General features: G+C 45.9%; 1 protein-coding gene across 1 annotated transcript; it reads left to right on the top strand.

Annotated features, from left to right (window-relative positions):
* Positions 1-12,279: 12,279 nt before the first annotated feature.
* On the top strand, positions 12,280-55,942 carry LOC143963816 (uncharacterized). Its single transcript, XM_077473546.1, has 10 exons — positions 12,280-12,356; positions 26,017-26,388; positions 35,916-36,242; positions 39,371-39,736; positions 42,867-43,001; positions 46,779-46,806; positions 47,778-47,812; positions 49,456-49,499; positions 50,599-50,667; positions 55,736-55,942. The coding sequence occupies exons 1-10, from the start codon at positions 12,320-12,322 to the stop codon at positions 55,853-55,855; spliced, it is 1,533 nt and encodes a 510-aa protein (XP_077329672.1). The 5' UTR covers positions 12,280-12,319; the 3' UTR covers positions 55,856-55,942.
* Positions 55,943-72,089: the final 16,147 nt, after the last annotated feature.

The following is a 72,089-nucleotide window of genomic DNA, read 5'->3' as shown; positions in this document are numbered from 1 at the left end:
ACTGGTAACTTGGTATAGGGTGCTACGGTACATAGGCTTGAGTGCGGTACAGTCTGCTGTTCTGTAAGGACCGCTATCGGTCCACAATAGATAGGGTTGACGTGCACCACTGCTGACCGCTGCCCTATACTGCAGCAGTCCTTCAGCGGTATAGGGACTGACGCACAGTCTGCTAAACACTAACACACAACCTGCTTGGTCCACAAAAGTTTTTATAAGGACTGGTAACTTGGTATAGGGTGCTACGGTACATAGGCCTGAGTGCGTTACAGTCTGCTGTTCTGTAAGGACCGCTATCGGTCCACAATACATAGGGTTGCCGTGCACTACTGCTGACCGCTGCCCTATACTGCAGCAGTCCTTCATTGGTATAGGGACTGACTTACAGTCTGCTAATCACTAACACACAACCTGCTTGGTCCACAAAAGTTCTTATAAGGACTGGTAACTTGGTATAGGGTGCTACGGTACATAGGCCTGAGTGCGTTACAGTCTGCTGTTCTGTAAGGACCGCTATCGGTCCACAATACATAGGGTTGCCGTGCACTACTGCTGACCGCTGCCCTATACTGCAGCAGTCCTTCAGCGGTATAGGGACTGACGCACAGTCTGCTAAACACTAACACACAACCTGCTTGGTCCACAAAAGTTCTTATAAGGACTGGTAACTTGGTATAGGGTGCTACGGTACATAGGCCTGAGTGCAGTACAGTCTGCTGTTCTGTAAGGACCGCTATCGGTCCACAATACATAGGGTTGCCGTGCACTACTGCTGACCGCTGCCCTATACTGCAGCAGTCCTTCATTGGTATAGGGACTGACGTACAGTCTGCTAATCACTAACACACAACCTGCTTGTTCCACAAAAGTTCTTATAAGGACTGGTAACTTGGTATAGGGTGCTACGGTACATAGGCTTGAGTGCGGTACAGTCTGCTGTTCTGTAAGGACCGCTATCGGTCCACAATAGATAGGGTTGACGTGCACCACTGCTGACCGCTGCCCTATACTGCAGCAGTCCTTCAGCGGTATAGGGACTGACGTACAGTCTGCTAAACACTAATACACAACCTGCTTGGTCCACAAAAGTTCTTATAAGGACTGGTAACTTGGTATAGGGTGCTACGGTACATAGGCTTGAGTGCGGTACAGTCTGCTGTTCTGTAAGGACCGCTATCGGTCCACAATAGATAGGGTTGACGTGCACCACTGCTGACCGCTGCCCTATACTGCAGCAGTCCTTCAGCGGTATAGGGACTGACGTACAGTCTGCTAAACACTAATACACAACCTGCTTGGTCCACAAAAGTTCTTATAAGGACTGGTAACTTGGTATAGGGTGCTACGGTACATAGGCTTGAGTGCGGTACAGTCTGCTGTTCTGTAAGGACCGCTATAGGTCCACAATAGATAGGGTTGACGTGCACCACTGCTGACCGCTCACCTATACTGCAGCAGTCCTTCAGCGGTATAGGGACTAAGAGTTTTGTCACAGGGTCATTTAAAAAATGACATGCAGAGGAAGAGGCAGGCCCTTCCGCAGGGGTGGTAGGGGTAGGGCAGGAGCAACAGGCTTGAGCCAAAGTGGGAAGTTGCAGAAGGTGCGTTCAATTACTTTAAAGGATGCACCAGACTTGGTTGAGTGGCTCGCTCAGCCTTACTCTTCTGCACCCTCCTCATCCTCTCGATCTGCACCCTCTTCTTCACTCTCTGCTATGTGCACCCCCAAAGACACTACCACCAACAACACGACCACCACCACCACCACCACATACCTTCCGCTTGAGTCACTGGAATTATTTTCCGATCCATATCAAGAGGACATTTCTGATGCGCAGCCACTCTTGGTATTGGATCAGGAAGAGGAGGTAGCAACAAGCGCTACTCAGCAGTCTGACGCCAGTACCCAGATCAGCCCAAGGAGGAGGTTGGTCCCCGGTGTTGCTGCCTACTCTACTTATAGCGGTGGGGAAGGTGACGTTGATGATGACGTGTCTAGTGATGTCACGTGGGTGCCCACAAGAGAGGAAGAGGAGGGGAGTTCAGAGGGAGATATGGACCAGCAGATAGGGAGGAGAAGCAGCAATGACTTACATTGCACAGCAGGGACAAAGCAGACTGCAAATGTATCAGGAGCGAGTCATCGACCATGTACGGTCACATCTGGCGCTCCCAGGACACCGGCACATGGCTCCGCAGTGTGGGCTTTTTTTAACGTGTCCGCTGCTGACAATAGCGTTGCCATCTGCAATCTTTGCAGTCAACGCGTTAGTCGCGGTAAGCCCAATACTCACCTAGGGACGACCGCCTTAAGAAGGCACATGAGCAGCCATCACCGAGCCCAGTGGGAGCAACGGAACACACAAAGCCACACTGCAGGCTCTCACCGTCCAGCCTCGTCTTCTACTTCTCCTTCTCCTCTCTCCTCACAATTGTCCTCCACTCCACCTTCCATCACGCCAAGCTCACATTTTTCTGCAAAAAGGCAGGCTTCCGTGGGCCTAATGTTTGAGCGTAAAAAAATGATGACGCCGGATAACCCTCTTGCCCAACGGTTGGCGGCTGGCTTGTCAGAACTCATAGCCCGCCAACTACTGCCATATAAACTGGTGGACTCGGAGGCCTTTCGCAAATTTGTGGCCATTGGAACACCACAATGGAAGGTCCCAGGAAGGAAGTATTTCTCAGAGAAGGGCATCCCAGAGCTATATGGCCATGTTCAGCGGCAAGTGAATGTATCTCTGGCACACAGTGTCGGTGCCAAGATACATCTGACCACAGACACGTGGTCTAGCAAACACGGGCAGGGAAGGTATATCAGTTTTACTGCCCACTGGGTGAACCTTCTGACGGCCGTCAAGCATGTAACCCGTGGCACCCGTGTAGATTTGGTTTTACCGCCACGGATTGCATGCAGGCCTGACTCTTCTTCTCCTCCTCCTACTCCATCCTCCTCCCTCTCCTCCTCAGCTGCCTCCTCCTTTTCCGCTGCTAGCGTCTCTTCCACTGCACCGCCCAAGCTCCCCAGAACCTATTCCACATGCCAGGTGAGACGTTGCCATGCCGTGCTGCGTCTGTTGTGCCTGGAAGCAAAGAGCCACACTGGCCCGGCACTCCTTTCAGCTTTGCGTTCACAGGCAGATGAGTGGCTAACACCGCTCAATTTGACAGTTGGTAAAGTGGTGTGTGACAACGGTGCCAATCTGCTTAGCGCATTGAAACAGGGCAAAATCACGCACGTGCCGTGCATGGCACACGTCTTAAACTTGGTCGTGCAGCGATTCCTTGTCAAATACCCTGGGGTCCAGGACATCTTGCGGCAGGCAAGGAAAATCTCGGCCCATTTCAGAAGATCTTACACGGCCATGGCTCGCCTTGCTGACATTCAGCGGCGACACCATCTGCCGGTCAGACGTCTTATTTGCGATTGCCCGACGCGATGGAACTCAACCTTCTATATGCTTGATAGGCTGCTCCAGCAGAAACGTGCAGTTAACGTCTACCTGTATGAACTCTGCGAAAGAAACGGTTCTGGGGAGCTGGGTTTTTTTTCACCGCGCCAGTGGCTGCTCATGCGCGACACATGCAGACTTCTGCGGCCATTTGAGGAGATCACCAAACTGGTCAGTCGCAGCCATGGCGCCATCAGTGACATGGTACCTTATGCCTTCTTTCTGGAGCGTGCATTGCGTCGTGTCATTGATCAGGCTGTGGAGGAGCAGGAGCGGGAAGATGAGGAAGTCGCAATGCTGGATGAATTCCCAGGGGGGGCTACTCTATCTGAGACAAGTCAACAACAGGAGTCTGATGAGGAGTCAGAGGAGGATGGTGCCGGGGCGGATGAGCAGGAGCAAGAAGAGCATGCTTTAAACCTTTCTGGGATCCCTGTTGTGCGAGGATGGGGAGAGGAGAATGAAGAGGACGACATTATCCTGGATGATGAGCAGGAGCCAGGCCACCACACCGCTTCCACTTTAGTGCAAATGGGGGCCTTCATGCTCCAGTGTTTTAATAGGGACCCCCGTATAAAAAGCATGAGGGTCAAGGACCAGTACTGGGTGGCAACGTACTTAGACCCCCGGTACAAACACAAAATGGCGGAAATGTTACCGCCGTCGCAGAGGGCTGTCAGAATGCAGCACTTCCAGGCCTTGCTTCGAGAAATGCTGCATTCTGCTTTTGCGTGCGCTGGCAGAGGAGCAATTCCCACTCCCAGAGAAGGATTTGCGGGTACCAATCCAACAGCGCCTGCAAGAAGAGGCCGGTTTGAAGATGTGTTGGTGACTTCGGATATGAGGTCATTCTTTCAGCCGACCCATCGACAGGTGTCATCCGGATCCAGCATCAGGGAACGCCTAGACCGTCAGGTGTCCGACTACATTGGGTTAACGGCCGATGTGGACGCTCTGAGGAGTGATGAACCCCTAGACTACTGGGTGGGCAGGCTTGACCTCTGGCCAGAGCTTGCCCAATTTGCAATCGAACTGTTGGCTTGCCCCTCATCCAGTGTCCTGTCCGAAAGGACGTTCAGCGCAGCAGGGGGGATTGTGACCGATAAGCGTACTCGCCTAGCTCACCACAGTGTTAACTACCTCACATTTCTAAAAATGAATGAGGCATGGATCTCGGAGGAATTCAACACATGTGATCAGTAGACCATGTATATGTCTATAAACAATTTTTGGAATCAAGCACACAGACCTTCTTAATTCATTTGGCTCACTTCCCTGACCCAAAAAAGCACACCGTACTATATGCCCCTACCCTCCTCTTTGAAGAGGTTGAGCGGTGTCATATTTCTACTGGGGCTGCTTATTATGAGGGGTTCCCACCATCCCTGTGCTGTGCTGACTTCCTCCTGGGTGTTCTTATTATGAGGGGCTCCCACCATCCCTGTGCTGTGCTGACTTCCTCCTGGGGGTTCTTATTATGAGGGGATCACACCATCCCTGTGCTGTGCTGACTTCCTCCTGGGGCTGCTTACGGTGCTGCTGTCAGCGCTGTATGTCACGGAGCTGCTGTCAGCGCTGTATGTCACGGAGCTGCTGTCAGCGCTGTATGTCACGGAGCTGCTGTCAGCGCTGTATGTCACGGAGCTGCTGTCAGCGCTGTATGTCACGGAGCTGCTGTCAGCGCTGTATGTCACGGAGCTGCTGTCAGCGCTGTATGTCACGGAGCTGCTGTCAGCGCTGTATGTCACGGAGCTGCTGTCAGCGCTGTATGTCACGGAGCTGCTGTCAGCGCTGTATGTCACGGAGCTGCTGTCAGCGCTGTATGTCACGGTGCTGCTGTCAGCGCTGTATGTCACGGAGCTGCTGTCAGCGCTGTATGTCACGGAGCTGCTGTCAGTGCTGTATGTCACGGAGCTGCTGTCAGCGCTGTATGTCACGGAGCTGCTGTCAGCGCTGTATGTCACGGAGCTGCTGTCAGCGCTGTATGTCACGGTGCTGCTGTCAGCGCTGTATGTCACGGAGCTGCTGTCAGCGCTGTATGTCACGGAGCTGCTGTCAGCGCTGTATGTCACGGAGCTGCTGTCAGCGCTGTATGTCACGGAGCTGCTGTCAGCGCTGTATGTCACGGAGCTGCTGTCAGCGCTGTATGTCACGGAGCTGCTGTCAGCGCTGTATGTCACGGAGCTGCTGTCAGCGCTGTATGTCACGGAGCTGCTGTCAGCGCTGTATGTCACGGAGCTGCTGTCAGCGCTGTATGTCACGGAGCTGCTGTCAGTGCTGTATGTCACGGAGCTGCTGTCAGCGCTGTATGTCACGGAGCTGCTGTCAGCGCTGTATGTCACGGAGCTGCTGTCAGTGCTGTATGTCACGGAGCTGCTGTCAGCGCTGTATGTCACGGAGCTGCTGTCAGCGCTGTATGTCACGGAGCTGCTGTCAGCGCTGTATGTCACGGTGCTGCTGTCAGCGCTGTATGTCACGGAGCTGCTGTCAGCGCTGTATGTCACGGAGCTGCTGTCAGCGCTGTATGTCACGGAGCTGCTGTCAGCGCTGTATGTCACGGAGCTGCTGTCAGCGCTGTATGTCACGGAGCTGCTGTCAGCGCTGTATGTCACGGAGCTGCTGTCAGCGCTGTATGTCACGGAGCTGCTGTCAGCGCTGTATGTCACGGAGCTGCTGTCAGCGCTGTATGTCACGGAGCTGCTGTCAGCGCTGTATGTCACGGAGCTGCTGTCAGCGCTGTATGTCACGGTGCTGCTGTCAGCGCTGTATGTCACGGAGCTGCTGTCAGCGCTGTATGTCACGGAGCTGCTGTCAGCGCTGTATGTCACGGAGCTGCTGTCAGCGCTGTATGTCACGGAGCTGCTGTCAGCGCTGTATGTCACGGAGCTGCTGTCAGCGCTGTATGTCACGGAGCTGCTGTCAGCGCTGTATGTCACGGAGCTGCTGTCAGCGCTGTATGTCACGGAGCTGCTGTCAGCGCTGTATGTCACGGAGCTGCTGTCAGCGCTGTATGTCACGGAGCTGCTGTCAGCGCTGTATGTCACGGAGCTGCTGTCAGCGCTGTATGTCACGGAGCTGCTGTCAGCGCTGTATGTCACGGAGCTGCTGTCAGTGCTGTATGTCACGGAGCTGCTGTCAGCGCTGTATGTCACGGAGCTGCTGTCAGCGCTGTATGTCACGGAGCTGCTGTCAGCGCTGTATGTCACGGTGCTGCTGTCAGCGCTGTATGTCACGGAGCTGCTGTCAGCGCTGTATGTCACGGAGCTGCTGTCAGCGCTGTATGTCACGGAGCTGCTGTCAGCGCTGTATGTCACGGAGCTGCTGTCAGCGCTGTATGTCACGGAGCTGCTGTCAGCGCTGTATGTCACGGTGCTGATGTCAGTGCTCTGTATTACGGTGCTGCTGTCAGTGCTCTGTATCTCCTGCACCCTCTTGTTTGCCTACCCTGGTCCCTGACCTTCCCTCTCCTCCATTGCCTTCATTAGCTCCATAGTCCTGAATTGTCAGAACAATTTCCCAAATAAAAAAAAAATGCTTGTAGTTATCGATCCCAAATTCACCTCATACATGTATTATGCTATTGTCCAGGTGGTGGGACTACGTGCTACCCCCTAATAATTACCCCGTGGCCGCAAATTCGACCTAAAGGTTTGCGAAATTCGCCTCCCATTGAAGTCAATGGAGCCCGCGGCGAACGGTCGTTTTCGCGAACGTTTGTGTCCGTTCGCGTTTCGCGTTCGCGAAACGTCCCGTCGGAAGTTCGTCCATCACTAAACATCACAAGTGCATGACGGCATATTTGATTCGCCATAAAGAAACTGGAAATGTCGATACACTATTACTTCAACAACTTCGCTCAGAGCAGAAGTATTGGCATAAAGTGTTGACATGAGTGGTTTGCTTTCTTGCCTCCAGACGTTTGCCATTTTGTGGAGAAAACCAAATACTTGGGTCTGCTAAAAATGGAAACTATTTAGGTATTCTTGAGCTGTTAAGTGAATTTTACCCGTTTTTGGAAGAACATTTCAAATTGCGTGGGAATCCAGGAAAGGGGAACCCATCATATTAATCAGCCAATATTTGTGAGAAATTCATTGAAATAACGGGACAACATGTTCTTTCTGCTATTCTTGAAGAAAGAAAAGAATCAAAATATTATTCAATAAGTGTGGATTCCACTCCAGACATTTCACCTACCGATCAACTGAGATTTACTGTCCGGTACATTCAAGGATATGAGCCCGTGGAATGTTTTCTTAAGTTCATCCCCATCTTTTCTCAAGGTGCAAAGAATCAAACCAACACTGTTGTGGGATTCCTTAATGAGAACAATATTCCACTATCCAACTGCCGTGGTCAGTCATATGGCCATGCCTCAAATATGTCTGGATGCTATACTGGATCTCAAGCATGGATTCTTCAGTTGAATGAGGGCACCATGTATGTCCCCTAGAAGTAAACACAAGGCGAGAGGCAGAAGGATTGAGTGACAAAATGGAAAACCGGGAAACGATCTTCATCACAATTCTTTGGAATCACGTTCTTGAAAGAGTAAACAAAACAAGCAAGGTCCTGCAATCAGAGGTACGAACATACTCTTTGCCATGAACCTTCTTGAGTCTCTAAAAACGTATCTTCAGGATACCTGAGACAGATTTAGTGCATATGAATTGAAAGCCAGAAGTAGTTGTCCAGATTCAGAATAGAAGGAAAAACAGGAACGAAAGCGAAGTGTATGCCTCACTAGACATGACTGATCAGAAGAAGAGGTACTTCTTACTTAAAGTGAAAAGTTTAAGGTGGAAACAGTCCTTCCTCTTCTGGACTCTCTAATTCCTGCACTGACAAAACATGCAGATTTTGCACATTCATTGATTGGAAATATGTTTTCATTCTTCTGTGAATTAAAAACAATTAGTTTTGATGAGGTAAACAAAAAGTGTGAATAGATGGCTAATTTTTATCACAAAGATCTTGATTGTGGTGACCTACTAAATGAATGTGAGCATCTCAGGCACTACACGATTCTTGATCAAAATTGTGAGACTCTCCCTGCATTGTACAGAAAAATAATTTCAGACAACTTGAAATCTGTTTTTCCAAATGTGGAAATTGCACTTATGCCGCATACACGCGACCGGACTTTTTGACAGCAAAAATCGTGTGTGGGCTCCATCGGACCTTTGCTTGCCAAAAATCTGGCGGACTTTAGAAATAGAACATGTTTTACATTTTTTCACCAGAACTCCGCCGGACCAAGAAATCCGTTCATGTGTATGCTAGTCCGATGGACAAAAACCGACGTTAGGGCAGCTATTGGCTACTGGCTATGAACTTCCTTATTCTAGTCTGGTCGTAGGTCATCACGTTCGAATCTGTCGGACTTTGGTGTGATTGTGTGTGGCCAAGTCCGTTCATTTGGAAAGTCCGTCGGAACTCCGCCAAAAGTCAGTCGGAAAGACCGCCGGACCTAGTCCCTCGAGAAGTCCGGTCGTGTGTACGCGGCATTAAAGTGTTCATGTGCATGATTGTGACCAACTGTACAGGAGAGCATTCGTTCTCAAGATTGAAACTGATAAAAAATTAGCTCTGCAGCACAATGGGGCAGCAGCATTTGAACTGGCTTTCACTCATGTGTATAGAAAATGACATCCTAAAAACCATTGACTTCAAGCCATTTATAAAGGAATTCTCTACAAAGATTAATAAATAATTAGTACTTTTGTACTGTACCATTTCAATCTATAATTTCTTGTTTTTCAATTTCTTGCTTTTCAAGCTCGTGTTATATTGTCCAAATGTTGTGTTAATGTTTGAACACAGATTTTTTTGTAAGTACCAATAAATATAACCTTATTGATAATTTGCATTTTTATTCCCGATTGTGTAGACAGGGCCCCAGTGCTCTGTATTTCATGGGGGCCTATAATGCTCTTAGACTCCTTTCACACCGAGGGCGTTTTGCAGGCGCTATAGTGTTAAAAATAGCGCCTGTAATCCGCCCTCACACAGCTGCTCCATTGTCTCTGAAATCTCTGGCAAAACATGGCTGTTGCGGCGCATTGCGGGCAGTTTTAACCCTTTCTCGGCCGCTAGTGGGGTTTTTAACTGCTGCAAATCCGATGGTAAAATACCGCTAAAAATAGCGGCATTTTACCGCAGTGTGAAAGGGGTCTTAAGATGGCACTGCCAATATGCCCATATCTGTTTGACATCTCCAGCAGATTGATACCATCTTGATATTAGTTTAAACTTTTTTTTCTTGTACTTTACAAACTAAGGACATTTTATGTGTCCAAATAAATGCTTTTGCGGTGTCTTCCCATGAGATTGTACTCCCTAATCCCCTTTCCCACTTAGCTATATAGTATGGTACTTTTGGGGTTGAGGCAGACAGTAATAAAGCATAAATGGTTGAAATTGGGTGGGAAAGAGCCTGCAACCCTAATGCCCCGTACACAAGAGAGGACTTATGTCCGACAGACCTCCAAAGGAGTTCCGCCGGAGTTCCGACGGAGTTCCGACGGAGTTCTGGCGGACTTTTCGACCGAACGGACTTGGACACACACCATCACACCAAACTCCGACGGAGTCGAACGTGATGACGTACGACTGGATTCGACATAGGAAGTTCATAGACAGTAGCCAATAGCTGCCCTAGCGTCGGTTTTAGTCCGTCGGAGTAGCACACACACGAGCGAATTTTTCGAAGGGACCGGGTCCGGCGGAGTTCCGTCGGGAAAATTTGAAGCATGCTTCATTTCTAAAGTCCGTCAGACTTTAGCGAAGCTATAGTCCGTTGCAGCCCACACACGATCGAATAGTCTGACGGACTCAGTCCGTCAGACTTTGGATGTCGAAAAGTCCGCTCGTGTGTACGGGGCTTAAGGCTACTTTCACACTGGGGTGGTATTCAGAAGTTTTAGTGCTAGAAATAGCCTCTAAAAAGCGCCTGAAAACTCCCTCTCCTTCATTGTAGCTGGGGCGGTGTGCTTGCGGGATGTTACAAAAAGTCCTGGAAACGGCATCTTTGGGTAGGGTTGGGAGCACTGTATTTAGCGCTCCCAAAATGCCCTGCCCATAGCAATAAATGTGCAGCACTTCCAAAGCACCACAAAACTGGACTTTTGTTTTGTAAAAAGCACCCAGCTAGCAGCCGAAAAGCTCTGCTGAAACAGCGCTAAAGAGCGGCAAAAACGAGCTGCACTTTAGCGCTAATGGCCGGGTGTCCCAGTATGAAAGTAGCCTTAGCACAACTTTTCAAAAAGTATAAATAATCTGTGTATTGGTTCCGTATATAATAAGTTCTTATAAAAAACCCTAAATTGGACAAACTAAAATCTGTTTCCTTGCATTTGTTCTGAAGCTTCCAGTATTTAATTTGCTCCCTGAGATGGCATTAATTTAATTATTAACTTTCTCACCTATTTTCTGTTGTCTATAAAACAACTCTATGCAATGGATATGGTGAGGTGGGTGGGGGGGTGTTTGTTTCCAAATCAGGATTAAGGTTGACAACGGTGCTCCTACATAGATACAGTGCAGTGAGTGAGTGTTGCCACCTTAGAACAGAAAGTGTGTTTCTGGCAGTATCTCTAAGTAAAAGGGAAAAAATAAATAAAAACTAGGTCAACCACCCTGTCTAAGGACTGGTAAGTTAATCTGGGGTTTGGATATGCTTTAAGCCTCTCATTAGATCTTCAGGACAAACAAATGAGGATAGATAAAAGTGTGTAAAAGGATGCTCTGAGTAACAGACCAAGCAGATATCAGTCTATGTAGAAATAGAAGAGGGTCTTCATGCACTTCCGGCAGCACTTGAAGAGAGAAGCAAACGCTGGAAGCGCTTCTAAGTGCAGACTGTAAAACGTTATATTTCCCAAAAGGGATAAAAACACTTACAAAAGGATGGATGGGTAGGAGCGCATCATATTAGTAATATGTCAGGTGGTTCAGCGTTCTGGTAGTCCCAAGGAGTCTGAGGGATATCCAGAGGTGTAATTCTATGGTAGCATATGAAATGGCCTGCAGATGGAAGCCACAACTCTCCTAGATTCTGGGAAGACAGCTAGACTGTCTGAGACAGCATGGAAGCCAAATCCAGGAAGTGACGTCAACGGTAGGGGGCCAACAACCAGCATGGACAGCAAACCCGGAAGTGGTGTGAGCAACATGTGACTCATTTCGGAACAACTAATTAGTTCCTTTTTCAATCAATGACAAACAAATGAGCTGTACTAAGCACACTTTTTTTAAACCTCTCAACTTTTTGAGATGGGAACAAGGAACACCTTTTAGCAAAAGTATGTAGGCATATCGTGCGCCCATCATAGGACACACTTCCTGCCATGCCACCTTAAAGGAGAATTATACAAAAAAATATATAGTTAAACCTTTTTTACCACTACTATTCCTTTATATTGACTTATGACCATTACAAATGCAGCAATTAAAAAATCAGATGAAAGGTTTAGCGTTGGGAAACACATTTTGAATAATAAATAGTGCATTTTATATACAACTATATAGATCAGACCAAAATGAGGGACACATGAGGGGGGAAAGAGAGACAGGGGGACATTGCTCCAAATCAGGGACAGTCCCTAAAAATCAGGGATGGTTGGGAGCTATGCTTTTGGCAAGTAAAATGTGACTTGAATTGTTATTTTTAGCTTTGTCTAATTTCGTATAGCGCTTGTACATGGTGTCTGTATGTTATTGTCTTCTATAAAACATGACTTCTAATTCTTTAAAACAACTTCTGCTATTTCACTTATTTCCTCTTTCTATAAACTAAAATACATTCAGACAATACATCAGAGACTGCGCATCCTCTGCCATCCAGCTGTCACGGCAGGCAACGAGCGATGAGACTCTTCATCTTGATCAGTCTATCCTTTCTAGGTAAGTGCAAAAACGGGCTACATTCCCCTATGGAAGCTATTCTCACTAGAAAATGATTGACCAGTCTGTACACCCGAGGGGTGGAGGTCAGATGATAATGGGGCCCGATTGGCAGAATATTTGCAGAAAATAAAAAGAAGCTGTACCAGACGGCACCTCTTCTCATCTTGCTCTGAGCATGATCTGTGAAAAGTGCAATACAGACTCAAAACTTTCTTTTATTAAAGATAAATATTGCATATGTATAGTTTTAGCATTTTATTTTTTATCTATGTAGCACTGACCCTCGAAGGAGCTGCTGGTTTTATTGGCTTACCGTTACCTTCTTCCCTGTTTCTCCATCTAGGGTTTCCCGTGGTAGATGGCCCAAATAAATGTGGAAACTGACACTGAATCTTCTGTTGGGTTATTTATTTGAAGTATAAGCAGAGTCTCTCAGTTTAGGGTAGAGGGTTAGGATTAAGTTCAGGTACTTTTGGACTTTCTTATAGAAGAAATCCAGAGAATAACCGTTTCACAGCTGGATTTCACAACCCCCAGAGAGACCTCCTCTCACTAGGCCTAGCAGCCGGCGGGGTGTCAAGAATAGTCTCTGCCACAGACTTGGGTGTAGAATAGTAAAGTCTCTGCCACAGACTTGGGTGTAGAATACTTGAGTAAAGTCTCTGCCACAGACTTGAGTGTTACTGAGGAACATAGACAAATTTAAAGAGCTATCATACGGTACCAGTATCTCTCAGCCGATCCGGCGATACCGTATGAGTGTAGATCCATGTAGTGTCCTTCAACTGAGCCTCCAGGCTCCTTCAGAGAAGCCAGCCTTGTGCATGGCCTTCTCCTGAAGAGTCCTCCCCTGGATGCTTCTCCAGTTGCTGGGCCTCTCCCTTAGATGAGACGGCACCAGACCACCTTTGAATCAATAGGACACGATATTCATTCAGGCCTGTCCCTGCAGTTGCGTTGCCTCGGGCTAGCCAGCCCAGAGACTTGGAAATGCATGCTTCTGCACCCTATGGGGGCTGGTCAGGAGGACCAGAACCGAACAGACAGAAAAATTATCTCCCGAACAGACCAGAGACCACGTGATCTCAGTACCTTAACCACTTCCCACCCGGCCAATGTACATATACGGCCGGGTGGGAGCTCTCTACTTCTGATAGGATGTTCAGGAACGTCCTTCAGAAGGAGGGGGATCGCGCGCACGCGTGCCCGCGCAGCGGCGCGATCCCAATCTGCTCGTGTCACCCAGACACGGCGCATCTCGGATCGGCAGGAGGGCTCTGTGATTGGCCCTCCTGATCACATGACGGCCGTGTCCAATCACGGCCGTCATGTGATGTAAACAAACAGCCAGTTGCTAGGCAATCTGCTCTCCTCTCCTCACACAGAAGTCATCGCTGAGGAGAGGAGAGCAGATTGCTGCAGCCGGCTGATGATCAGTAAGTATGAGCTGTTTTTACAGCTTTTTACTAACTGATCACCAATCTAGTGTAAACACACATCACCACACAGTGTAAACACACATGTCACCACAATACACGTCACCACACATGTCCCCAAAACACACATGTCCCCAAATAATAAAAAGACATGTCCCCAAATAAAAAAACACATGTCCCCCACATATGTCCCACTAAAATCACATGTTCCAATGATTATCTGCACACATATGTACGTGATCACCTACACACATATGTACATGATCATTTGCGTACATATGTCCGTGATCACACAAACCAATTATTCTACACTTAACGGAATTTTTTTTAACAAAAACATGTAGCAGAATACATTTTGGCTTAAATTTATGACAAAATTCGATTTTATTGGATTTCTTTTAAAATAGAAAAAAGAAAATATTGTTTTTGTTCCAAATTTCCGCTTTTTGTGCGCTCATATCGCAAAAAATTAAAAACGGAGTCCTGAATAAATACCACCAAAATAAAGCTCTATTTGTGCGAACAAAATGATAAAAATTGAATTAGGGTACAGTGTAGCATGACCGCACAATTGTCATTGAAAGCGCTAGAGCGTTGAAAGCTGAAAATTGGGCTGGGAAGGAAAGGGGCAAAAGTGCCCTGTATTGTAGTGGTTAAATACCACCTCCCAGAATATACAGCAGGAGAACACTCCCACTGGGCTGGTTCCGAAAGAAACGTGGCATTCAATACACCCAGCTAGACTGCATTCTCACACCTGCCGGCGGTGACAGCGACACCTGCGGTCAAGGAGAACCCAGAGCAACCCAGCCAGACTGGTACTGAAACCATAACTTTTGTAATATTAGCCCCAAAACCCAACTATGGTTTCAGGAGAATTAACTTTAAAAAAACATACAGCGCATGCTCCTCAGGAGCCAGCGCTACATGTAAAATAAGTATTTGACTATAAAAAAGGAAATTATAAAGGGATAAATCACTCCTGCAAGAGCAAAGCACAGATTCACAAGGAAGCACAACTAGACTCACAGAAGATTACACTGAGAGACATGGGCGTCCGCAGAACTTTTTCCAAGGGGGAGCATCATTTTAAGGCCACTCATGCTCCGCCCCTTTTCGACAATCTCCTAAAAATCTTTCCACTGGTAATACATATGTGTTATATAACAGATAATTCATCTTCCCTTTGTATTGGAAGTTACTCTGGTGGCTGTGTTCCATGCCCATATAGCCTAGAGAATGTACATCTTTTTACATTGCAATACATCTGTTGTGGCCATATTTTGATCTCATGCTGTCACTGTATAGGCTGTTTTCATCAAGATAAAAATATGGTAACAACAGATGTATTGCAATGTAGAAAGATGTACATTCTCTAGGCCATATGGGCATGGTACGCAGCCACCTGACTAACCTTGCGGACGCCCATGCTTTCAAAAACCAGCCCTGGAAAAAATTTCATACCATACCTTACATTATCGTATTCACTCCCCCCTTACATCAGTGACCCCCGACTGGCCTGGCGGTGCTTTCACTGACCTCCTCTCAGGTGCACTGTGCAGGGCTCAGTCAGTCGGCTCCAGCTTGGTGGCTCTGGTTTTATCCTATAATCTCCTGTCCCCAGTCCACACAAGTCTGACTTCTCCCATGACCCCCATCCCGGCGGTACTCCCACTTTTGACTCCTCTCCAGACTCCCTCAGAGACTGCAGACATGCTACAGGAGATGGTCAGAGACTGCAGACTTGATGCAAGAGCTCAATGCAGCCTCACTGTGCCCATCAAATGCAGCCTCACTGTGCCCATCAAATGCAGCCTCACTGTGCCCATCAAATGCAGCCTCACTGTGTCCATAAAATGCAGCCTCACTGTGTCCATCAAATTCAGCCTCACTGTGTCCATCAAATGCAGCTTTACTGTGCCGTGAATGCAGTCTCACTGTGCCCATCATTGCAGCCCCTCCTGTGCCCCATGTCCCAGTCTGCAGTCCCTGTCTGTGGGAAGGGTCTGTTCTCGTTTTGGATGGGGATGGTGCTCCTTCCAGAGGATCTGTCTGCTGTGAGATGGAGTGGTCCCTGGTCACCTGCACCTTCAGCCTTCCTCATTTTCCGGCCCCAGTCAGCCTGCCCTCTGGTCCTGGGGAAGTGGAGAGCACTGGGTGGGAGTTGGAGAGAAGGGGGAGCAAAGAGTACTGGCGGGGTTGTAGAACACATGGGTGGGGGCAAAGAGCGAGGGGGAGTGGAGATCACAGGGGTGGGGAGCAGAGAGCGCTGGGGGGGGGGGCTTTAGAGCACTTGGAGGGCCAATAAGAACAGGGGTAGAGAGCACGGTAGGCTGAGAACACTGGGGTTGCTAAAAGTGTGGGGTGGTGAAGAGCACTGGAAGGGCAGAAAAACAGGGGTGGAGAGCACAGGGGCTGGAGAGTACTGGGGGGGGTACAAAGAGCAGGGGGGAGTGGCGAGCAATGGGGGGGAGCTTGAGAGCACCAGAAAGAACAGGGGTGGAAAGCACGGGGGACTGGAGAGCACTATGGGGGTGGAGAGCACATGGGTGGGGCAAAATGCAGGGGGAGTGGAGAGTACAGGGATGGGGAGTGTAGAGTGCTGAGGGGAGCCAAAAAGAACAGGGGTGGAGAGCACAGAGGGTAGAGAGCACTGGGAGGGCTGGAGAGCACCAGGGGGCAGAAAGAACAGGGGTGGGGAGAATGGGGGGCTGGAGAGCACTGGGGTGGCTGCTGGAGAGTGATGGGGAGAGCTGAAGAGCACTGGGGGGAGAAAGAACAGGGGGAGAGCACTGGGGGGAGTGGAGAGCACTGAGGGGGAGGAGAACAGGGGAGGAGCACTGGGTGGAGTGGAGAGCACTGGGGGGAACGGGGGGAGAGCATGGGGGGAGCACTGGGATGGTGGCTAGAGAAGGATGCGGAGAGCTGGAGAGCAGGGAGGGCAGCAAGAATAGGGGAGGAGAGAACTGTGGGGGGTGGGGGGGCAGGAGAGTGTAGTGGTAGAGGAGAGCACGGGGGGGGGGGGGCAGGAGAGTGTGGTGGTGGTGGAGGAGAGCACTGTGGGGGGAGGGCAGGAGAGTGTGGTGGGGCAGGAGAGCACTGGGGGGGCAGGAGAGTGTGGTGGTGGAGGAGAGCACTGGGGGGGCAGGAGAGTGTGGTGGTAGAGGAGAGCACTGGGGGGGGCAGGAGAGTGTGGTGGTGGAGGAGAGCACTGGGTGGGCAGGAGAGTGTGGTGGTGGAGGAGAGCACTGGGGTGGGGGGGGGGGCAGGAGAGTGTGGTGGTGGAGGAGAGCACTGGGGGGGCAGGAGAGTGTGGTGGTGGAGGAGAGCAGGGGGGGGCAGGAGAGTGTGGTGGTGGAGGAGAGCATGGGGGTGGCAGGAGAGTGTGGTGGTGGAGGAGAGCAATGGGGGGGCAGGAGAGTGTGGTGGGGCAGGAAAGCACTGGGGGGGGGCAGGAGAGTGTGGTGGTGGAGGAGAGCACTGGGGGGGCAGGAGAGGGTGGTGGTGGAGGAGAGCACTGGGGGGCAGGAGAGTGTGCTGGGGCAGGAGAGCACTGGGGGGGGCAGGAGAGTGTATTGGTGGAGGAGAGCACTGGGGTGGGGGGCAGGAGTGTGTCGTGGTGGAGGAGAGCACTGGGGGGGCAGGAGAGTGTGGTGGGGCAGGAGAGTGTGGTGGGGCAGGAGAGCACTGGGGGGGCAGGAGAGTGTGGTGGTGGAGGAGAGCACTGGGGTGAGGGCAGGAGAGTGTGGTGGTGGAGGAGAGCACTGGGGGGGCAGGAGAGTGTGGTGGGGCAGGAGAGCACTGGGGGAGGGGGCAGGAGAGTGTCGTGGTGGAGGAGAGCACTGGGGTGGGGGGGCAGGAGAGTGTCGTGGTGGAGGAGAACACTGGGGGGCAGGAGAGTGTGGTGGGGCAGGAGAGCACTGGGGGGGCAGGAGAGTGTCGTGGTGGGGGAGAGCACTGGGGTGGGGGGGGGCAGGAGAGTATCGTGGTGGAGGAGAGCACTGGGGGGCAGGAGAGCACTGGGGGGGCAGGAGAGTGTGGTGGTGGAGGAGAGCACTGGGGTGGGGGGGCAGGAGAGTGTGGTGGTGGAGGAGCACTGGGGCGGGGGGGGCAGGAGAGTGTGGAGGTGGACGAGAGTGTGGTGGGGCAGGAGAGCACTGGGGGGGCAGGAGAATGTGGTGGGGCAGGAGAGCACTGGGGGGGGCAGGAGAGTGTGGTGGTGGAGGAGAACACTGGGGCGGGGGGCAGGAGAGTGTGGTGGTGGAGGAGAGCACTGGGGCGAGGGGCAGGAGAGTGTGGTGGTGGAGGAGAGCACTTGGGAGGGGGGCAGGAGAGTGTGGTGGGGGCAGGAGAGCACTGGGGGGGCAGGAGAGTGTGGTGGTGGAGGAGAGCACTGGGGGGGCAGGAGAGTGTGGTGGGGCAGGAGAGCACCAGGGGGGCAGGAGAGTGTGGTGGTGGAGGAGAGCACTGGGGGGGGGCAGGAGAGTGTGGTGGTGGAGGAGAGCACGGGGGGCAGGAGAGTGTGGTGGTGGAGGAGAGCCCTGCAGCTCCCCCCCCCTCGATCCCCCTATCCAGGCAGCATGGCGGCGGCTGCAACACCTTGGGGATTCCAGGGGGGGGGACTTGACACCCCTTGCCCCCTGCTGCGGACGCCCATGGTGACCACTGAAGATCAGATCCATAGGCTGTGCACCCAATACCGGCAATCCGACCAGATGAGTGCAGGCATACAGGTCACTAACAATAGTACAGCTCCCAGCCAAAAATATATATAAGTAAACGATCTAAGGGTAGCTTTTATATGATCGTTTATTAAATAAAAAACTTGACTTAAAAAACTTCTCAGTTCACTACAAGTATCAATTTTTATGAACGTGGCAAGTTAAAAATTTTTCCATCAAAAGTAGCGTATAAAAAAGTTCACAGCATATCTTCGAAGCAAAACTGCTCATAACCACAAGATGCCACTGTAGCGTTAGTGGATATGATAGACAGACAGCAGGGGATGTCAGCAGAACAGCTCCTCCAATTCCCAATTTTGAGCATAATTAATTAGAGTGGTGGTTGATATGTATTGAGCCATGTGTCTTTGCATTGCCTACCACTGTATCCTATTTTCAGTGGATCTTTTATTATTTACATACAGCATTTTTTATACAGTTGTGCTGCATCTGTCTCCTGAGGAGAGGTTGTTGCGGGTGTCACGGAGGTCTGACCGGTTTCCGTTTCCGGCCGCGGCCACCGCTGTGTTTGCCTCTCTCTCCATAGCAACTGGACGAGTATTAAGCAGCTTTGGGTGATGCCTACAGCTCCATCCACCACTGATGAAGTCCCTGTAGAACGTAACGTGCGTATGGGGGAGGAGCTGTTCTGCTGACATCACCCGCTGTCTGTCTATCATATCCACTAACACTACAGTGGCATCTTGTGGTTGTGTAGTTTTGCTTCAAAGATATGCTGTGAACTTTTGCTGTGAACTTTTTTTATTCGCTACTTTTGATGGATCATTTTTTAACTTGCCACGTTCATAACAATTGATACTTGTAGTAAACTACTACACTTTTTTTAAGTGAAGTTTTTTAATTTATTTAATAAACGATCATATAAAAGCTACACTTAAATCGTTTTCTTATATATATTTTTGGCTGGGAGCTGCACTATTTTTAGAGACCTGTATGCCTGCACTCATCTGGTTGGATTGTCTGTATTGGGTGCACAGCCTATGGATCTGATTTTCAGTGGTCACCATTTGTTGATATGCACCTGAAGCCGTCTCTACCTATGGAGTGATGCTGTATGGTTCTACCCTGTATATGCCTTTATGACCATTTGAATTTCAGTGGTCCGATTTATTCGGTAAGCAGTATCTTGTGCTGGTGGAAGGATTTGTCACTGTGATAAGATCTTTTTCATCACGGAGTGGCCTCACTTGATCTTTTTGCATTATGGATTCACCATTTGCTATATGGACTTTATTATATTTTGTGCTGCACCATCTTACTTTGTATTTTAATATTGAGGTGTTGTGATTTGCTCCTTTAGGTGTTCAGCTTGCAATCATTTGGACTTTTTTATGTGTGTGCGCTGATTGGTTGTTTACGTTATAATATCTGGTGTGAAAGTTAGCCTAGAGGGCTAGTGAAAGGGGTAGTTGCAGCCTAGTGAGTTGGCAGTGCCTGAAGAGGTGGTGCTGAGATCAGTGACCACAGAGGAAGCTGTTTCACTACATTGTTGCTACACAAGGAGCTACAAGCTTCTGCCTGAAAAGAGCTATTGCAAAAATCTGCCGAGGGGCCTGTTAGATTATTCTACACTGATATTCTACACTGATTCAGCTGCAGCAAGCAAGCGTGTGCAGGAGGCAACTGGAGGAGACTGTACGTAGACTTTATATAGGAAGATGTCCCCGAGGTTGTTGCTGAAGTTTTTCTATAGTCAAGTAGGCATCCCATAACCTCCCATCACTATTCAAGTTGTTAACCCGCAATCAATAACAAAAAAAAAGCTAGGGACTGTTCTATTGCTGGGTGCTTGTGGAGATTTGGTGTGCTTGGATGTGCAAGAGTGAGGGATCCAAGTTCATCAGCAGTCCCTACGGGGGTGTCATAATATCTTAATGCATTTTTTAAATTAAGGTAAAAATGACTCCACTGCCTGCTTCCCCCTATCCCTAAACACTGATATGCCTCCGCCACCGATACAGCACTGTCCCGTCTGCAACATCACTGCTCTTTTCTTTGTCTCACTGGAGACACTGAGGGCAGTTATAACCATTGGCCCCTGCTGCTGTCAATCAAATCCTGTTATGGGAGAGTGGGGGGCATGGCCGAGCAGTGCTATGTGTGTCTATGAATGCATACGGCTTGGATCAGGAGCACATGTGTGCAGGTGTTGTCATAGCACAGCTTTGGGGGGCACTCGGAAGAAGGAGCGGAGAGTGCCAACCGGGACTCTAGAAGAGGAGGTACGAGACCCCTCTGTACAATAGCATTATTGGTATTGCATACTGTTAGCATCCCGTCTGTTCTCCACATGACTCCCTCTAGCTCAAGAACAGGTCTTCCTTTTCCTGTCCACAGAGTCTTGTAAATTGCAGAATAGGTTGTTCCAGTGCCAATCTGAAATACAGGCTCAGCCTGTCTGAGTACTGCATCCCCCACAAGCCCCAATTCCTTACAGTTCCTTACATCAGTCACTCCCAGGACTCACAGCCATTCAGTTTCCTCTTCATGTGCTTTGCCCAGTTGGTGCACAAGCTTTCCTGTAGTTGCACACAGCCCTGCAGCATCTTCATTCTCTGTTTCTCTCTTCTCCCCTCACATAGCCGAGGAGAGGGAGAACAGCTGAAGCACGGGCTATGTGTGTGCAGCTGCAGCACATGTGACACTGATTGACAGCCTGGACCATGCAGTTGTAGCCCAGATAGTGCCTTGGGCTGGGGCTTCCCAGAATAACAGAACCAGTCATAGGATTTTAGAGGTGCTCTGAATGGGCTGGAAACCATTTCATGAATATATGTGGACACACCATCATCATAGCTCCCAACTGTCCCTGATTTTGACATTTTGTAAATAAGCCATTTTTCTCTTTGATGGTCACAGATGAGGTGGCACTGATGGGCACTGATGAGGCGGCACTAATATACAGCACTGATGGGCACTGATAGGTGGCTCCGATGGGCACTGATAGGTGGCACTGATGAGAAGGTACTGATGGGCAGTGAAAGGCAGCCCTGATGGGTACTGATTAGCATCACTGGGCACTGGTGGGCATCACTGGTGGGCACTGACAGGCATCATTGATGAGGCTGCACTGATAATCAATGCAGATGTCCCCACTGAGAAAAGCCGCTCTCCTCTCTTCATGCGATGTCAGCATGAGGAGAGGAATGCATTTCCTATTTACACTGTGATCCGCTATGATTGGACACAGCTAATCACATGGTAAAGACCCTACGTCATAGGCTCTTTCCTGTGATCAGTGATGCAGTGTGTCTGAAGGACACACCACCAATCGCTGCGCTGCACGTCCCCGGGGGTGCACAGAAGTGGCCCGCCCTGAAGGATGTCATATGATGTCCAGTCAGAACAGTAAAGCCCCCTGCCCTTATGGGCACTAATAGATGGAATGATAGGCACTTGTAGGCAGCACTGATGGGCATGGATAAGTGGCATGATAGGCACTTGTAGGCAGCAATGATGGGCACGGATAAGTGGCATGATAGGCACTGATAGGCAGCACTGATGATGAGACATTGACAGGCATCACTGATGGGCACTGGTGGATATCACTGGTGAGGACTGACAGGCATCACTGATGGGCACTGGTGGATATCACTGGTGAGGACTGACGGGCATCACTGATGAGGCTGCACTGATAATCAGTGCAGATGTCCCCACCATGGAAAGCTGCTCATAAGCTCTCCTTTTCTCGTGTGCTGCCAGCGTGAGAAGAGGAATGCTCTGTAATCAGCTGTGATTGGACACAGCTGATCACATGGTAAAAAGCCTATGTCATAGGCTCTTTACCATGATTGGATCCCGAGGGAAACACCACCAATTGCCCCCTCCCCAGGGGCATGCACGAGTGGCCCATTCTGAAGGACGTCATATGATATCCAACCAGAACAGTAAAGCCCCCACCTGGCTGTCAATCCAATCCGCTATAGGCTGGGCTGGAAGTGGTTAATACCATTTATTTCAAAGAATCTACTTGTATGTGAATACACAAAAAAGCTACATGCCTTATAGTTCTGCTAAGTTACACCGCATAGGTAGGGAAAAGCTACAAGAAAATGGCTGAACTTTTGACTTGAAATGCCTTTTTCATTCAGTAAAACATGCATGAACTTACAATATGTGTAGCCACCAAATTTTTTTTATTTAAATTTTTTTTTTTTTGCAAACACTTCAAAATTGCTAATTAAATGTACAAATTGGTGCTACCTTTTTAGCCATGTTTCATATCATTCATTTACCATCTTGTCTAGTCTCTATCTCAGTATTAGTGGGAGGTGGTGAAGCATTGCACTACCATCTGTAAGGTGGGAAGTGAATCATTTACTTACAGGAAGTTCTCTAATTTTATTTAATGGGAAATGGGTAGGGGACACACTCTGATCTCCCACCCCTCTACCCTGCAGCACCCACCATGCCAGTCCCAGGTCCACCAATGGGTGCATGAAGCCTGGGACATGTGGTGAGGGTACGTGCGGGGGGGGGGGGGGCAATCCAGCAACTGCACAATCACCAGATTAAAAAACTAAATAAAGTAGGCGTATTCCTTCTCAATACTGCCTAATGATCTGTATAACCAATAATATCTAGTTGGCGTGATTTACATGTGTTTCAACACCATACCATAGATCATAAATATCCACATTTGTAAAAAAAATATATGATAGAAAAAACATGATTCAATACCATGCATTAAATAATAAATCAATATCCATATTTGTGAAACAAAAAAAATAAATAAATAAAAAAAAAACAGAAAATGAAAATGTTCACACACAAAAATCTGTGTTCTTGCACTTATTAAACTTCATCCACCATACTTTTATATAAGTGATGCTTTTAACCACTTCAGCCCCGGAAGATTTTACCACCTTTCTGACCAGAGCACTTTTTACAATTTGGCACTGCGTTGTTTTTAACTAACGATTGCGCGGACATGCAATGATGTTCCCAAACGAAATTTGCATCCTTTTTTTCCCCACAAATAGAGCTTTCTTTTGGTGGTATTTGATGGCATCTGCAGTTTATTTTTTGTGCTATAAAAAAAAAGCAACAATTAAAAAAAAACGATATTTAAAAATTAAAAAAAAAAATTTAAAATAAACAAAATTTCTTCATCAGTTTAGGCCAATACATATTCTTCTACATATTTTTAGTAAAAATAATTTTTTTAAAAATTGCAATACGATTATATTTGAGTTATAGCGTCTACAAACTATGGGATAGATTTTCGAAATTTGTATGGCATTTTTTTATACTAGTAATGGCGGTGATCTGCAACATTGCAGCGGACAGATCGGACACTTTTGATAAATTTTTGGGACCATTGACATTTATACAACGATCAGTGCTTTAAAAATGCACTGATTACTGTGTAAATGTCACTGGCAGGGATGAGGTTAACACTAGGCGACGATCAAGGGGTTAAATGTGTGTTTCCTGCAAATGTTTTAATTGTATGGGGATTGGACTGACTGGGGGGGGGGGACATATCGTTGTTCCTTCTTAGTAGGAACAAACAATATGTTTCCTCCCCCCTGACAGAACAGGGTTTTGTGTGTTTACACACACAAATCCCTGTGCTGTCTCTCGTGCACGTGATCACGGGGTGGATCGAACCCGCCGGCCATGTGCATTGGGTCCCCCTGCAGTGCAGCTGCTCTTAAAGAGAACAATGTCCCCTATACATTGTTTTGCCCAGCCGTGCCATTGTGCCAATGTATATTGGCGTGAGCCGGTCGGCAAGCGGTTAACTTTGATACAAAAAGTGCTCCACCACCAATGATGCTACTATTGCACTCAACAGAACTCTAAGGCCCTCTGGACCAGTCACGCGTTATTGTATACCCAAAGACAGCCTGATGACGCAAATCAGCTAAATGCAGGTCGGATTGCTGCTGACTAACCCATGGACTGCGTATGACATCACATCCAATTGCCAGTGGAACAAACGCAGAGGCTTGGTAAGAAGAACGGCGGTGCTGGTTGTACTACATGGAGGATCTTGAGGATTTTAATCAGATATACTGATCGAGCTGGTGCTGATCTGGGCACTCGAATCAGTGTTGCCAACCTACCAGATTGAAATTTACTGGCACTGCCAAGTTTTTACTGGCATTTCACAAAAGTTCCAAAATTAAATTTTTAGGTGCAAATTTTAGTATTTAGGCTACACACAAGTACGCTAGGCAAATAGCAATGTGATTTAAGGTAGATATTAAGGTAAAAAAACATATTTTTGTTATTTTCAACATAATAAGGGTGAATTATCTAGTCCAATCACCTGTCACCAACACTCCCTGCCTCCAACACCCCCTGCCACCATTGCCCCCTGCCTCCAACACCCCCTGCCACCATTGCCCCCTGTCTCCAATCACTCCCTGCCTCCAACACCCCCTACCACCATCGCCCCCTCTCTCCAATCACTCCCTGCCTCCAACACCCCCTACCACCATCACCCCCTGCCTCAATCGCCCCCCTCGGGCTGAATACAGGATCTGCTCGGCAAGCTCTACAACTGGGCGTGCGCAGTTCCAAGCTGGATTGGTCACGGCTATTTTTCACCGACACGTTCCAACTACTACGGGCATTTACGGGCGGGGAAAAAGTGCCAGTTTTTATGGGCTGCCCGTAAAAATACTGACGGTTGGCAACACTGACTCGAATGTGTAAGCATATAGATGTTTTTAATAAAACTGTTGCACGATTACCTTTTCATTTCCTTTTTGGGTGATTGGTGCATATCCATTGAGAGGAGAATATACCTTTTGTATTAAAAAATGCTGATTTGGAGTCTTCATCAGGCTGTCTTTGGGTATCCAATAACGCGTGACTAGTCCAGAGGGCCTTAGGGCTCCGGTGAGTGTAATCGCTTTTTTGTTTCACAAATATGGATATTGATTTATTATTTAATGCATGGTATTGAATCATATGTTTTTTTTTCTTGATATATTATTTCAAAAATGTGGATATTTATGATTTATCGTATGGTGTTGAAACAAATGTAAATCACGGCAACTAGATATTGTTGGTAATACAGATAACTAGGTAGTATTGAGGAGGAATAGCCTCTGCTTTATTTTGTTTTTTATTTAGTGTGTTACACACTTAAAGGGGCAGCTGTCACATATCGAATTCATTTTTAACACAAATTATTTTAAGGGTGGCACCATTTGTATTAACATAAAACAATCACCGGATTGTTTCCTTCTGACAGCCAATTGTCGGCTTGTCCGATTTACACAGATTTGTGTAAAAACCTCCATTTTCCACAGACATATGGCATATGGCAGTTGCGATAGAAGGGTTAAAATAATAAATCAGCCACACAAGGAGTGCATTGTTTTCAGCGAGTTGGCCAGCCCATAGACTTGCATTGTGAGATTTACTGTACATCCCAAAATGAAAAAAAAAAATCATTGGCAGCACTACCGATTCTTTTTAACACATTGCTAATACATTTTGCCTCATCTGCCCATTTTTTAGGGATCACAAGATGTTCAAGCTGTATTTATCAGGTGAGAACCCGTACAGTACAACCCGGAGGTTCTGTTACCATCCAGTGTTCATACTCCGTCCCTGAGAAACAGGGTGAAGATGCAGAGATTGTTTGGGGGGAGACAGGTGGAGAATTCTGCTCATCTAATAGGAAGATATTTACCCCTTCTGGAAATGTTATAGAAAAATATGAAGGAAGAATTTACAGAGAAAAGGATCCTAAGAGAAACTGGACAGAATATATCAAAATTACAGGACTGGAGCCAACAGATGGACCTAGATTTTGCTGCCAACTATACGATAGTAAACATGATTTGCCAATCAGTTGGAATACATATGGGACCCTTCTGCAATTTCCAGGTAAATATTTATTTTGAATTTTTTCCTGACTGGGAAGAGTTTGGTCTTGTAAACTACCGTGCAATTTACATTCTAGCATATAGGAAGGATGTTTATGGGACTTTTAAAGGTGCAATAATACAAAAAAAGTAGAAAAATATAAATTGAATAGATTAAAATTATGAATACAGAAGGTACAAAAATGATCTTATAATATAAACATTAGATAAGAAAAGGGCATTGCAAGGACAGAATAGGAATGAATGGGGTGTCTCCGCTAATGAGCAGGGATTTTTCTGGGTCCCTTGGCCTGCTGGGAGAACCTATTTGTTTAGGTGGAGTTAGGTGGTCGGGGTTCTGTGGCACCTAGACAGCTATCTGGGTGGACATGTGTCGTGTTGACCTGGGCTGCTAGGCCAGAGACCTGAGGCCTATTCTGGGAACATCTGGGTGCTAGACTATCTGAGGGCCTATCCAGAAGCAAGAGAGCAGCGTAGGGTTGGGACTGCCAGAAGTGATGATTCTGCTGGCTGGAGAAAGTGTCATGGTCAGAGGTAGAGGGAAAGCTGTCGCCACTAAAGGACCATCCACCTTGTTACCAGGGACCACTGAGTAGCTGAAGCAAGTATTTGAGCAGTATTCTAACCAACCAGGGACGGTGAAGAATTGGGAAACTTCAGCAGATGTCAAGCCAGGGACTCAGCCAGTGGAGGTGACGCTTGCTGAGCATTGTGTGCCAAGCCAGGGACCAAGCAGGCCAGTGGGGTGAAGCTTGAAGAGTGTCTGAGTGCCAATCTAGGGACCCAGCAGGGACACGAGGGTGACGCTTGAGGAAGATACTCAGTGAAAATATTGAAAGAGCTCAAGGGATCCAGTGGCAGTGGATCAGCAGGTCTAAGTGATAGGCTGGGAACTTAGTTCTGGGAAGATCTAAAAAGGTGATTGTGGAGGAAGTGAAAGAGTTCTTTACAACTTTTGTTAGAAACTGTTCAAGATTGTTGCCATAGGAGACAGTGTTTCTACACATGCAGACTTGGTGTCTGGCTGGATGCCTTTCCCTGCATGGCTGTTTATCTATAGTCTAAAGTCTCAGAGTCTGCAGATTTGAACTTGGCTGCAAACACACAGGGGGTCTATAAAAATGTGTTGTCTGAATGTCTCAGCATTCACAAAAAAGTCACAAATGATCCCTGTATTGTTTGTAAATATGTATGAAATGTCGGTTTCCATTTGTTGCCCTGGGTAAATATAATATCACCTAGCTTTCGATCCTAAGTGAAAAAAGCCTAAAGACCATTCGACCAATAGAGAAAATTGCCTAACACTATAGGCTAAGAATATCTGTACAGAAGGAGAAATAATATGGGAAATACCTCTGTAAAGTTTATGGAGATTTCTGAGCTCACCACCGACAGTGTAATGAATCAGATGCTGTGGAGAGGGAACTGTTATACAGAAATTATACATGGAGAGGGACACCTGTGGACAGCATCGCTTCTCATCTGCAGCGGACCGGAGGCTGTTCCAGGTCCTCCAGCGACGCCTGCACTTCAAGATTCGGGTAAGCCATGGCGGGGTGTGACAGAGGTCAGATGCCATTCCCAGAGACAGGATCCAGAGGAAGTTCCTGAAAGAGCCTTCATCATCACTAACATCACTGCCAGCAGCTTCTGTAACCTGTGTGGTGAGTGGGCATTTGCCCATTTAGTTCTTTAAGACACTGAATTTAGACAACACCTATTCCACCAAGATTTCTGGTGCTACTGGAAGCCAGCTTATTCACTCCATTGAACACTATATGCAAACAGCTGTGCTTTATTTACGTCCTTATCATTTGTAACCTTACTGCATACAAGCCATATAGGAAGAGTTTGAATTAAGCATAGATAAACTACAGATCAACTCAATTTGCTCTACCTTACCATTAACCTCTTTGGTGGTATGATTATTTCAGATTTTAGGTGCTGAAAGTGGTACCATTATTTTGCATGAAAATTTGGCATTTTATATTGTAGTCTTGTAATTCTTAGCCCTTGTACACACGGTCGGACATTCCGACGGAAAATGTCAGATCGGACCGTGTTGTTGGATAATCCGATTGTGTGTGGGCTCCGTCGGACTGTTTCCGTTGGAATATCCGACGGACAAAGTTTTAGAGCTGGGCTGTAAAACTTTCCGACGACATGATCCGATCGGACTTTGTCCGATTGTGTGTAGAGAATTCCGATCGGACAAAGTGCCACGCATGCTCAGATCAAATTCCTAGACCAAAGCTATTGGCTACTAGCCTGAACGTAGTCCCGTCGTAACGAAATAACGTCATCACGTTACGTACGATCGGGTTTTCTGACAACTTTGTCCGACGGTGTGAATGCAACACAAGTTTCAGAAAATCTGTTGGAAAAAATCCGACTGATTTTGTTGTTGGAATGTCCGACCATATGTACAAGGGCTTAGGAATAACTCACTTAAATCTGTCCAAACCAGAGTGTAGCAGACATCCCAGGTATGATAAAGTTTGAAGAATTAAATCATAAATTATAATATAATAAATAACTATAAATAATTACACCAAATAATAATATAATAATAATAAAAATGATTCAATAATGTAATCAAATCAAAAACACTGAAATTTGCTCAGTTGCAAAAATGTCACTGTCACTGGCCATCCAGCACAGGTAGTCCAAAGACCGGTGTAATCCTCTCCGTCTTCACCCTCTCACGGGTTGGAAGAACCTATGCAGCTTGGGCGAACCCGCCTCACTTTGCATTGATACATGTCCCCTGGGGCAGGACCCAGGTCCCCAAACACTTTTTAGGACAGTAACTTGCATATTAGCCTTTAAAATTAGCACTTTAGATTTTGAACGTTGGAGTCCCATAGACTTTAATAGGGTTCTAAAGTTCACACGAAGTATGCTATATACTAGCTCCGTCGAATCTTCTTTATACATTTGACAGACACGATAAGCCTTCAAAGACAGATTCGACCGTAATTCTTGTGGATTTTTGGACGAATGCAATTTTTGAACGAAAAACAAAATAAATAAAAGCGAATTTCGGGAGTAACTAAATAAATACATTTTTCGGAACGAAAACGAAATTCCGAAATGAAATATTTTATTCTGCACATGTCTACTGAGACCTCCACAACTCCCATGTTGCCTGCTCAATATCAGTCCTTCCGAGATGTTTTCTGCAAAAAGTCCGCTGATCGCCTTCCTCCTCACAGAGACTTTGACTGCTCCATTGAGCTTTTACCTGGGACCTCTCCTCCCCGAGGCCGAGTCTACCCTCTATCTATCCCCGAGACACAAGCCATGTCTGAGTACATTTGGGAAAACCTGCAAAAGGGTTTCATCAGGAAATCTAACTCACCTGCCGGAGCCGGGTTCTTCTTTGTAGCGAAAAAAGATGGTTCACTCCGTCCATGCATCGACTACAGGGGTCTTAGCGCCATCACCGTGAAGAACCGATACCCTCTTCCTTTAATTTCAGAACTCTTTGACAGACTGCGAGGTTCTCATGTTTTTACTAAATTGGATCTTAGAGGGGCCTACAATTTACCAGGGATGGACATTATGAGTATCTTGTGATGCTCTTTGGCTTATGCAATGCCCCAGCGGTCTTCCAAAATTTTGTTAACGAGATCTTTCACAACCTTCTGTATGTCTGTGTTATTGTATATCAAGATGAAATTCTTATTTTCTCACCAGACTTACCTACCCATCGTCTTCATGTAAAAACTGTGCTACAGCGTCTACAGGACAATTGTTTATATGCAAAATTGGAGAAATGTCTATTTGAACAAACACAAGTTCCATTTCTGGGCTATATAATCTCATCACAAGGCCTCCTCATGAACCCAGCCAAACTTCGGGCCATCTCTGGTCTTAAAGCCACCCAACGCTTTTTGGGCTTCACCAATTACTATCACCAATTCATTCATAACTACTCCACCTTGGTGGCCCCTATTACATCTCTCACTCGCAAAGGTGTCAATGCTCGGCTCTGGTCTCCTGAAGCCTTCCTCTCTGCCCCTATTCTTCTATGCCCGGACATCGGTGCCGTCCTACTCCAAGCTCAGCAGGGCAAGTCTCAACCTTGCGGATTCTTTTCCAAGAAGTTTTCTGATGCAGAGAAGAACTATACCATTGGGGACCGTGAGCTACTCACTATTAAACTAGCTTTTCAACAATGGTGGCATCTTCTAGAGGGTTCTCCCCATTGTATTACCATCTATACTGATCATAAAAATCTGCAGTATTTACAATCTGCAAAACGCTTGAACCCACGTCAAGCTCGCTGGGCACTCTTTTTTGCCCGCTTCAATTTTAACATTACTTTCCATCCAGGTGCCAAGAACCTTCGAGCCGATGCCTTGTCCAGGTCGTTTGATGTCAATGATTCTGAGAATCACCTAGATCCTGGTCCCATCATCCCTCCGCATCGGATTCTAGCCACTACTCAGCTCCAGTCTACGCAGCCTCCTCCTGGTAAAACTTTTGTAGCTCCTGCACTTCGTCCCAAACTCCTTGCTTGGGCACATGACTCCAAGTTCTCTGGACATCCTGACATACCTCGTACTTGTGATCTTCTTCAGCGTCATTATTGGTGGCCTTCTCTTCGTAAGGATGTCAAGGAATACATTCATGCTTGTACGGTTTGTGTGCTATCCAAATCTTCTACGTCTGCCTCTGCTGGGTTGCTTTTGCCCTTACCAGTGCCCAATGTACCTTGGCGTTGTATTGCCATGGATTTTATCTCAGATCTGCCTCCCTCAACAGGTTCTACAGTCATCTGGGTAGTGGTGGATCGGTTCTCCAAAATGTGTCACTTGATTCCTCTCCCAGGCCTACCTTCTGCTCCCAGTCTTGCCACAACTTTCATTAAAGAGATCTTTCATCTTCATGGGATGTCTTCACATATCTTCTCTGACAGAGGAGTTCAATTTACTGCTCGGTTTTGGAGAGAATTTGCCAGCTCCTTTGGGATTAAATTGGGTTTTTCATCTGCCTTTCATCCCCAGTCCAATGGGAAAACGGAACGTGTCAATCAAAATGTAGAATGTTTTCTCCGTGCCTTCATCTCAGCCCACCAAGATGACTGGGTGGACCTTTTGCTCTGGGCAGAGTTTGCCTTAAACCATCACGCCAATGCCAGTTCTGGAAAATCTCCTTTCTTCACAGTTTTTGGGCAGCATCCATCTGTTCCCTTTTCTGTTCTAATTTCTCCTGTTGTACCAGCAGCAGCTGAGACCCAAAGGTCCTTCAACTCAATCTGGAAAGAAGTCTCTGGGAATCTTCATCTAGGCATAAAAAGGCGGCAGATCGTCATCGCCGTCCGGCTCCTAAGTTCCTGCCTGGCGATAGAGTTTGGCTCTCTACCAAGCACATCCGACTCCTGGTACCCTCAATGAAATTTGCCCCTCCAGTTGCTTTCAAGCTCCGTCTACCCTCTCACCTCAGGATACCCAACACCTTCCATGTCTCCCTGCTCAGGCCACTGGTTCTCAATCTGGAGGAGAGGTCTTGGGTTCCTGCTACCGATGTCTTCGCCCCACGTTTGGTGACCAGATTCCATCAGAAATTTCCCTCCAATCCAGCCCCCAGATGTGTAGGGGGACCTCGTAAGAAGGGGGGTACTTCACAGATCAGCTGCGGAGCTGATCTGTGTCTCACCTTTACTGCAGTAAGTCGGCTGGCATCTCTTGTTCAACTAGCTGGTGTTCAGCTCGGTGCATTCTGCAGCTATGGGTGTCGCCACCCATCACCTGTTTCCTAATATATGTTTCCTTCCTGCTACTTCCTGTCCAGCCCCTCATGTGCTTCTCTATGTAAATCCCTTTCTAACCAGCCACTATTGCTCAAGCAACATTTGTTTCTGAGCTCCCTTGTGTAACCTGTTTTACCTGACCTCTCGTGAACTGATCTCTTGTGTACCGACACGGCTTGTTCTGATTACGTTGTCTGCAGCCCGCCCTGACCTTGGCTCACTGTCCGGCTCTCCTTCGCTTAATTCATCCATCCATCCTTGTCTAACAGTGTCTTCTGGTACTTCCCTAGTGAACAGGGTGAACCGGGGGGTCGTGACCTGGGGTCAGCACGCAGCTAAGCCCAAACCTTTGTGAGAAGGTCCCTGGCGGAACATCGGCTGACTCTTCTGATTCCACTCCCTGGGGGATCCCGTGTCAACTGCTCGCCTGTGGGCTCACTGTAAGTAGTACCATGACACAGGGCACTGGAGAAACCACTAGGGACAAAGGGGATGTGAAAAAATTATATACAGCAATGTAATCTGTAAGATTACATTATACTGTATGTAATGTGTGTGTTTCACTTTTTGAATTTGGCACTGTTCTCTATCCCCGTGCGTAGCAACGCTCGCAGGGAATGGAGCCCGGCAATGTGTTACATTGAGCAGAAGACGAGCCACTCGCAGTCCAGGGGATCCAGGGGATAAGGTAAGTAAGCTCATCCTGGATCCAGTGATGCGTTTCCGAGTCTGGCTCGGGGTTACTGCTAATGGTACTGAATTTTCACACCGAGCCAGAATCGGGGTGACCCCCCAGCCAGGGGAGTGAAGGAATACCTTATTCATAATACTTTAAAGATAGCTGAAGATTTACTGGATTCTAAGGAGTAACATTCAAACCCTTTTTATTCTCTCTTTATTTGCTCAAGTAACTAAAGTTGTTTTAGCACAAAGAAAATGCTCTCACTTGATCTGGAACTCTTTTTAAAGGAGCCAGCCACTATAAACACAATCGTTTGAATAGTGTTTGTCATGTTGTATTGATGTTAATGACCTGTGGGTTGAGGAAACAGAGGGGAGTGAATCTGACATAAGACTTAGGCCGCGTACACACGCGCGGACTGTTCGCCCAACCTTGTCCGCTGAACAGTGTTTGGGCGGACAGTCCGCTCGTGTGTGGGGCTTCAGCGGACAGTTTCAGCGGACAGTTGGCCGAACAAGGTCTTACGGAAATTCCGAAAAACTGTCCGCTGAAACCTTGTTTCAGCGGACTGTTCGCTCGTGTGTAGGCTTGTTCGGCCAACTAAGTCTCGCGCATGCTCAGAAAGGATTTCCACGTCGGAAGGTTGCATTGCAGTGTATAGGACGTCGTATTTTTCGTCCCGTCGTACGTGCCGTTCACGTCATCGCGCACGGTTTCAGCAAACTGTTCGTCCGTCGTGTGTGGCCATGTCCGTCCATGCTAAGTTTGAGCGGACTGTTCGCTCAAACTGTTGGACGGACAAAGTTGGGCCAACAGTCCGCGCGTGTGTACGCGGCCTTAGAGTGTCAGTTCCCTACCTTTCTGTCTACCTGTTCACATAGGTTAATGTGACAGGGATAATGTCTAAATGAATTTGGATTACTGTATACTTTGTATTTCTCCTTAGTACTGAAAGGTCTTAAATGACCAAATAGCAAATAATAAAGTGTGTTATAGTGTTCAGACAAGAATACCTCTATGATTTACAGTGTTATGCATCTGTATGTGCTTTTTTGCTACAGTAAACAAACTTGAACTGTTTCACTGGTATCGTGTACATTTCTCATTGTTGGTGACAGTCGGTAAAAATTACTGAACCCAGGGTGTCAGGGAAATCTTGTTACATTGCATTCCTTTTTTGCATCTGGATCTGTGATTTTTAATACAAAATGATGCCTCTATTCCGAAACCTAGATAAGCCACTACAGGAGAAAGGAACTGGGTATTATTACCTCATAGAATTGTGGAATGGAAGCGTTCAAACACTGAAGGGTTATCAAAAGGCAGTGCAATATCTATGTTGGGCTCAAGCTTGCCAACTATGCCAGAATTGCTCACATTTGCCATTTTTCACAGCAAACATAAACCAAATATTTCCTTCTTCAGGGCAACTACAGGTAAATTCCTCTTGCTTCAGTAGACCTATTTCAATCCTCAATAGCTCAGCTCCGGCTGGGCAAAGCCCAGGGCAGCGTTGCACTAAATATTTATAATTTTCCCCAGCTTACACAACTGAGCCAACACCTCAGTAATCGGCTATAGAGAATATATATTCATAACTCGTAAGCAATTAATCTGAGTTTAGGAATCATTCCAACCCACTAATAGATAAGAGACGTGCCCCAGATGGCTACAGACTGGTTGTATCCAACAAACACAAAGCAAACTAGGGACACCATTGCCTAAAGAGACCCAACATAAAATTGCAGGAAAAAGCACAAAAAAGTAAATATTTAAAAATGTTTACTTGCAATGTTTCTCTTTTTAGATATGATTTTTTTTTTATTATTGCATAGTGCCTCTATACTTGCTTGAAAATGGTTCTTTAAAATGAATAGCCTACCTTTCAGGTAGGGTCATAACCTTCTCTTTAAAAATAAAGATTTAAAGTTACATTAAAGGCTTTTTCTTTCTTTTTTTGTAACAAACCTGTCAAACTTACCTGTTCTGTGTAGTGGTTTTGCAGAGCAGCCCCAATCCTCCTCTTCTCGGGTCCTTTGCCGGCGCTCCTGACTTTTCCTCTTCAGCCAGTGTCCCCAATAACAAGCTGCTTTCTCTGGGGGCACTGGTGTGTGTTTGCTCACTCCCTAGCACCTCTCTATGCATCCATAAGACACATGGAGCCCCAGCTCAGCCCCACTTCCCACTCTCTCCTCATTGACTCAGTGGCTGTGATTGACAGTACCAGGAACCAATAGCTTCCCCTGCTGTCTCAGCCACTGAGAAATGAAAGTTCCAGGAGAAGCTCAAATGTTGTTCACATCACTGAATTGAGAGGGAACCCAGGTGAGTATGGTGGGGGGGGGGGGGGGGGTGGGGAGGCTGCTGCATACATTTTTTTTTTACCTTCAGGCATAGAACGCCTGAAGATAAAAGCCTTGAGCTTTTAAAACCACTTTAAGCCCCTGTACACACGGTCGGAGATTTCCACAACCAAATCCGTCGGATTTTGCCCGTCGGATCTTGTCCGAAACCGTTGCATACACACGGTCGGGCCAAGTTGGCAAAAAATCCGATCTTTCAGAAAGTGATGACATAATTTTGTTACGATGGGACTACGTTCAGGCTAGTAGCCAATAGCTTTGATGTAGGAATTTGATCTGAGCATGCGTGGCACTTGGTCCGATGAAAATGCTCTACACATGATCAGATTAGGTCCGTCCGGACCAGTTGATCGGGAAATATTTCCAACATGTTGGAAAATTGGGTCGGACGGAGATTCGGACAGAATCAGTCCGATGCATACCACACACAGTCGGATTATCCGACGACACGGTCCGATAAGACGCAATCCGACAGATTATCCGACCGTGTGCACAAGGGCTAACAGAGTAAATCCATGTTTCAGTATTCAGCTTTTCTGATGCAAGAAAAAAACCAACAAACTGTTTCTTTTTAGACACTCTCCAGCTGAAAATTGTTACAGCTAAATAGTGCAGATGGGAGTGGTTCTTGCTCATTTGTGTGTGTACATTTTAGAATGAGCTATTGAGCTCTGTCAACATTCGTTCTTTCTCCCCTCTAACCAGTTTTCTTTGTTTACATACAGAATACGTTACTCAGCTGGATGAAGTGATGGCTGTTTCAGGTGAAGAGGTCACCATCCCATGTTATTACACCAAGGACACCTCAACTCTTCAATACGTCAGCTGGAATACTGTAGACAGTGCAAATAATGAATGTCCTTATTCACAGCCAATACTTGTGCTTAATTTAATACATCAACAGAGCCGGTACCCTCTGGTCAATTTCACTCAAGACATCTCACTACGTATTCGTCATATTGATATAAATAATCACCAAAGCTATTGCTGTGTTGTGTCTACAGCACATATAACGCTGACAAGCAAACAATTTACAAGGCTGATTGTTGCAGGTAAGCATATCACACCTATGCTAAGAAACAGAAATGTAGAGAATGCTTCACTGACTACTCCAACACTCAGACATTTCTAGCGGTCTTGCTGTTATGCTGAACCATTGGCTTCAGTATTTTCTGAGCGTAATGGATAATAAAGTTGGCAGTGCCTCCACCTAGGACAGGGTCTATGAGAAGTGAAAGGGCTCCCTTCCTGGGAAGTTATTTAGCATTTTAATCAAAATAATTGGAAGCAGATGAACCATTGGTCTGTCAGCGTGGACCAAAGGGTGAGTAAGCATTTGACACAGTTCCCCATAAACGTTTACTGTACAAAATATGGTCCGTTGGCATGTACCATAGGGTGAGTACCTGGATTGAAAACTGGCTACTGGCGAGTTCAGAAGGTGGTGATAAATGGGGAGTACTCGGAATGGTCAGGGGTGGGTAGTGGGGTGCATCAGGGTTCTGTGCTGGGACCAATCCTATTTGATCTGTTAATAAACGACCTGCAGGATGGGGTAAACAGTTCAATCTCTGTATTTGCAGATGATACTAAGCTAAGCAGGGCAATAACGTCTCTGCAGGATGTGGAAACCTTGCAAGAAGATCCCAAAAAATGTATGGGGTTGGCAACTACATGGCAAATGAGGTTTAATGTTGAAAAATCTAAAATAATGCATTTGGATGCCAAAAATATGAATGCAATCTACTCACTAGGGGGAGAACCTCTGGGGGAATCTAGGATGGAAAAGGACCTGGGTGTCCTAGTAGATGATAGGCTCAGCAATGGCATGCAACACCAAGCTGCTGCTAACAAAGCAAACAGAATATTAGCATGAATTAAAAAGGGGATTAACTCCAGAGATAAAACAATAATTTTACCATTCTACAAGACTCTGGTCCGGCCGCACCTGGAGTTTGCTGTCCAGTTCTGGGCACAGGTCCTCAGGAAGGATGTACTGGAACTGGAGAGAGTCCAGAGAAGTGCAACAAAACTGATAAAGGGACTGGAGGACCTCAGCTATGGGGAAAGACTGCAAGCATTGAACTTATTCTCTCTAGAGAAGAGACACTTGAGAGGGGATATGATTTCATGTACAAATACCATACTGGTGAACCCACAATAGGGATAAAACTTTTCGGCACAAGGGAATTTAATAAGACATGTGGCCAACAATCACTAAGATTAGAAAATAAGTGGTTTAACCTTAAACTGTGTAGAGAGTTCTTTACTGTAAGAGCAGCGAAGACGTGGAATTCTCTTCCACAAGCATTGGCTTCAGCGGGGAGCATTGATATTTAAAAAAAACTATTAGATGGGCACCTGAACGACCACAACATACAGGGATATACACTGTAATACTGACATAATTACACACATAGGTTGGACTTGATGGACTTGTGTCTTTTTTCAACCTCAACAACTAGGTAAGTATGCAACTATTACAATCAACACATAACTCCAATCATAAACATATAAAATGCACACTGGTTTGGAAATAATACAAGCTTCATATAAGAAAAAATTATTAACAGTGCCTACATCCAATGTACAAATAGGTATTATCAGCAAGGGCCCGACAGGAGTTCTGGTAGAATTGTGCACATATACCTGGAAGTACAGTATATACAGTTATTATAAGAAATACCTCCAGATGAATGTTGCAGCAAAGTCTCATTGCAGGGGCCCCTGAGGATGATGCAGCACCTGTTTTTGTGTCAGAGAACTGAAGGCAAGATCTGTGGTGATGGGGAGACCCTCCAGCTGTTACCCAACCAGCCTGGAATGCAGTCCTAGTTATCTGGCTCTGTGCATATGAGATAGAAATAGGACAAGAGGTACTTTTTCAGGAGGATTCAACAATACACTCAAAAAACTATGAACAGCTGTAGTCAAACTATTAGAACATAGTAATACATTGCACCAGCACTAGCGCATGTTCCGTGTAGTGTGCATTAATGATCCAAAATTGCTAGGAGCCAGGGAAAAAAGTTTTTGGGCAAAAATTATTTTGCATATCTTTTTCTGCCAAAAAGTTTATTTGGGATAGTAATTGAACTTACAGATTTATTGCTCCCTTAAAACCATGTAAATGCAGAATGATCTGCTAGGAAAACTATAAATAACTCTACTTTAAATTATGAGAATGAATCTCTTTACAGTGCCTGCCACTACTGCGGTCACTTAAGGGTCTGGTTTTAAAGCACATTTTCCATTTGTTAATACTTGTTATTAATAAGAAAATATTTAAATATTCACAGCCTGGCCACACTTCTATTTAAAAGGATAGGTTCACTTTTTGAAAAAAATTGCACCAGTGATCACCAGATCGCTAATGCCATACAGTCATCAAGCAGATCTGCCAGTGTATCCCTCTACATCCCGTTGAATTACTAGGTAATAAAACTGCAAAAAACGAATTCTGAAAAAACGTTCCATAATATAAAGTCCACATGCAACGCTATAATCCCTTCACCAGTTTTCAGTATGTATAGGGAAGCACACCACGTGAGAATCAAATCTGCTTACCAGATGTCAGCAAGTGATAGGAATTGATTAATAGCTTCCCAGGGGATCACATCTGAACTCGTCAATCACCAGTAAGTAGATAGTTAAATACCAAAGCTTGCATCCATTCACTTGTCCGAGGCAACAACAAAGCAGTAAACTTCCAGCAGTCAGTGGGCGTCTCACCCAATCAAGGGGGTATCATCACCAAATGGAAATAAAGCAGCATATAGTGAAGCTCGTCTCACTTGTGAAAGGATTTATTGTAGCAACTTACATGTACAGTCAATAAGAACGATCATCATAAAACAAAACAGCCACGGCATTCAGCGTTCTTGTGTCTCATAGCCAGCCTGACATGTTTCATCCCGGTGGATATCATCAGAGGCGGTTCCATTACAGCCAGCCTGACATGTTTCATCTCAGTGGATATCATCAGAGGCGGTTCTATAATAGCTTACATGATTAGTTGGGTTTAGATCCAATTTAAAAGTGCAGGTACCCTGTTCTATTCTGTAATATATAGACACAAACAGCAAGTTATGAGTGCACAAGACCACACAGCAGTTATAGACTAGATCCTGTTACATAAAACATTCATGTATTGGCATTTTTCTTCTATTTGTTCTTCCAGATTACCAAGCGTCTTGGAATCAGCCAACTAAAGAAATCTCAGTACAAGAAAATCGTTCAGTGATCCTTACCTGCTCCTACACCCTTCCTAGTGATCGGTATACAGAGAGAGATGTTGTGCAGGTCAATGTATACTGGAGAGTGGGGAATATAACCGGACCATACGCCTACCACCCCTACCGGGAAATGGTTCATTCTACATATAGACATCGGACATACATAACAGGGATGACTAATCTAATGATAGTGGATGTGACTAAGGCAGACAACACTTCATTTCACTGCTTTGTAGTGCTCAAACTGTGTGCAGGTGACCGTTACAAAAATGAAATTCAGTATGAAGGAGGAACCAGATTAACCGTTAATGGTAAAGTTAAGGGACTCCTAGCTCCATATTTATAATTTCATTGTATGTCTGGTGCCAGGAGTTAGGGATCACTGTACAAAGAATTTCCTTTGATATTACTTTTAAGTGTTTACACACCAGGCATATAAACTTTTACAGGCACCTTTAAAGTGGTTGCAACCCTAAAAAAAAATTGATCCTGTTCCTTTAATGAATTACAGTATAGTACTTGTGGCTTGTGGCTTTGGCTCTTTATATCATCTAAAATACCCGATTCTGCCCTTCCCTCTGTAAACTGATCACTGTTTATCGTGGCTGCTGAGTCCTGACACCGTGGTCAGTTTACATGCCTCCATCATCTGCAGCTCTCCTCTGTCTCCTCTCCACGGTCCTCTTTCCCATCCCTGCCTGTCTGCTCCCCTCCCCTCCTGCTGCTAGCATGACGAAGTCTTATTGCTACAATCTTCTTTGTTATAGTAAATTATGTGCCCAGTGTATGTGTTTATTAAAAAATAAGCGCCTCTCCGTGCTCACATGACTCCTCTCCTCCCCCCCTCTGCCCCCTCTCCTCCCCCCCCCTCCTGGCTGACGTCAGCGGGGGATTCTCAGCCCCCCCCCCCCCGTACTTATCAGACCAGGAGAGGAGAGCGGCGAGCAGTCACCTGAGCACCGACGGCGATATGAAATTAGGTATACAGCGGCTAACCTATTTCACTTTAAGGTGGAACTTTAGTCAGAAAATTAAGTCCTGTTAGATCACTTCAGGCTAGCGCCTTTTGCAGGTATAGCTGTGTAAAATGTTAAAAATAAGTGCCTATACTGTTTAAAATCTGGTAACACAGTGGGGTTGATTTACTAAACTGGAGAGTGCAATATCTGCATAGAAACCAATCAGCTTCCAGGAGTTTTTGTCAAAGCCTAATTGCACAAGCTGAAGTTAGAAGCTGATTGGTTACCATGCACAGCTGCACCAGATTTTGCACTCTCCAGTTTTAGTAAATCAGCTCCAATGTCTCACTCTGCTCTGCATGTGGTCGGTTGATCCATATTTTTTGGTACCGTGCTGAAAATGAAAGCCACCAGAGGCTGATCTCCTGATAGCCTATAGATTTACTGCTTTTCAGGGGCTCTGGGCTTCATGTGATTTCGATTTAGTGGGAATCTAAGAGACTTGGTTTGACAGCTCTCATTATTGGCTGGCAACCATTCAGGGGTATTCCCTATATCGCAGAGATAAGAAGGGTAAAAATGGAGATGGGTATGCCTGTATATCATGAATGTGAGGGACAATATCACTAATGGAGCTAGGGAGGAGGCTGAATCCTTATGGCTTGAGCTCTAAAGGGAGGAAACTAAGGGGAAAGTAATACTGAGTGTATGCTATAGGCCCCCTAACCAGAGGGAGAAGGTGGAGTCAGACCTCCTATCACAGCGTGGAATGCCCGCAAGGATGGGAAATGTCATTATAATGGTGGATTTTAATTATCCAGATATAGACTGGACAGAAGGAACCACGCATTTGTCTAAAACTCACCATTTCCTAAATGTCTTGCAGAATAATTTCATGGGTCAAATGGTGAATGCCCCAAGAAATTATGTGTTACTAAACCTACTGAATACTAACAATACAGACCTGATTGTGTATGTAAAAATACAGGGAAACTTAGGAAACAGCAGTCACAGGTCAATACGTTTCAGTAAAAATCACAGAAAAAGGAAACACAAGGGTGATACAAACACACCAAATTTCAAAAGACCCAACTTCCCTAAATTGTGCTCTTTTGCTAGATGATGTTGAATGGGATAATATTCTAGGAACAAAGAATGTGGATGAAAAATGGGAGTGCTTTAACCTCCCTGGCGGTATGAATATGTCAGATTTTTTATGCTGAAAGAGGTACATTGTTTAGCATGGAAATTTGGCATTTTATATTGTAGGCCTGTAATTCTTAACTCACTTAATATAATAATAATAAAAATTATTCAATAATGTAATCAAATCAAAAACACTGAAATTTGCTCAGTTGCAGAATTGTTGCTGTCATTACTTTCAGTATTTGATAATGAATTTCACCACAAATCATTATTGCTCAGTTCTGCAAGTGATTCTAATTTATTATCACTGTTTTCTAGCTGGTCTAAAAGCACTTTTGACGTAAATGGACACTTTTAGGGTGCTATGGACAATCTGCAGTTTTCAGGCAGAAAGAACCATAGTTATAATATAAAACTGGATACAGGACACTGGACAAACCATTAGGGACAAAGGGGATGTGAAACTATTTGATACAGTACTGTAATCTGTAAGATTACAGTGTGCTGTATGCGTAATGTGTTTTTTCACTTTTTGAATTTGACACCGAGCTCCGTCCCCACGCACGCTCAGGGAATGAAGCTTGGCACTGTAAATTGAGTGGAGACATGGCTCGCAGACACAGCAGGGTGGCATCACAGGATCCAGGGGACAAGTAAGTAAGAGCTGTACATGGGTTACCGCTTTTGGTACTAAAAATTCACCCCGAGCCACACTCGGAATTAGCGCTAAGGAGGTTAAGAGCATACTAAATAAAGGTATTGGCCAGTGCATTCCAAAGGAAAACAAAGTTTAAAAAAAACTAAAATGAATCTTGGGTTGCTAAACTTCAATGTAAAAATGCATATAAAAGCAAAAGAACAGGCCTTCAAAAAATATGAGGCTGAAGGGACATTGTCAGCAATTCAACACTACAATGAATGCAATAAGGAATGTAAGAGCCCATCAGGGAGGCTAAGATAGAACACAAAAGGCACATAGCGGAGGAGAGTAAAAATAAAAAATTCTTATTGAGGAGGCGATTCGAACGTCGCCTTTGACCAAGGAATAGGTCAATTTGATTGACAGCAGCACGAGGCAATGACTGGGCTGCTATCAGTCTATCCAATGAAGTGTCAAGAAGCCCAGGCAGAGAGACACGGGACTTTCCAGGGCTCAGGTAAGTAAAATGGGGGGGCTAGTAATCATCAGATGTTTTTTCACCTTAATGCATAGGATGCATTAAGGTGAAAAAACATGAACCTTTACAACCCCTTTAAGTTTATTGGTGACTTGATTTTTCGACAATTTTAAGCGACAAACAGGTTAACTTTTTGTTTGTCTTTTTCTCTTTGTCAGATACATCTACCATGGAAACACAGAGGACTAATAATGGAAATCTCACCTTCCGTGACCTCATGATCATTATTGTTGTCTCTTCAGTGACTTTGCTGGTTACTCTCATAGTGATCTTAATCATTTTAAAGATAAAAGGTGGGAATGCTCCATATTACGTTTCAAGAAAATTTAGACTTTTCAAAATTAAGCCGATATAAAATATAATTCTGCCAAACCTAAACCACACACACACCCATACAGTGTCTAGTGCGAAACTTGGTGGCCCATTTTTTGGCTGCTGGCAAGTAATTGCACTGGGGGAGATTTACTAAAACCGGACAGTGCAGTGTATAGAAAGCTTTTATTGTCAAAGCTTAAAGGGGTTGCAAACCCTTAGAGCCAGTTCACACAGGGGCAACACGACTTCCAGCGCGACTTTGGGAGGCAACTTGGACATGACTTGAGTATGAATCACAGCGCAACTTGAGGCAATTTACAAGGCAACTTGAAGTTGCCTCCAGGACAGGGGACTTTGCCAGTGGCCAATCACATAATTATCAGCTCTGTGGGAGGGAGGGGTTTGCCTAGAAAACTATTTTTACTTCCTGGAAAGTTGCTTCAGTTAAGACAGGGGATCCGACTTGGAGGCAACTTACATTGAAATCAATGGGTACAAATCACCTAGAAGTCGGATTGAAGTCGTACAGGAACCTTTTCTGAAGTCGAATCAACTTCAGTAGTGTACATTAAGATGGCTCCATTCACTTCCATTGATTTTCTCAACCGCACGACCTGGGGCGACTTGAAGTCGGATCCTAGGTCGCCCCTGTGTGAACCGGCTCTTACACACCCCTTGTACCTACAATAAGGCTTACCTGTAGGTACTGGAAATATCTCCTAAACATAATCGGTTTAGGAGAGAGATATTCACCATATACGTTTCCGCCAACATCATCGGTGCATGCGCACTGAAGAAAGGGCACGATTGTGCTGTTTCTATAGTGCCCATGCCCGTCGGCTCCCATGTGCATGCGAGAGAGTGACATCACGCCACTCCGGCCAGTAACAGAGCCGGAGTTCACGGCCCCGGAAGGAAGAGGGGTGAAGAAGGACGCAGGGACTTCGGGGACATCGCGGGCTTCTTTTGCAGGCGAGTGCCACATAATGGGATAGTATGCAATGCATACTTGCCTATTATACTTTTATTTTGCAGGGAACAAAGAGGAAGTAAAACCCATCAGGGATTACTTCCTCTTTAATTGAACAAGCTGAAGTTAGAAGCTGATTGTCTACCATGCACAGCTGCCCCAGATTTTGCACTCTCCAGTTTTAGTAAATCAACTCCAGTAGGTCATTGCGTGTTTTGTTTATTTTACTGTGTACAGAGTGGAATATATTTAAACCTAGGAAATAAGAGATCCTCTCCCATGGTAGTTCCCAGCTACTCATGTAATTTTTTTTAAAATAAAAACCTTTAAAAAGACTAAAAAATGAGGTTCAGCACTATATTTAGTGCAAGCTTTCAGATGTGTTCAGAGAACATATAGAAAATCAAACTTTGCTAGGTTCACTCATCACTAAGACTGGGTTCACATCTATGCAAATTCGATGTAGGTTTCAGGGTATCTAATTCACATAACAGGAGATTGTGACCAGCTCTCTATGGAGCTGGTTTACATATCTCTGGGGCACCTCCAGGGTGAATTGTACAGGAGTCCTGTGCATCTTTGTCTCAGTTTCAGGGCCGTATTCAGGCAAAAATTCGACCCGATTCATTCCTTGAAATGGAGAACAGGGACACAGTGGACCCCTGCTGCAAGCAGCATCCAGAATCGGTGTGAACCCAGCCTGAGTGTGACCATGGTGAGGTTCTGAGTACTGACTAGTAGGTGATGGTGGGTACAGGCTGATAATTTCAAGGTCTGACACTAAAACTAACCCCCCCCCCCCCCTTGACTCAAGAGGAAGTCTTACTTATATAGCCTGGTGGTTCCCCAAAGCAATATTCACACCCTGTGATGATGAACGTGCATTGTGTCATTAGTGGGTGGCTGTAAAAACCATGAAAAGACATCCAGACATCCTCAAACCTTGATGACTATAGTGTTTCCACAGCTTCCTGGGACCCATAATGTGGGTATCCCAGGAGGCAGTAGACACACTGTTCATGTCATTCTGGCCTAAGTCAGAAATGTGGAATCAGATGCCCTCAAAAAAGGATATTTCTGACCCTCCATGTACATTTTCCCAGAATCTTCAGCACTTCAGAAGTATCTAAACCTGGATCACCCTGATATACAAATCTTGAACATTGTTGAGAAACAACTCTTCCCAACACTCCCTGTAGAACAAGGGAGCGCAATTATCCATTATTTGTAAAACTAAGTTGCAGCAGGTGGAAGAGGTTTGGATGCCATTATAATTCTTCAACACTTACATTTTGCACCTTCAGAGGCCTTCAAAGTAATGAAGGTGCAGGGCAATGTACTAAAAGCAGCCTCTTTTAATGAGTTATTTAATATACTTGGTACGATTTGCCAAGGTTTGTGACAAGATACCATTAAACTCAGACCCTTGTAGAGCAAAAGGAGGGCCACTTCATAGTACAAACTTACATTTTATGGAGATACACAGAGATAGGTAGAGAAGGAGGTGTTCTGCAATTCTGGTATACTTTCTGTCCCAAGTTGACAACATTGTTTCTCCATAATACGGAGAGTAGTCACCGTAGGACAAGAAGTGTGTTACTGGCAGGATGACCAGGTAAAAATAAAGGAAAACAGTCTGACAAAGGAAACTAATGCCCCATCACATCTGGCGTGGGGTTATAGACACTTTAAACACTTCAGCCCTGGAGGAATTGGCTGCCAAATGACCGGGCCACTTTTTGCGATTCGGCACTGCGTCGCTTTAACTGACAACTGCGTGGTTGTGCAACATTGACACCCTTTTTTCCCCACAAATAGAGCTTTCTTTTGGTGGTATTTGATCACCTCTGCGGTTTTTATTTTTTGTGCTATAAATAAAAATAGAGCGACAATTTTGAAAAAAAAAAAGCAATATTTTGTACTTTTTGTTATAATAAATATCCCCAATTTTCTTTTAAAAAAATCTTTTTTTCTCAGTTTAGGCCGATACGTATTCTTCTACATTTTTTTTTTAACCAAAGATATCACAATAAGGGTTTATTGATTGGTTTGTGCAAAGGTTATAGCGTCTACAAAACAGGAGATCGTTTTATGGCATTTAAATTTTTTCACTAGTAATGGCGGTGATCATCGATTTTTATTGTGACTGTGACATTATGGCGGACACATCGGACACTTTTGATGCTATTTTGGGACAATTCACATTTATACAGCGATCAGTGCTATAAAAATGCAAGGATTACTGTATAAATGTGACTGGCAGGGAAGGGGTTAACCACTAGGGGGCTAGGAAGGGGTTAAGTGTGCCCTAGGGAGTGATTCTAACTGTGTGGGGGCGAGGCTTACTGTGACAGGACACTGATGAGAGGGAGCAGACGATCAGTGTCCTGTCACTAGACAGAAGAGGGAGATGCCTTGTTTACAAAGGACTCTTCCCGTTCTGATGTTCTGTGACACAATCGCGAGACACCAGCGGGTCCCGGACTCGATGTCTGCTGTTACTTTGCACAGCCATGCCATTCTGCTGGCGTAAATGTACAGGACACGGTCGGCAAGCGGCTAATTAAAACCTTTCATTTTTTTGTCAAAATTTAATTGAACAAGTTGAAGTTAGAAGCTGATTGGCTACCATGCACAGCTGCACCAGATTTTGCACTCTTCTGTTAGTTAATCAACCCCACACTGCCAATAATGCATCTTATATGAAATAAGTGGTAGATATGTGATTTACCATAGTGAGTGATTAAAAAAAAATAATAATAATTTGTTCCTTCATTGATTGCAGGTGTTATTTGTAAAAAGAAAAAACATTTGTAAGTATGCATGTATGCCAATAACGCTTCATTGCCTTTTTCTGCTATCACAATAATGGGCCACCAGTGCTTTAATGAATATGACTTAACGTGGAAAGCCAGTTAACACCATTTCCTTAAAAAGGACAGTTTAGAACCTCTTTAGCCTAAAAGCTGAGGCTGGAAATATCAATGTCTTTTTAGGTTCCAACAGGTTTTTAGCCAGAAAATCCAACTCCCTGTAACAAACTTCTACTGTACCCTCAATCTCCTCAAGTGTACCTCTTTGAGCCTGCAGTAGGTGGAATCTTCTTGGCTTGTAAAAACAAATAATTAGCCCAGAATGGTAGTGCAGTGTTTCAGGGGTTAAGGCTGGATTGGGTCATGTCTTCCCCCATGCCCAACCTAAAGAAGACTGATGGAAGACATTATCAAGTTATATATGAAGCTAGGAAGAAAAGGTATGAAGTTTTCATGGAGGTGCTTTGTACCCATGAGGACATCTGATGCCTCCCTAAAGCTCTTCTTGAACATTAGTGCTGCCAAAGCCTTTCACCAGATGTAAACATTGTTTAAAAACCCAACCCAAGTTTTACTTTAAATCGGCTAAATACATTAAAGGTGCATCCAAACAAATTCCAATTGCAATCCCAATAAGATTTGCAACCAAATGGAAAAACGTAAATATAGTGTGGTGATCTCTTGCCATGAATTGTCCTAGTCCAGGTTGAATCTGGATTTGAGTGATATTTTTTAACTGCTAACCACTATTGCAGTGCAATATGGAAGATGTTTCAATTTTCAAGATTTTCTGTGCTTTTTTCCGACTGCAATTTAATTAGATTTTTGAAAAAAAGATAAATATAGATGAAATTGCAAAATTGATGCTTATGCATGTAGCCAGATCAACATTCAGTTATTTTTTTTTTTTAATTCTGAATTATTTGAACAAATATTCTGCAGAATCTTACTTATCTTTTCTTTCTTCCTAGTTCTGAACAGCAAATGAACACCATTCCAGCTGCAGGTGAGGATACAGTTGATATATACCCAAAAGTCATAATTTAATGAGGTAAATATATTGCTGAGTACAAGCAGCCATATATAGAGATGGGTAAATAGAAAACCACCACCATTATTTGCTCTGATGGATGGATATAGGATTTTGCCTGGTAGTGTTAGTAAATTGGTCCAAAGTACCACGTCTAAATCTAGTATTTACAAAGCAATATGCAGAGAGCAGACTCCCCAACTTTTGGGTTATCTGTGGCCAGAAGGTAGGCTTCAGATGTTAATTTGAGGCTGCACAGGGTCATCCAGCAAGAATCCCTTCCTCTTTAATGTATTCATTCTAATAAGGAAAAATTATGCTTTATTATGAGTCACTTTTGGGTCAATTTACTAAAACTGGAGGGTGAAAAATCTGGTGCAGCTCTGCATAGAAACCAATCAGCTCCTAGGTTTTTTGATTGACAAAGCTTAATTGAACAAGCTGACGTTAGAATCTGATTGGCTACCAGTATCAGATTTTGCACTCTCCAGTTTTAGTAAAATCAGCCCCTTTCTATTAGGGCTATGTTATCAGACATGAATATCCCTGCAGGTAAGCAATACAGTTTGGGAACCTCTTTACCCCTGCATCTAATTGGACAATGAAGGAGCATCATCAAAATGATGAGATTATGACTTGAATCTACACCTCACTTAAGTCAATGGGAGCAAAATACCAGAAACCAGTATTGGCCATTTTGTATGCTAAGAGGCAAGAGATTGTCAAAAATATGGCATAAGAGGGAGCTGGACATCAGTGACGGCTGTTGTTTTTTTTTGGGGGGGGGCTCTATTTTCTTACCTAATCATGGCGGGTGGCAGGCAGCGTAATGCAGAATCTCGGCTCCGAAGCCTCTCATCCTTGGCGGCTTCCAGCTCCTCCCCTCTTCCTAGGTGTTTAATAGGATCGCATGGGAGGTTCGGCCAATTGGGTGACCGGTGTAAAAACACTCTTCTCAATTGGCTGAGAGGAGGATCAGTGTTACAACAGCAAATATTCAATATTCATTTGCTGTGGTAATGTACCTGGGTGGGATCGGAGCGCACTCTCTGCGAGACAAGCCCACCCTATATTGAAGCCTATTAGAGCCTCTGGTTCTAATCGGTACTTCAAAAAAATGCCCACCCCGCATTAGAATCCATGCGCAGGTGTCCTGAAAGGAGCTGGACACATGTATAGGGGAGGCTATGATGGTTTGGGGGGGTGGCACCCGTGTACCCTTAATGGATGGGACACCCCTGCTAGACACTGCCCTGGGGGTCATGTACCAAAGCATAAAAATTAAAATAAGTTTGGCTGGGAACAGTGATTTTAATGCTTAAAAATACAAAGTTCCTTTACATCACATGCCTGGAGGATGCCCTTAACCTGCCTGTGAAGTGGCAATTTGCAAAGAAAAATAAATCAATTTAAATTGCTGGTAAATGACAGTTCCTGAAAAAGGTGGCTGTATTTTTATCTATATTAGAGCCATAGTTAACGGTCTGGTATAGATGTTAATGGAGGTTTATATCTTCTCAATGTTCAATTTTAAATATTTCAAAAAGTATGGCAGGTAATAAAAGAATTGGCAATTTAGTGAATACAATTTATGGGGGCTTCTTTCTGATTATTTACAGATGTGACAATTGAGGAGGCACCATACTGTGAAATAAGCACAAAGGTGAGTACTGGTAACATTCTTAAAGAACAATTTGCATAAACACAAATCATAAAGGCGAAGATAGTCTGACAAGATCATATGATCTTGACCATAATCAGGAGCTAAGGGGAGCTTTCCTGACCACCTATTTATGATTTAACCCAACTTGGCTGCCACTCAGTGAAGCCATCATTGGGTGACTATGGCCCCATCATGACACCGGCTACTCCTAAATTAGTGGAGGACGTGATAACTTTTTCACCACAATTAATGGGTGGTAAGTGATTCAGTCTGCCTTGTGTGCATCATGTGACACGACTAAAAAAACTGTTATTGTAATACCAGCCACCAAATCCTTAGTGCTACATTGAGTTTCTGGATCTTCTATATGTTTTTTTTTATTTTTTATCCCAGCTACCTGTAAAAGTTTATTAATGTTGTATCTGCCTAATGTAAATCTGTCAAATATACACCCTTTTTTGGTATCAGTAGGAGCAATAGTGCTCCATCATTGCTGTCAATCAAGGAACGGTACCCTATCATTGGTGTCAGTGGAAGAAGAGTGCCTGAATGTTGGTGTCAGTGGGAGAAATAGTGTCCCATCATTGGTGTCAGTGGAGGAATAGTGCCCCATCATTGGTGTCAGTGGGAGGAATAGTACCCCATCATTGGAGACAGTGGGATGAACAGTGTCCCATCATTGGTTTCAGTGGAAGGAATTGTTTCTAATTTTAGTGCTCCATAATTGTTATTAATGAGTGGAAAAGGTGCCACATTGCTGGTCTGAGTGACAAGATTAGTGCCCCAGTAAAAGGCAAGTACAGAATTGCACGTGCCCCATGGGGTGCAGTTTGTTGAGCACTGCTCTAATGTATCAAATATGGGTTTATTTTAGCATACGGAAAAGACCAAATGAGCCTTTTGATGTCAAGGCATGCACAATTAATACAACGTAAAAAAGAGACTACACAAGAAGATTGAAAATTGATATTTGTAAATGTGTATTGGCATAATCATACAATGTATTTCCTTTGTAAATTCCTTTGTTGCTATAAGTATAGTTGATTTTAAGAATTCTCAGATAAAGGAAGTATATGATTTGGATGTTGGGTGATTTCAGAAACCAGAGGATATGTCAGTTAATGGCACTGATGAAGCAGCAAGTAACGAGATGGAAAATGGAGAAGATGTAAGTGCCAAATATGGATGGGAATGGAGGAAATTACTATCATCTCAGTTATAATTGCTTTTGCTTCCAATGTCATGGGAAATTAAGATTTTGTCTATTTTATTTATTTAACATTTAGAAATTTTTAAACTGACATTATAATATGTAATCGTTGTTTTACAAATAAAGATATAGTAGTCAGTTCATAAAGTCAATTAGAAAAATGCATGAATATGGGGTAAAGGTTTTGTGAATCTTGCGTGAGAACATAAATAGATGGGTTTCCTATTCTCTTTTTATCTCTGCAAAACCTCACAAATATGTTAAGCCTGCCAGTGAATTCCACCTAGAACAGTCTCCTCTGAAAAAAAACAATGCTCCATTGCTCCTAAATATAGAGTAGCCTTGCCACTCTTAATTATTCTGTCTCTGTTTGGACTTAAGTGAGATAAGAAGATGTTTCAGCGGGTATGGTTATTATTGTCACTGCTGACTTACAAGCCTATAGCTGGTCCTACCCACACCTATCCCCACCAACTGCATTCTGGAGTGACAACACTGCCTCCGCTGCTAAAATCTTCCCATGGCGAACTGCGGGGTCTGCGGTGGGAAATATATAAAGTACAATGGAAGGAAAATTTGGTTCACTTAGGTGAGATAAAAGGAAGTAGGTTCTCCATTTATGAGCCTTCTGTTTCACATAGTAACTGGATTTGCAACTTGTTTAGGCTGTCATACAAGACCTTTTTGCTGTGTTTTAGTACAAACTGCACCCTTGATACCTGATTCCCCCAGAACGACAGAGTTTCCAAAAAGAGAACAGCAGTAATTGCCACCTTTCAAACTCTGCTTACAGACTGAGGATGAGGGGCCACTGATCTGATTCATTAACTTCTAAATTTTAGCTTGAGCTATTAGGTTCTGTAATTTCCAAGCATTTTTTCTTTAGCAAAAGCAGATCAATTGGGCCATGAAAACACATGAAATAAGGACCCTGAGCTCTACGTGCTGGCCACAGAAATATTGCATATGCTCTGTGAAGGTTCGCTTTTATCTGTGTCATGGTAAAGCTAGTAGTAGTTAGTCACATACTTCTGGACTTATTTTGTAATGTTAAAGATGTTTCATAGCTAATCCAAGCACTTCTTCAGTTCTAGTGTCAGAAACATACCCCAGGATTTGTATCCACACAGGTGGTACAAACACCTAATTCAACCAGAGCAACCTATCTTCTTACATGTATGGAGAGCTAGAATTGACTATACACAAGCGCTTTTGACTGCTTTTAATTAAGTGGTCCACCTGTTGGGGTAAGGGTCAGTGTAAACTTCACTTTTGGTGACGTGAGTTGTCATATTCTTAATATCTAAGCCCCTGTACACACGGTCGGAGAATCCGTCGGAATGTGTCCTATCGGACCGTTTGGTCGGATAATCCGACTGTGTGTGGTCTGCATCGGACTGTTTCCGTCGGACCAAATTTTCCAACTTGCTGGAAATATTTTCCGACAAACTGGTCCGATCGGACATACTCGGATCATGTGTAGAGAATTCCGATCGGACCAAGTGCCACGCATGCTCAAATCAAATTCCTACATCAAAGCTATTGGCTACTAGCCTGAACGTAATCCCATCATAAAGAAATTACGTCATCACGTTCTGAACGATCGGATTTTCCGACAACTTTGTCCAACCGTGTGTATGCAACAGTTTCAGACAAAATCCGACGAACAAAATCCGACGGATTTGGTTGTCGGAATCTCCGACCGTGTGTACAAGGGCTTAGACTATTAAGAGAGCACAAGCACTGCATTCATGTTATATTACCTTAATGCAATCACCATGGAAAGACAGATGTTGAATGTACAAGGATTTCTTCATAGATGGTAGTCCTTTAGTTTATATGGCCGAAGGTGTGGATTTTTGTTGAAACTTTTAGAAGAAATGTTAAAATGGCACACAGGTGGTTTTCAAAGCTACCACCCTTGTTCAGTGATGATTGTTCCAGTCTGACACACATGGCCTCTTTCTACGCCTTACGAACCAGTATTCTACACTGTCCAAAATATGCACATCACTGTCCTAAAAAATGTCTCCTATCCTCAAGGTGCAGGAAAACTTCTAAGGCTGGGTTCACATATGTGAGAATGGGATGTGGACATGACATGCAAGTGTGACCGGCTCTCAATGGAGCCAGTTCGCACATGTCCAGGATGGCTGTTGTCCGCATTCCAAAAGGGTCCTGTGCGTGTATGGGTCCGGCTCAGGTGCAAATTCAGACAAAACATTTGGACCCCGAATCAGTGAACAGGAACGCACCGGACCCCATGCTGGGAACCACAGCCACATATGTAAACCCTGCCAAATTCTTGAACTATAGAATTACCCCTCCTATGTTGGGCTTTCCATTATTCAACAGGTTGCTTCTTTATCTTCCCAGTATTTCTTCTTTGTATTCCTGACCACACTGCACTACATATAACAAGTTGCTTTGCTTATGTTTGGGTTTATTGGATGCATAAGTGTAGCTGATGTTTGCTACTAGTTACTAACATCCACCATGTTCAACCCACTGCCAGACCTTCATACATCACTCTCCAGGAGACAATGAACAGTCATTTTCCTTTGTTTTGTTTTTGTTTATTTGGTGGATATAACTTAGATGGGGAAGGGGTATGGGATCCCCAAAGAACAGATCACTTTGTCATCATTATTAAAAGAATTGCTGAATCAATTGCACTCTGAACAATGATGGACTCTAACATTTACAGTCACTCCTCTGCACCAACTCCTGCAGACTGTTACTCCCAGGACTCTTCTCCTCCTGCATAAACTTCACTGTACAATGTTAGTCTCTCCGCTCCCATCATCTTTATACTGCACCAGGGATCACACTAAATAATCCCTGATGGATGCTTAACTTTGCTGACTTTTAATAGGCCAGGGGCCTGCAGTACCCCTTATTGGCAGCCTAGTTGTTTAGCAGCATTGAATAGTTGATGGACTACTAATTCCAGCTAGCCCGACTTGCAAATCCTGTGCCCGCAGGCCTCATCGATTTGACACAAAACCCCACAGTCTCTCCTCTGGCATGCCTCTTCCAGATATCCACTGTGCCTCACCAACTTTCTCCTGCCCTGAGTCCTTGGTGAAGAATTTACCTGGACATGCGTACCGACTGCTTCTCCAGCTCCTCTGTTCCAGAACACCTCCTCCATGACCGTATAAGGAGATAGGCTTCTTCCAAGCTTCTAAACTCCTCCGCCAAGGCCTGCACCTCCCCCCCGATGGGGATGGGCCTCCTGCTAACACTCCATTCTTCACTTCACCCACCCAACAATTCCCCTCCAGTGGCCTGGACCTGAGCTTAAGTAGGAGCCTGCCCTCTGCCAATTCCAATTGGGGATTGGTCAGGGCTCTTCACATAAGCTCCCTGTCACTCCAATTCCCAGCCCCGCCCCTCTTCCAGAACATTCTCCCTAGAAGCAGGGGAGGCACCCAAGAACTGAAAAACAGGTGGTCACACTCACTGCTACACAAACCACTCCCTAGAATGCAGCATAGGCCTGCCTAAATTTACCTGCCTGACAGCTACCACAAAAATCATCACCTCTAAGCCCTTGTACACACGGTCGGAGATTCAGACGGAAGGTGTCCTATCGGACCGTTTTGTCGGATATTCCGACTGTGTGTGGTCTCCATCGGACTGTTTCCGTCTGAATATCTGGCGGACCAACTTTTCCAACTTGCCGGTAAAATTTTCCGACAAAATGCTCCAATCGGACATACTCCGATCATGTGTAGCCTACTCCGACGGACAAAGTGCCACGCATGCTCAGATCAAATTCCTAGACCAAAGCTATTGGCTACTAGCCTGAACGTAGTCCGTCGTAACGAAATAACGCCATCACGTTATGTACAATCAGATTTTCTGACAACTTAGTCCGACCGTGTGTATGCAACATCACTTCTGAACCTCTTCCGGAATTAATCCGTCGGAAATTACTCAGACGAATTTGGTTGTCGGAACCTCCGACCATGTGTACAAGGGCTAACACCTACCTATGGTAGAGGGTGCTACATCAGCTTCTGTCTCAGTGTATTGCTAGGCTTGAAAGTCACAGTTATGATATGTTTGTTAAAGATCCTTTTGAGCTCTTCTAAAACTCCAGATATGTAAACTGAAGTACTAACATCTACAGTATGTAGACTTCTTGACAACTAGGATGGGATGAAGTAGTTAGAACAGGATGGTTCCATCAACATTTGCTTTGACACATTCCATGGTGATGAAATTAAGGTGTCTGTGCTACCTGGGTGCTTATAAATGCCGGGGTATGTTCCTGACTCGTTAGAACAGAAAAAGTAGCTTGGATATACTATAAAACGTCTTCAACTTTACAGAAGAAAACCAGCTGAATATAACTCACTAGCTACTACTAGTTATTAATATTTACTTCACTAAATTTTTTTTTTTATCCTTACTAAAAAAAAGCAATGTGGTGTTGGGGGGGGGGGGGGGTGGAGTAGGACAGAGGACTACTACTAACATAAGGATTCAGCACAAGGGATACATCCTTCTGACTATAATCTAGGGGTCAATAAAAAAAAGTGAGCTACTATCCATTTGTTCATTAGTGGTTGTGCCATTGAAAGGGGTGTAACTCATGATTGCAAAATAGCACCTCTGAACATCTTTAGATTGGTGCGTCCCAAGGAAATTTGAGATTTATTGAGAGGTGTTATGAACAGACACAGGACTTCGAGACTTTTGAACATTTTTTATTTAATTACCGCATAGCAAGAACACTATATGGGAGGTTTTAGAATTCATTTTTAATTTGATCACAGTTTGTGTTTGATGTTTATATATATTGCATAATAATTTATTTTCAATTAATTTATAATGATACATTTAGTATTTGGGTACCAGAGCAGGGAAGTGTTGCAGTTATTTATTTATTTTTTATTTGTTTTTTGTGAAACAAAAATTTGTGCTGGCTAGATCTTATGTTTTTTTTTTTTTGCTGCATGGGGATATATTTTATATTTACTTGTATGGAACTTATGTTCTCTTAATTTTTCCTCAGGGTAACCTTCTATATGCCAAACTAAATAAAACCAAACTCGAGGAGAAACGTCCAGCTGGGAATCCAAAGCAGGTTGAAGACGTCATCTACGCTGCTATGGTCAAAATAACCTCTGAATAGGGTTTATGTCATGTCAAAGTCATCTTTAAAGTGCATCTAAACCCAGGACCAATAATATTATATAAATGTAATATAAATATTATAATAGCAGCTTACCAATAGTTAAAGCCGATGACTGCAATTATGTTCATTTGTTCAGGTTTTCTTCTTTACTTGTATGTTAACTTCCATGTACCCTTTATTCATTCATGAGGAGGGTGGTATCTGGGGCCTCCTTATTTATAAAGGGGGCTTGAAGGCCGGTGGTGACAGACTACGGCCGCGAGTGCCACTCTTGGGTGCGCCAGTTGTTGCCAAATTTGTCCATCCATCTGTTTCCAATTGGACTTGGTCACTCGCCCCTCGGAATCCCAGGGTCAGAGCCAGCCATGCATTACATTTGGCTTAGAAGCGCCAATCATGGAACTTGTGATTTATGGCACAACATCTTTCCGTTCATCCCTCTGCATGGGCAGCGGGAGTAAAACCGCTGACTTTTTTTTTTTATATACCTGCAAGGGAAAAGTCATAATGAGCTAGTATGCACCGCATACTAGCTCATTATGAAATACTTATCTTAGTACGAGGCGCCGGCCTCTCACGCCGAGGGAGCTGACATGTTCCCTCAGCGTGTCTTCTGGGTATCGTGGCTCCGGCGCTGTGAGTGGCAAGCACACAGGAGTTTTCTTCCCGGCAAGGTCTGGCATCTGCCGGACTTTCGGCCGAGAATCCCTTGTGCGCATGCGCCGCTGAAGCCATTGGCTCATTGTGAGGGGGATATATATATATATATATATATATATATATATATATATATATTTATACATACACATATATATATATATATATATATATATATATATATATGGAAAGGCCAGTATGGTGGCCTGGAATTACGGGTGGAGCCCGGTGGTGTATATAACCAGCCCGTTCGCCTGGCTACCTCGTCGGTTCCGGTGCGCGATATCTGATACGTCAGAAATCAAGGGCCGACTATCCACAAGACTTTACAGTGAGCCGGGTTCGTGAGTTCCACGTTTTCGTCCGCCTTGTGTCGACAAAGCCTTGTCGTTCGTCAGCGTCCGTCTGGTTGCCGTCTGAGTCGCTATACTCTAAATCGAATTTTCCGTTGTCGTACAACACGTCTGGGCCGGCTGTCGCAGGTAGGGCTTCGGCACCCTTTTCGTTCATGTGTTATTAAGTCACGTAAACTAGATTCCGGAACTCACGAACCACTCACTCTAGATTACACGAACGTCTTAACTTATATTCGATACCTCATGTCACTACCCCTTCTTCGAAGAAGTCGTTGTCACCTTTTCGGTACTTGTCGTTCGTGCCGACAGGCACTTCGTTTCGTAGCACGTCATTGCTATACCGAACGACTCATTTCGTCGTGTTCGAATCGATCGAACCGTTTCGAAAGCACAGCTGTCTGCTTGTCACGCTAAATTGAGCAGTCCGGGCAATGTCAATCTCAGGTTGTTCAAAGGAAAAAAAAAAAAATCATTTCATACCGTTTGTACTATGTCCGTCAGGTCATTTCTTTCCATGTCAATCATTGCAGTCATTTCAATCATGCCAGTCGGTTATGTCGAATCATTTCATTTCTGCCACTTCTAACCATGTTATCATTTCTGTCAGGTCCTTGATTCTAGTCTTTGTCATGGCATATCATTTCTGTCACTTATTACGCTCCAATTCGAATCCCATCGCATTCCTTATGCATCGATTCGTTCTGTTGCGCCCAGCTGCTACACCTCATTTCAGTACCCCCCCCCTTTTGCCTGAGCTCCACGTGGCAGGCTCCCCCCCCCCTGCCTGAGCTCCACGCGGCGGGGTCCCCTCCCCCCCCCCCCCCTGCCTGAGCTCCACGCGGCGGGGTTCCCCCCCCGCCTGAGCTCCACGTGGCGGGGTTCCCCCCCCCCCCCTGCCTGAGCTCCACGTGACGGGGTCACCCCCCGCCTGAGCTCCACGCAGCAGACCCCCCCCCCCCCCTGCCTGAGCTCCACGTGGCGGGCTCCACCTCCGCCTGAGCTCCACGCGGCAGGCCCCCCCCCTCTGCCTGAGCTCCACGTGGCGGGCTCCACCTCCGCCTGAGCTCCACGCGGCAGGCCCCCCCCCCCCCCTCTCTGCCTGAGCTCCACGTGGCGGGCTCCACCCCCGCCTGAGCTCCACGCGGCAGGCCCCCCCCCCCCCTGCCTGAGCTCCACGTGGCGGGGTTCACCCCCCTGCCTGAGCTCCACGTGGCAGGGTCCACCTTCGCTTGAGCCCCACGTTCTATGTGCAATTTGCGTTAGAAACAAAAGGAAAAAAAAAAAAAAAAAAAATGGGGAAAGGGAAGGAAAGGAAATTTTGCATCTGCGGCGCAACCAAGTCACGTCTCTGTCGCCATATGCACGTTATTCTAAATTCAGTTGTCTGCTCGTTTTATTTATGTAGCTCGTTTCAGTTATGTCTTCCATCACATTTCAAGTCTTACCTCCACTATTTAGCTAGACATCTCTCTGCAGGTATAGGAGTCTCATACAAACTCACCTTCATCTCCTCAGATCAGTCGAGTTTTCAGTAGGTCCAACCTGCACCGGGTCGGACGGTGCCTCCTTAGGTAAGAGAATCTTCTGGGAAGGGAACGCTCACAAGCGGTAGTATCCTTCTCTAAAAAAAAAAAAAAAAAAAAAAGAAAAAAAAATGTTTGCTTAGGAGTCTCCTACGAGTCTTGTAATCCATGTCACCCTCTTAGGTTCCGTGTAGGAGAAAAACCCGGACCCTAGGATTAATAGGCTCACCAAGCCTGGATTTTGCCACCATGTCCCAGGCTGGCAGCGAGGACTACACGGCTCCGTTGTCCCCGTCTCTCGTCTCAGAGAGCGGCAGCCAAAGGTCCTTCAGATCATGGACCATTCCAAGGCTGACAGCCGAGTTGAGGCGTAGGGGTGTACCCTTCCCAGCTACAGCCAGAAAGGCCGAGCTCTTCGGGCTCCTTTTTCCTCCCCCAGCCGCGGTTGAGGATAGTGTCCAGCAGGCCTCCCTGGGCTCTATCGCTGCTTCCATCACGCAGCTTCACACGCTGGTGTCATCCCTGACGACCTCAATGTCAGAGGTTCAGAGTCGGGTGGCCCTCCTCGAGACCCGCCCAGTTGTTTCTCCTCCTACACCAGCTTTACAAGCAGTGGAGAACACCAGCGCAGGTACCCCCGGGTGTACACCAGTAGTGTACCCTTCTCATTTAATATCAGCCAACATCAGGAAGGACATCCTAGAGGGAAAGGACGTCAATCTGGCTTCACTCCTGATATCCATTCATGAGCTGGCAGAAAATAAAGCTTACACTTGGGGGGACGTGTCGGTGGTCCTCAAAGCCAAAGACCCCAGGCTGGACAGGAAGCTTTCAGTCACCGAGTTCACCTTGGCCTTCGGCATGCTGAGGGATGTCATCTGCTCGGCCTCCCCCGGCAGGAGGGAGGAACTGGATCGTTACCTCCACGTAGTAGTTGACCTGGGGTACAAATACGGCGGTTTTGCATTTTATGACTATCACCGCTCCTTCTCCGCTAAGGCGGCCGCCAGGCTCTCCCAATTTCAGATACCTACGGATTGGAGTGTCTTGGACACCGAGTTGTTCTGTCGACACTTCGCAGGGCTGCGGTCTCCTCTTTGTGCCATTTGCCAGTCGGCTACTCACACCGCGACTTGGTGTGCCAGCTCAGTGGCAACCCCACCCGTAGACGGTCCATCGACCTCAGGCACTGCCCAGGCCCTACCGGCGCCGGTACGCCTGCCGCAGACGGATAAACTGGGGCGCCCGGTCAAGACCTTGGGGGGCGCAGCCATCTGTAACAACTACAACAGCGGGTCGTGCAATTTCAGCCAGTGCAGGCTGCTCCATGTATGCTCACGATGTAATAGAGCTCATCCCAGGCTCATGTGCGAGGTCAAGCAGGCTAGAAAATCTTGACTAAGCCGGGTCAACGTGTCGTGGCTCAGCGTCTACCTCGCCAATCATCCCACCCCCTCACTTGCCACCTACCTAGTCCAGGGCTTTACTCAGGGCTTTCATACAGGACTTATTTCCCTCCCTCACCTTACACACGAGTGCCAGAACCTGCGGTCAGCAGCCACGGACGTACAGGCCATCGACCAGCTATTACAGGCAGAGCTAGACCGGGATTTCATCATAGGCCCTTTCACGAAGCCCCCATTTAACACCTGGCGAGTCAGCCCTATTGGGCTTGTCAAGGGCAAGTTCTCCAATAAACTTAGGTTGGTCTACGATTTGTCAGCGCCTTATTCTTCCTCTGTCCCCAGTCTTAACTCTCTTATCCCCTCTGAGGAGTTCTCCCTTAAGTACGCGTCCGTAGACATGGCCATCCAGGCCATTCTCAAGTCAGGCACAGGAACATGGCTCTCCAAGGCCGACATCTCGGACGCCTTCAAGCTCCTTCCTATCCACCTATCTCTCTGGTGCTGGCATGGCATCAAATGGAGGGAGCTCTACTATTTTGCCACTAAGCTAACCTTCGGGTCCAAGAGTAGCCCCTGGCTCTTCGACTCGTTTGCGCAGGCTCTCGAATGGATCTTGCTGCACGTAGCCCAGTGCCAGGGAGTCATACACTATTTGGATGACTTCCTGCTGGTCGAGTCACCTGGCTCCCTTCCAGGGGATTTGGATAAACTAAGGGTGGTCTTCAATAACCTTGACGTCCCGATTGCTGAGCACAAGGTGGAGGGCCCTGCGCAGGCAATCACCTTCCTCGGGGTCAGCTTAAATACCAGCACTATGCAGGCCAGCCTCCCCCCGGATAAACTAAGCCGCATCAGGTCGGTCATGAGGGACTTCACCCGCACCAGAACTTGTACCAAGAGGCAGTTACAGTCCCTTCTCGGTATGCTTAATTTTGCCATGCGCATCATCCCTCAAGGTCGCGCTTTTATATCACGCCTGTTAGTCCTACTGTCTCATTCACAAGACCCGGAGCATATCCTCAGCCTGGACCCCGCGGCTATAGCTGATCTTGCCATGTGGGAGGAATTCCTGACGTCCTGGAATGGTGTGTCCCTATTCATTCCCTCCGTGTCCTCCTCGTCACCGCAGGTCGTGACCGACGCAGCGGCCTCCACAGGTTTTGCGGCAATTTTTGGCCACCTCTGGCTTGCAGCCCCTTGGCCTCCTCAGATACTGGCTATTCCGGGCTTCACCGAGACGTCCTCCCTATTCGAGTTGTACCCCATTGTAGCCGCTGCCCATACGTGGGGCCGCAGTTGGTCCGGTCAAACAGTGACCTTTTCAACGGACAATCTCGCCACTGCGGAAATCATTAACAAAGGCAGGTCCAAGTCTCTGGAGATTATGTCCTTCCTGCGGCGGCTGGTCCAGCTCTCGTTATTGTTTCAATTTAATGTTCATTGTGCCTTTATCCCCGGTAAATGTAATCGGGCAGCGGACGCCCTCTCCCGCTTTAACTTAGTTTCCTTTTTCGATCAGGTGCCCGGAGCCGGACCAACGTCAGCAGTTATCCCGGACTGGTCTCAACTGACCCTGGATTAACCCCTCACCTAGTAGCCGCGACGCAACTCATCAATCACTCCCTCGCAGACAATACCCGCAAGGCCTACCAAACAGCCTGGAGGGCCTTTAACCGTTTCTTAACATCTCGCTCCACAGAGACCTCCCGGGTCAAGCAAGTTCTGGCCTTCATTGCCCATTGCCACTCGGACTTGGCGTTATCCTTCAACACGATCCGACTATACCTGGCCGGGGTACAACATTTTACGTCCCTCCAGGACCCTGCTGAACCCTCCTTGTTCACTTGTCACGCCATTCGGGCCGTCATGCGTGGCATCCAGAAACGCCAGCCTGCGGCTTCCCTCAAACGCCTGCCTATCACAGGAGACGTTTTCAGAAACATGTCCGATATTCTGGCCACTGCACCTTTCGGACTCCACACTAGTATCATTATACAAGCAGCCATACACCTGGCCTTCTACGGCTTCTTGCGGCCAGGCGAGTTTACCTCCAGTAGCCCCTCAGCTCGCACGCTATGCAAGCACCACCTGGTCAGGCACGGAGACCATTTCATCCTACATATAGCAGTATCCAAGACGCAGCAGCTCGGCCCAGGGACGGACATACATTTTTATAAAACTAACAACCGCTGGTGCCCGGTCGCCATGCTCACCCGCTTGTTGACCCTTCTGGCCGATCAACCAGGAACTGGCCCGCTTCTGCCATTCCACGGTAAGCCACTGAACGCAGCCCAGTTCATGGAGCATGTCAGGATACTCCTGGGCATCCTTCACCTCAATCCGGCTCACTACTCCGGACATTCATTTCGGATCGGAGCGGCTTCAACTGCCTCCCGCCAAGGGGTCCCGGTCCACGTTATCAAAAAGTTGGGTAGATGGAAGTCCACCTGTTTCGCCCGTTACATACCCAATCCGCAAGTAGAGATGGCCCAGGCCTTTGTCAAGCTCACCCAGTAACAAACTTGAATCAATAAAGGCATTCCCTACCTGTATGTTTTTGCCCCCTTATTTTGGTATACCCTACGTTAGGCCAGGGCACACTTTCAGGTCCGGTTCAAGTAAGCGAGTTTGTGTTAACCTTGTTTGTCATCCTTATCCGTATCGGTCAGAGGGCTCTGGGCCATAAATGGAAAGGCCAGTATGGTGGCCTGGAATTATGGGTGGAGCCCGGTGGTGTATATAACCAGCCCGTTCGCCTGGCTACCTCGTCGGTTCCGGTGCGCGATACCCACCCACCCATCCCCTGTCAGGGCATTTCTCAAGCATTATACTCCTCGAGCGAGTACTCATTTCACTTCATTTCATTTTCATTTCATTTATTACTCATTTCTCTATCAAGGGTATGCCCCCTTATTTTGGTATACCCTACGTTAGGCCAGGGCACACTTTCAGGTCCGGTTCAAGTAAGCGAGTTTGTGTTAACCTTGTTTGTCATCCTTATCCGTATCGGTCAGAGGGCTCTGGGCCATAAATATATATATATATATATATATAGATAGATAGATAGATAGATAGATAGAGAGAGAATGAAGGTAACCTGAGAGGTTCCTAGGGGTAACACATGGTAGTGATCTTAATAAACATAATTGAGAAATATAATAAGAAATGTATGATGTAAAAATACAATCATACAAATTCAACATAAGTTGATATAATCATAATACATTAATAAAGAATTAATCACTAAAACATGGTTTGTGACAAACAGTAAAATTCGTCCATAGGTAAATACACCTATCCTCTCTCTATATTCATTTATTTTTATATATATTCCTATTATGTTCTATTTATTATCATTATTATTAGGATACCTTTAGCAATCACACCTATACACCTTTTAGGTGCGTATATGACTGCATTAATTTACACTTGTTCCTTTTTCACTTCACACACCTAAATAGGCACTTTACCCATTTATTCATTCAAATTTCCCAACTTTTCAAACTTTCTTTGATCACACACACACATACTCTCACCTCCCTACATTTCTCATCTCCCCCTTCCCTCCACTTTCTCCTCTTTTCTTCCCTTTAACCTCTCTCTCTTATTTATGTGTAGCAGCGTTTTTCAAAATTAAAATTTGCCTAAACTGCAGTTCGGTTTGGGTTTATTTGTCTAAATTTGACTTCTGTATCAGTCTGACTGGACTGTGAGATGTTCAGCCTGGCCACAAGGGGCGCTGTCTCTTGTGGCAGGCGTGGAACTATGGTCTGGTCAGGTGCTTAAGTTACTCTCTTTCGGAGCCAGATCAGTGGGAGTGGCCCTCTCGCTGTGCCCTCTGGGAGAGGGTATTTAAGATACGGACGTCACGGGGTTCCGGGTTCTGGTCCAGTATGAAGTGTTGATTACATGGTCCTGGTCCTCCTGACCAGCCCCCAGGATGGCTATGGCCTGGGGTGCGGATCCACCCGACTTTAACTCCTCAGGGCTGGCTAGCCCAAGGCGGCAAAATTAGAGGAAGATTCTGAGGTGGATGGGTGCCGTCTCCGGTTTCTGTGAGAGACCCAGTGTACTTCAAACATTCCAGGGGAGGACTCTTTAGAAGAACACCACGCACGGGTTGGTTTTCTTAACAAGAACCTGGAAGGGCTGAAGTAACCAAGAGAATCCGGTCTTGTGGATATCGCCAAGCAGGCTGAAAGATCCAGGTACCCTACAAGTGTTCTACACAGTGGCGGAACTACCGCCATAGCGACCCACGCGGGCGCTATGGGGCCCGCAGCTGAGAGGGGCCTGGTGTGGATGAGGAATGCTGACATCTCACCCGTAAATTCAGGGCGAACTCCCGCTAGGCGGCTGCCTACTGGTGCACTGCTGCCTAGTTCAGCTGGGAGGATGCAGGCTGACCTGGATGGATCATTATGTGAGTGTGGCATGTCAGTCTGCGGGGCCCGGCGGCGGCCACGGCTCCGCCGGCATAGTGATAGTGGAGGGCAGCACAGTGGTGTAGTGGTTAGCACTCTCACCTAGCAGTAAGTAGGGTCACTGGTTCAAATCCCAACCATGACACTACCTGCCTGGAGTTTGCATGTTCTCCCTGTGCCTGCGTGGGTTTCCTCCGGGTACTCCGGTTTCCTCCCACACTCCAAAGACATGCAGGTAGGTTAATTGGCTTCTGTTCAAAAATTGGCCCTAGTATATAAATGGGTATAATAACCTTGGATTGTGGGCTCCTTGAGGGTAGGGACAGATGTGAGTGTGCAATGTACAGAGATGGGGGCAACTGTAGACACTCAGGTTGAACTGGATGGACTGGTGTCTTTATTCAACCTTACTAACTATGTAACTATGTAACTATGTAAGTGATACCTCTGTGTGTTCAGACTCTGCTGACCGTGCAGTGTGCAGACTTCACGGTCTGTCTGATCAGCGATGTCTGTGTCTGCCAATTGAATTGGAGATGACGCCGCCACCCGTCAGACCCCGCCAATGCCCATCACGATAACAATTAGGCTGCTTCCTGTGTGCCCAGTGAAAGGTGCCATGACAGCCAATGAGGTGCTGAGCGCAAGCGCGGTTCCCCGCCCACCTTATCATGATGTTGTTCCCTCCTCTAGTCCCATCCACAATGGAGCAGAGGAGCCCGCACAGTGCTTTGGCTGGCTGTCCCACACGGTCTGCAGTGTGGAATGGAGGCTCAAGTTAGAGCTGAGAAGAAGGTACAGACAGTCTGATATGTAACAGCATCAGTGAGGCCTGTAATTGGTACAATCTCATGTGTGTAACACATTGTGTCAGTCAGATAGTGTGTTCTGCAATAATTGCTGCCTAGCTCAAGCCGTAGACAGACAGTTTTATACACAGTCTGTAGTTGCAGCAATCATATTCAGACTTCACAGTGTACAGTATAATGGCATCATATACGTATTTATTATATTATGGACAAATACTGGATACTGTATTGTGGGAAACTGACAAAGCCCAAGGCATACTGCAAGCAGGTACACATAGATAACATCCACCCACCAGCCCTCCAAAATTTGTATAAACTCTACACACTAAGCTGTTGCTTGGGTACTGTGCCACATGAGTGTGGTAATCTGTTCTTCAAAGGCATTAGTTATTTTTTTATTTTTTTGGGGGGGGGCCCATACAACCTTTTGCTATGGGGCCCTGTGATTTCTAGTTACGCCCCTGGTTCTACAGCTTAGTTTCCCTACATGTTCTGCAGCAACGTCTGTGACAAAGACTTTGTTTCTGAGTAAGCACCGTGTTGGCTGCTAGGCTTTGTGAGAGAGGGACTGTCCAACCTGAGTGTTCATCCAGCTGTGAATTGCTATTCTCTGGATGCAGTCAAAGTAAGCATGTTCTGTAACGTTTTTGGACTTTGACATTAAGAGTACCTGAACTTCCTTTCCAACACTCTGATCCAAAGTTAAAAGACTGATCAATGGTTTAAGTTTGCAAATAAAATCCATTCAAGTGGATCTATTGTCAGTCTCAAGTTACTGGGTCATCTACCACAGTACGTCCTCTAGACGTGCAACAAGGAGAGCGGAAGGTAACTGTAAGCCCAAAAATAACCAGCAGCTCCTTCGGAGGTTAGTGCTACGTATGTTACACAGATTTTATCAATTGCCAATCCTGCATCCAGCATTCATTATATATACCTACCTAGTGACCGTCGACCCACTCCTGTGACTCTGTGTCCTCCCTGGACTTTATCTGGCTATTCCCTGTCTCCGTCCCGGGTAGGATTACTTTTACCAGACCCCCGTTCAATCCCACCCCTGGAGTTGTTCTCCATCTATGAGCCGCTTTGTAAGTAATAAAGCAACTACCCTTATTTTTAATCATCTTCAGGGCAAAATACCTAGATAACCATTAAAATTATGCAATATTTCATTGTATAATGCTTGCATCCAACGCCTGACGATTGGCAAATGGCCATGAAACGCACTGAGTGTTCATCCAGAGATGCCAAGCCATGCTCCAAAAATCCTAACCAATTATGGTCTTTGTTTGTACTAATCATGCTAATTATATGTTTGAATTGTATACATTTATTGTTTGCCATCAATTTTACTGTTTGTCACAAACCATGTTTTAGTGATTCATTCTTTATCAATAAATGTATTATGATTATATCAACTTATGTTGAATTTTTTATGATTGTATTTTTACATCATAAATGTCTTATTATAGTGCTCAATTATGTTTACTAAGATCACTACCATGTACTACCTCTAGGAGTCTGTGACACTCAGGTTACCTTCATGCTATATATATTATTACATACACCCATAGGCCTCACTCAAAGTCCCAACGCTACCCCCTTTTTCAGTTCATATATATATATATATATATATATATATTTATATATATATATATATATATATATGTATATATACATATATATATTTATATATGAAAGCCATTTATTGTGTACAACTGTTATGTGGTCACTGTAATGATACTGGGGCCAGCCTAGTACACTGATCTGTCATCCGCTGTGTTCATTTGTCACAGTGGGTGACAGACCAAACCACAGCGCAGCTGCTAGAGCACGCAGGAGGTGAGCAACTGGGAGGATGTAATTTGAGGAAGCTCCCACCCAGCCTTCATATTACTATAGGCTGAGCACGAAAAGGTTAACCTCCTTGGTGGTATGATTATGTCAGATTTTTGCATCTCAAAGTGGTACAATTGTTTTGTATGGACGTTTTATATTGTAGGCCTATAATTCTTAGCAATAACACACTTAAATCTGTCCAAACAAGATTCTAGTAGACATCCCGGGTATGATAAAGTTTGAAACACAAAATCATCAATCATAATATAATAAATAACTGTAAATAATTATAACATAATAATAATAAATTTTATTAACCTCCTCCCGCCCGCCCTATAGCCGAATGACGGCCTTAGAGCGGGCGGCTTCCTTCGCCTGGCCGTCCCTGGGCGGCCTGGTGTTTACTTCCGCAATGCGCGCCGCCGGGGGCGCGCATTGCGGAAGTATTGTATTTGCCGTGTCTCCCGGAGACAGGCAAATACAGATCGCCGTGAACGGCCAATCAAAGCGGCCGTTCACAGCGCGATCGCAGCTGCCAATGGGAGATGACCTCATATGTAAACATATGAGATCATCTCCCATTGCCGTGTCTCTCCCTCCTCACACAGAGACAGCGTGTGAGGAGGGAGAGCGATCTATGTGTCAGCCCCAGTGCCAGTGTCAGCCCCAGTGCCTGTGTCAGCCCCAGTGCCAGTGTCAGCCCCAGTGCCATCTGTCAGCCCCAGTGCCAGTGCCATCTGTCAACCCAGTGCCATCTGTCAGCCCAGTGCCATCTGCCAGTAGTGCCAGTGCCGCCAGTGCCACCTGCCAGCGCCTGCCGTCAGCCCCAGTGCCGTCAGCCCCAGTGCCGCCAGCGCCACCTGCCAGCGCCAGTGCCAGTGCCGCCCGTCAGCCCCAGTGCCGCCCGTCAGCCCCAGTGCCGTCCGTCAGCCCCAGTGCCGTCAGTGCCGTCAGCCCCAGTGCTGCCAGTGCCGTCAGCCCCAGTGCCACCTGCTAGTGCCACCTGCCAGCACCAGTGCCACCTGCCAGTGCCATCCGTCAGCCCCAGTGCCGTCAGCCCCAGTGCCGTCAGCCCCAGTGCCGTCAGTGCCGCCAGTGCCACCTGCCAGCGCCAGTGCCACCTGCCAGCGCCACCTGCCAGTGCCATCCGTCAGCCCCAGTGCCAGTGCCGCCAGTGCCACCTGCCAGTGCCACCTGCCACCACCAGTGCCGCCAGTGCCAGTGCCACTTGCTAGTGCCACCTGCCACCTGCCAGTGCCACCTGCCAGCGCCAGTGCCACCTGCCAGCGCCAGTGCCATCCGTCAGCCCCAGTGCCGCCAGCCCCAGTGCCGCCAGCCCCAGTGCCAGTGCCACCTGCCAGTGCCACCTGCCAGCGCCAGTGCCACCTGCCAGCGCCAGTGCCATCCGTCAGCCCCAGTGCCGCCAGCCCCAGTGCCACCTGCCAGTGCCACCTGCCAGCGCCAGTGCCATCTGCCAGCCGCAGTGCCATCTGCCAGCCCCATTTGCCAGAGCAATTAGCCAGAGCAAATAGCCAGCGCCATCTGCCAGTGCCATCTGCCAGTGCCAGCCCCATCTGCCAGCGACATCTGCCAGCCCCATCTGCCAGCCCCATCTGCCAGCCCCATCTGTCAGTCCCATCTGTCAGCCCCATCTGCCAGCCCCATCTGTCAGCCCCATCTGCCTCCAGTGCCATCTGCCTCCAGTGCCATCTGTCAGTGCCACGTGTCGTCAGTGCCATGTGGGGTCACTTTGTGGGCATTTCCATTGTCCTGGTGCTCCAGGGCCTTCAAAACTGTAATAGGTGGTTGAGAAATGAAATGTGTAATTTATGCTCCTAGAACGCCTGATGGTGCTATTTCAATATTGGGCCTCTGTATGTGGCCAGGCTGTGTAAAAGTCTCACACATTTGGTATCGTAATACTCAGAAGGAGTAGCAGAACGTATTTTGGGGTGTCATTTGTGGTATACACATGCCATGTGAGAGAAATAACCTATTACCGTACATTGAAAATTTTGTGAGGGAAAAAAAAACATCAAAAACCTCACCATGCATCTTAGTAAATACCTTGGAATGCCTACTTTCAAAAAAGGGGTCATTTGGGGGGTATTTGTACTTTCCTGACTTGTTCGGGTCGCAAGAAATGAGATAGGCCACCGGTACATCAGATGTGATCAATTTTGTGCGATTCGCACCACAGCTTGTAGACTCTCTAACTTTCACAAAGACCAAATAATATCCACTAATTTGGGTTATTTTTTTACATATTTTTATGTAGCAGTATAAATTGTGGCCAAAATTTATGAAAAAAAAATTATAATTTGCAAAATTTATCACAGAAACAAAGAAATATGCGTTTTTTTTCAAAATTTTCGGTCTTTTTTCATTTATAGCGCAAAAAATAAAAACCCCAGAGGTGATCAAATACCACCAAAAGAAAGCTCTATTTGTGGGAAAAAAAGGACACAAAATTCATTTGGGTACAGTGTTGCATGACTGAGTAATTGTCATTCAAAGTGTGAGAGCACCAAAAGCTGAAAATTGGTCTGGTCAGGAAGGGAGATAAGTGCCCAGTAAGCAAGTGGTTAAATAATGTAATCAAATCAAAAACGCTGACATTTTCTCAGTTGCAGGTTTTTCGCTGTCGTCACTTTCCGTGTTTGATGATGAATTTCCACACAAATCACTATCGCTCAATTCTGCAAGTGATTCTAATTTATTATTGCTGTTTTCTAGCTGGTCTAAAACCACTTTTGACGTAAAGGGACACTTTTTGGTTTGCATGGACCATCTCCAGTTTCCAGGCAGAAAGAACACTATATATATATATATATATATATATATATATATATATATATATATATATATATATATATATATATATATATATATATATATATATATATATATATATATATATATATATATATATATATATATATATATATATGTATATATATATAAAACTGCATGCAGGGCACTGGACAAAGCACTAGGAACAAACAAGGTGAAATAATTTGATACAGTAATCTTTTGATTAATGAAAATTCACCCGGGCCACACTCCGGATTACTGCTAGGGAGATTAACCACTTCAATACCGGGCACTTAAACACCTTCCTGCCCAGACCAATTTTGAGCTTTCAGCGCTGTCGCACTTTGAATGACAATTCAGCGGTCATGCAACACTGTACCCAAATGAAATTTTTACCATTTTTTTCCCACAAATAGAGCTTTCTTTTGGTGGTATTTGATCACCTCTACGGTTTTTATTTTTTGCGCTACAAATAAAAAAATACTGAAAATTTGGAAAAAAATATGTTTTTTTTGTTTCAGTTTCAAAACTAAGTTTTCTCCTTCACTGATGGGCACTGATGGGGCTACACTGATGGGCACTGATAAGGCGGCACTGATGGGCACCAATTATGTGGCACCAATGAAGTGGCACTGATGAGGTGGCATTGATGGACACTGATATGTGGCACTGATAGGTGGCACTGATGGGCACTGATAGGCGGCACTGATGGGTGGCACTGATGGGCGGCACGGATGGGCACTGATAGGTGGCACAAATTTACATTGATAGCTGGCACGGATTGGCATGGATGGGCAGCACAGATGGGCATGGATAGGCGGCACAGATGGGCATGGGTGGGCACTGATAGGTGGCAGGGATGGGCACTGATAGGCGGCACAGGTGGGCACTGATAGGCGGCACAGGTGGGCACTTATAGGCGGCATAGTATTGTTATACTGTACTAATGGATGCCAATCAGTGCCAAACAATAATGCATGCCAATCAGTAATGCCCATTGTGGGCACTGATTGGCATCCATTATGGGCACTGATTGGCATCCATTGTGGTATTGCCTGGCATCCCTGGTGGTCTAGGGAGGATTACCTTTTGCTGGGCATCCCTGGTGGTCTGGTGGCATCCCTGGTGGTCCCGTGTGGGCATCCTCAGGGGGGCTGTGCTGATAATCGATCAGCACAGACCCCCCCCCCTTTCAGAGGAGCAGCCGATCGGCTCTCCTCTACTCGCGTCTCACCGGCTCTTCCTATTTACACTGTGATCAGCGTGATTGGACACGGCTGATCACATGGTAAAGAGTCTCCGTTGGAGACTCTTTACTGAGATCATAGTTGCCGGGTGTCAGACTGACACCCCGCATCAACAATCGCCGCGATGTCATATGACATCCGATCAGGATTATGCAACCACTTTGCCACCGTCAATTGCCTATAGGGCAGGCGGCAAGTGGTTAATGAAGAACTTGATTTTTTGTAGACATGTAAATATCCATCAATAACATAGTGGCAAATACATTTTTAATAAATATATACACTAAATTACTCCCGATACTAGGCATATAGTCCTTCATCATAAATTTGACAATTCCGTAGTTTCCTTCTTTGTGTTGGCAAGACATTAGTTGTTTGTATTCCCAATGTTGCGGCGTGATCAATCCTCAGATCACCCAGCTGCCCTTGCTGTTCCAATTAAGCTGTGTGGCTTTCAGCGCTCCTGCTCTTTATACACCAGTTTACCTGGGCTTTTCTCTTATCCCTGTGCTGAAGAGGTTAACCAGGGCCAGCTGGTGAACGTATATTTAAACCTGGAAGTATTTATGCTAGACTATATGTCACCTACAACCTGTTATCATGTACAGGTTCTGATGCTCCATTATAGTTGACCAAACATCCGGTATTTCATTCAATGGTAGATGAGTCCTTTTATTGTGCAACACCAAATACACAAGTCGCCTTTTCAGGAGACTAGTCTTTGTGTTCTGGCTTGGTATAAAATCCAGACATAAGAAATATATCGCTATTATCAACAGCTTTGTTCCAAGATTCCACTTATAGGTTGGTTCACTGGGACAAGTGCATATCAAGTTCTTGAGAATTATTTGAATTATTTCTCTATTTTCTTTCTGCATCTTATGTGCATTGTTTGCTTAATACTGTACATCTGTTCTAATTTTTATACTCATGAATTTTATTGAGTTTATTTTAGTCCATTTTATTGAATTTTTTCGTTATTAATTCCATACTACTGTATACAATATTGGCCCTTCCACATGTGTGCATACAGATTTATACTTATGTACTTATAGACAGTGATGTACAAACCCTGATTATAAGGGTCAATTAATAATGATAATATAAACTCAATTCAGTAGGTTTTCCTTTTTTTCCCCCATAAAGTTTTATTAAA

This window comes from Lithobates pipiens, unplaced genomic scaffold (genome assembly GCF_037356315.1).
Source record: "Lithobates pipiens isolate NorthernLeopardFrog02 unplaced genomic scaffold, aLitPip1_a1.2 Scaffold_8, whole genome shotgun sequence".
NCBI lineage: Eukaryota > Metazoa > Chordata > Amphibia > Anura > Ranidae > Lithobates > Lithobates pipiens.
This window is presented reverse-complemented; position numbering and strand designations above follow the sequence as displayed.

What these genes read in the sequence shown, in the direction of transcription:
- LOC143963816 (XM_077473546.1), top strand. Translation starts at nt 12,320, where the DNA reads ATGAGACTCTTCATCTTGATCAGTCTATCCTTTCTAG. An exon ending in AATCATTTTAAAGATAAAAG is followed by an intron (nt 43,002 to 46,778) that starts GTGGGAATGCTC and finishes CATTGATTGCAG; the next exon opens with GTGTTATTTGTAAAAAGAAA. An exon ending in ACTGTGAAATAAGCACAAAG is followed by an intron (nt 49,500 to 50,598) that starts GTGAGTACTGGT and finishes GGGTGATTTCAG; the next exon opens with AAACCAGAGGATATGTCAGT.